The 72,089-nt window shown below is 34.1% G+C and overlaps 4 protein-coding genes and 1 long non-coding RNA gene across 6 annotated transcripts; 2 read left to right on the forward strand and 3 right to left on the reverse strand.

Annotated features, from left to right (window-relative positions):
• Positions 1–9,221: 9,221 nt before the first annotated feature.
• LOC108456124 (LOB domain-containing protein 42-like) lies at positions 9,222–10,344 on the reverse strand. The gene is made up of 2 exons (XM_017754721.2): positions 10,122–10,344; positions 9,222–10,036 (listed from the first exon to the last, which is right to left on the reverse strand). Exons 1-2 carry the CDS (start codon positions 10,309–10,311, stop codon positions 9,561–9,563), a joined length of 666 nt encoding a protein of 221 aa, XP_017610210.2. The 5' UTR covers positions 10,312–10,344; the 3' UTR covers positions 9,222–9,560.
• Positions 10,345–15,840: 5,496 nt separating this feature from the next.
• On the forward strand, positions 15,841–19,597 carry LOC128285251 (formin-like protein 21b). Its single transcript, XM_053022657.1, has 5 exons — positions 15,841–16,307; positions 17,293–17,441; positions 17,578–17,619; positions 19,184–19,234; positions 19,400–19,597. Exons 2-5 carry the CDS (start codon positions 17,358–17,360, stop codon positions 19,595–19,597), a joined length of 375 nt encoding a protein of 124 aa, XP_052878617.1. The 5' UTR covers positions 15,841–16,307; positions 17,293–17,357.
• Positions 19,598–24,484: 4,887 nt separating this feature from the next.
• Positions 24,485–27,648, forward strand: LOC108454943 (uncharacterized). 2 transcript variants are annotated; one of them, XR_001866802.2, is made up of 4 exons: positions 24,485–24,766; positions 25,610–25,658; positions 27,139–27,247; positions 27,369–27,648. It is a non-coding gene; the product is annotated as an uncharacterized LOC108454943 (long non-coding RNA). The 2 variants fall into 2 exon arrangements; XR_001866801.2 differs by having other exon boundaries at positions 27,139–27,236.
• Positions 27,649–48,199: 20,551 nt separating this feature from the next.
• Positions 48,200–48,768, reverse strand: LOC108484353 (uncharacterized). The gene has a single exon (XM_017788111.2). It carries the CDS (start codon positions 48,614–48,616, stop codon positions 48,311–48,313), a length of 306 nt encoding a protein of 101 aa, XP_017643600.1. The 5' UTR covers positions 48,617–48,768; the 3' UTR covers positions 48,200–48,310.
• A 19,926-nt stretch (positions 48,769–68,694) lies between these two features.
• On the reverse strand, positions 68,695–69,228 carry LOC128285253 (uncharacterized). The gene has a single exon (XM_053022663.1). The coding sequence runs from the start codon at positions 69,226–69,228 to the stop codon at positions 68,695–68,697; it is 534 nt and encodes a 177-aa protein (XP_052878623.1).
• Between the last annotated feature and the right edge of the window lie 2,861 nt (positions 69,229–72,089).

The following is a 72,089-nucleotide window of genomic DNA, read 5'->3' on the forward strand; positions in this document are numbered from 1 at the left end:
TGCTGTGTCGCGACATCGAGAATATTTCCTCAATTCTACCGATTCTGGTCAAGGTTTCATGACATGAGGTTGTTGTGTTGTGACACTGTAACGAATTGTAACGTGTTTAAGCAAGTGTATGTAGTCGTTTAGGTAATAAGTAAGTAAAAATGAGTTATCGTCTCCACAGGGACTGTAATTCATTACAAAATTATAATTAACAATTTGATGAAAAAAAACTCAATAAATTTGGATAGTAATTATGAGATTAATTAAATGCAAGAGTGATCCTTAATGCAATTTCTAATCTAAATGCAATTTATCTAAATATATGAATGAAGGCTTTAGCAACAAAAACAATCAACATTAAATGGGCTGGGATAATTCTATTAATCAAATCAACTTACTTTCATCATGCTAACATGTTCGAAATTACTTCCATGGAAACTCGATCTCTTATGGGTTTGGAAACCAAATTAAGTCCTATCGGATCTTTTACTTAGTTAAATATGCATATTACTGATCATATTAGACTAAGGGTTTCTTAGCATTTATGCAAGGTCACAAGGAGATTTATGTTTGCAACAATTTAATTACATAAATCTAAAAACCATGCAAGATAATAGAACTAACTAATGATATTATGAACCTTAACTTAGTCGGTTTTATTAATCTAAATTAAGCATTGCACTTTTCAATTATGCATCTACTAGCCGTCATCTGGTTAGGATCGCTTAGCTAATCTGAGTGCACCTAGTCACGTATGAATAAAATGCATCATGATATTAATTAAAAACATAATCGACTGTGGCACAAAACATGTTAACATGAATTAAATAAATCTTATTAACTTAATATAACTATCCCAGCAAATAGGATTTAAAACTTCATAGTTGATGTCAAAAGTATAAAAATCAAAGCAAACATGTTAAAATAGATAATCAAGAGGAAAGATTAGACTCAGTTCAGCAACCTTTCAGATCTCTTCTAACTGATATCTTCAACTCTGCTCAGTTCAGCAGCCTTTCGGATCTATTTTGACTGAAGCGCTCCTCCGTTCTGATTAAAGCTTCTTTTGCTAAGGGTTTAAAAGGTAGCAAGCTAAAGAGTGATTTTGAAAAAGCTTTTGAGGCTAAAGAAAGGAGAAGGGACGGGCAGCTATGCAAGGGAAAAAGGGAAAAAGAATTGAGAGAAAACTAGAGTGAGTGAGAGAGTAATGTTAAGAAATGAGAGATGATGGAAAAGTGAGCAATGGCAAGGTATTTATAGATGAAGGTAAGGGTTTGAGTTTACCAAAAATAGGTTTAAATTCCATTCCTTCCCTCTCTCATGTGGCCGACCATGCTTCAAGGGATGACCAAGTATTCTCAATTTGAATTCGAATTTCAAGCTAAAAATAATTATAGAGTGGACGGTTTCAACAGGGAAGTTGTTAGGCTGAATTCTGATTATTTTCCAACTGTAGGGACCTTCAATTAAATATCTCAAAAAATCATTTTGGGCAGCCAAAATCAAGTGCCAAAATTGGGCTTATAATTCCCTTTGTTGGATGGTTCTTCAGTCCAAGAACTTAGTAGACATGTCCATCTTTCATCACCTTCTTTATTGGGTCAAGTAGTCAACCCCATGCCCAAAATTGCATGGTCTTGCCATCCACATAGATAATTTGTGCATGACCATCTTTTATTTATTTAAATCATGTCTCCAATAGACCTCCTACATAGTGAAAAGTACATACATTAATAAATTAACATGAATTAATACAAAATATGCATAAAAATCATGTAATTAAGCATAATTTCACATACTTTCCAAATCCATGTCCGAAATTACTAATTAAGTAAAATTCACTTATTTCAATAATAATTACTCGAGATAAACATAACAAGTAAATAAAAAAGTGGTAAAAACATATAGAAAAACCCTATATAATTTTGATTTTACAGACACCAACTCTGTTTTTGTCCATACTTCCTATTTTCGGAGCATTTCATTTTCTATTTAAACAAAAATTTAATAAAGATTAAATTCTAAACTACCAGTTAATTAAAAATACAATAATATACATAAAATTAAAATTCAAGTAAGAATGTCAAATTTTACTTTCAAATTCATCCGTCAGCTCAATTAGCGTGCCCATGGGTGCTCTTCCTGTTCGTTTCTATCAATGTTCGTCCAGCATCCATCGTGCCACTCCACCTTCTTTCGCTTGTCCCGTTCTTTGAACTTGTTTTTTCTACCTGCAATGATTATAGAAAATACCTCCCTTGGTTCAAGGTAATTAGGGAATTTTACAGATATTTCAAGACATGATTTCCTTACTTTTTTTTCCCTATTTATCTCATTCTATTAGTCACCATATTTAAAAATTTATGTCTCAACATTGATTGTCATTGTTAATTCATTATTTTCTAAGTCAATGGTGGACCTGAATATCGCTAAAAATGGTCTACCTAATAGAATGTGTATCTTACGATCTTTTTCAAAATCTAGGATAATAAAATCAGTCAGAATGATAAAGCTCCTCACTTTGACAAACATATCTTCAAGTACTCCTTTCGGTCGTACTGAAGACCTATCAGCCAATTGTAGTGTGATTTGAGTATAAGCTCCCTTAACCCAAGTTTTTCATATATAGTTAAAGGCATTAAATTAATATCGACTCTTAAATCACATAGAGCCTTGCTAAAATGTATATCCTCTATCTCTATAGGTATTATAAAACTTCCCGGGTCTTTTAGTTTTGGGGGCATTTGTTTGGATATAATCGCACTACACGAGACACTTACATTAACTTGCTCTCCTATTTTAATTTTTCGTCGCCTAGACATAATTTCTTTTAAATATTTGGTGTATTTAGAAACTTTTTCAATTAAATCAATTAGAGGCAAGTTAACATTCAAGGATTTAAATGAGTTTAGAAAACTTACATATTCTGCCTCATCCCATTTTTGTTTCTCTTCTAACAGTGAAGGGAATGGTACCCTTGTTAGTGTAGGTTCTTTGATTGGCTTGTTCTCCAACTTAGCTATCAGCTCAGCTTCCTCCTCTGGTTTTGGTTCAGTGTAACACTCCTAACCCCTCTCCGTCGTCGGATTAGGGTCACGGGCATTACAAAAAATCAACACATTCAATCATATAATGAATAAACATGCAAGTTAACCATTATCATTATATTATATAGGAGCAAGTCATGACAATCTAATACTTTCATACTAGAGTCTTAATCATTTTAATAACGAACCATGCTATGCAATGCTAAACTTGGTTTTCAACTATCTACACTATTATAACTATTTATACATTGCTAAAATTGGTATTCCACTATCACTAAGTAAATGTATATTCACTATTCTAGTCCCTTCAATTTATTTCAATCTATAATTCAACTTTTAGCTTTAACGCGATTTAGTCCTTGTATCATAATAGCTCCTAATTCATGAAAATTACCTATCCAAAATTTAATTCACTACTAAACTAACCTCGTAAATATTTAATAAAAATATTTATGGGTTTGTTTGACGGGAACGGAGTCCCAAATCTCATTTTCTGACACCCCTGACTATCGGGTCGTTACATTCAGTCTTAGTTTCTCGGGGATTTTCTTAAAGATCCTTAGAATCCTTTATATTCTCCTTGTGAACTGGTTTTTTGGGCTACTCACTACTTTGTCCAAACAAAGTGTGATTACTTTCACATGCTCATTCTCTTTTCTCCAAGGATTATTCTCTATGTTGCTCGGGATTACTGTGCTAATTTGTCTTTTGATATCTCTTGTCATACTCATCAATTGGCTCATCTGATCTTCCAGCTTAGCCAATGTTTTTTGTAGTGTTAGTGCACTCAGATCGCACCTGTTTCACGTCAATTCTCATTTACTGCATTTCCCCTTCGATTCGATCCAAGCATTGACTACATACAGTATGGTTATTTGGGTTGGTCATTTCTTGATGCTTCTACAAATAAGGAGGTTGATAGTTAGCATTTTTAATTGGTTATGTATTATTACCTCCTTCTTGATTTCTACCCCACCTATGGTTTGGGTGATCTCTCCAACCAGGATTATAAGTGTTTGAATAAGGGTTTCCCCCTATTTTTGACGTAGTTGACATCCTCAATTGAATTATTAATGTAATGAAATAGCGATTTGTCTCCTCTATATATAAATGGTGCACTAAATGAGGACTTTATGCAGTTGAGTTTGTCCACAATTTGTTGGTATCATCATCCTTTTAGACAGCTTTTACCCTAGATGGTTTTTGGCTATAAGTATAGCGCTTGATTGGCCACTAGTATGAATTCATCGCCATGTTTTCTATCAACTCATACACATCTTCATATTTTTTTTCATTAAAGCTCCTCTCACGGCTCCATTTAATACTGAACATGCGTGCACATCTAACCCGTTGTAGAACATTTGCAGCCCATGATGTGGTTATCTCTGTATTAGCATTTTAAAATGCTCCTAAGCTTTGTGAAAGTTCTCTCCTTCTAACTGTTTGAATGTTGTGATCTCTCTCCATGATGTGTGTTTTTACTTTATTTTAGTTAATTATTTAGTTACTTTAAAAAAACATTATTGTTGCATGGTGCTCAAATTATATTAACCTCGTGAATAGTGGTTGAAAATAATGAAGCAAGTAATGATTTTTGTCAAGCAAGAAAATTTTTATTGGTATGAGATAATTTGATTATTTTTGAAAGGAATTGATTAGGTTAGTTAAATTGCATAATAGATTAAAAGTACCTAAGTAAGAATGTTTGATGATGCCATATGAGATAGTCGTAATGTTTGATGATGCCATATGAGATAGTCGTACAAACATGAATGCTTAAGTTGATTATTATTCATTTGGCTTAATTCGAAGCATGAAAGAAATTGTGTACAGTGGGATGCTTAGGGATGACCTAAGGCATTGTTTGAATAGCCAGTTCTCAAATGACCGTACATTAATTTTATGAATCACTAGTCTCATTATTTGAGCCTGGTAACTTCTTTTTTTATGAACCAACAAAATTGAAACCCAAAGACCACACATAAAACTTGAACTTTTCCCTGTCTTTGGTCCTTTAATACATTATGAAATAGACATCAGGCTATAGATATTGAGGGTTCAGGTAGATACATGATAGTGTTTAAAAAAAAAGAAAGAAACAATATGATATAGTGATTATAGGTTGAGCAAAAATGTGTAAAAAAGAAAAAAATATAGAAAAAGTCAAAAGTAAAAATAAGTGGAAAAAGTATCGAACAAAAGCACTGTGACTGATAAAAGAGTAAAAAGTTCAGTGACAAAAAAAATTCATTTAGGAGAGGATTGAAAGATAGAGTTTCTTAGCAGATCAGCTGTTTGGGAGAGGAAAAACTTAAACCCTAGGCTTGATGACCTAGGAAGTCATTTAGGTGGGAATTAACCCAAAATTGGTATAGTTTATCTGTGAACACCTTAACCCCGAACAGGTTTAGACTATGAGGTCGAAAGATAAGTAGTTATTACTGACTCGTTATTCTAGTGGATGTATCGGAAGAACCTGCTAGGGTATCTACTAGTTGATTGATTAGAACCCTACATCAATAATTAACTAGGTAAAGTAATTGGATCTAGGCTAAAGGAACTCACGTAGTCGAAACAAGGGATAGGAGAATACATGATGTTAGGATAGGAGAAGCCGGTACATGAGCTTAGGAGTAGATTTAGGTTTATTTTATTTTATTTTGTTTATTAATATTATTATTATCTTGCTTCCTTATTAACATTACTAAATCATGACTCGAGTAGATTTGTAATTATTTCTCATAATTGGTTTGATAATAGTCTTCCCTAAACTACAATCCATTGGGTAAGATCCTCGGAGTACTTACCTACTTCATTGTAGCTATATTACAATCTGACCTATATACTTGCGAACACTGCCTCAATTCCATATATTTTGTAGCAGCATTCACACTCTGGATAGTAGTACGTCCGGAGGCAATATCAACCTAAACGCAAATAGAAGTAATTAGAAGTTTAAATAAATTATAGTACGATAAAACATAAACGGAAATATTTTGGGGTTTTAATAAATAATGAAATAAAAATAACAAAAGTAAAGTGAACTTCGGATAAATAAATTTTAAATTAATCAAATCTAAGTATGAGTGATTAGTTCGCTTTGGAGATCATAATTAATTCCTATTTCAGGTTTCTACTCAATCAACCAGTCGCTAACCTAGCAAGATCTCTCGATCTTCCACTAAACTAACGAGTCGACAAGGACTGCTTATCTCTTAACCTCACAGTCCAGAAGGGTTTGAGGCTAAGGTGTTCACGGATAGTTCATACCAATTTTAGGTTAATTCCTACCTAAATGACTTTCTAAGGTCATCAAGCTTAGGGTTTAAGTTCTTCCTAGAAAACCCTACATGGAAATTAATTAATCACACCTCTACTCACTAATCCCCATAAAACGGTTAGTTCCTTATGGATCTAATGAACACAATAATCTTAATAATAATGATAAACATAAATAATGGATCAAGAGAAAAGGTATAAGAGAATCCTAAATTGTATTTATTGAAGCGCGGAATCTATAATAGTTTGATCATAATTACAACTTACGTTCTTCGACAAACACGAAATAGAAAAGAACTAAAGTAAACCTAAAAGAAAGGAAAACTAAAAATTAAAATTACAAAGAAAACTTAAAGTATGAAAAGTTGTCCAACAAGTGTTTTAAAAGCCTATTTATAGAGTTAGGATTGTCGTCATTCTCAACCCTAGGTAAGTTGACATTCTCGTGTTTTAATTTTCGTTGTGCAAACCAAAACGCCCTTGGCTCGTAAGTGCTTCTCGTGCAAGACTGATGTCACGACACCCTAGTCCCTATGTCACAACATTGGGCGTCGTGACATAGAAGGAAATATGTCTGGTTTAGACATCCCTTGGCTATATCGCAACACCCAAGGTAGTATAGCAGTTTTGGCATTCTACTCCCTATGTTGCGACATTAATCTCCTTGTGTTGCGAACGACCAACTTTGAGTTCCTATGCCTTTGAAAGGTCTCATGCGCACTCACTAATTATGTTAGCTCGCCTTTAGGGCTCATTCGGCCCCTAAGGTTAATAACAGACTCAAAATACATTTTTTATTGAATTTAAACTTAACTAATAAAACATAACTAAAGCACTCTAAAATTGCTCGTATTCAAGCTCCTCAACTAAGAAAACTAGTTTAATTTGCTACATTGAATTACAACATATCAAAAGATTAATGAGTGGATGGGGGAGTGATTAACGGATGATTAAATGTTTCTTACAAAATTAGTTGGTATAAATTACGCATAAATCGTAATTTATCCTGGTTGAGAAAGTGAGGTTGGAAGATAAGTTTGCCGAGTAAATTGTAATTTATCCTGGTTAAGAAAGTAAGGTCAGGAGATAAGTGAGTATCTACCAATTAATTAATCAATTAGAGACTAGGAGGTAATAATTGGTTAATTAATAGCTAATTCACCCTAAAACCTGAATCCAAAGTTAATTACAACCCCTGAAACGAGTTAATCTTCCTTATTGGTTTAATTGATTTAGTTGTTTATGTTTTATTTTTTGTTATTTAGTTTAGTTATTTAGTTTATGATATTATTTATGTTTATTGATTGTCGTAATATAGTATTTAATTATCACTATTTAGACATGTTATTGTAAAAGTGTTTTCAATAAATTTAATTCATCTTCCTTTGGGTATGATTTTCAGAATACTTTCTAGTGTTTCGTTGTATATTTTATTATTTTACAATTTAACTCGTATACTTGCGGATACCGCTACTTTATTTTTATATTTTTTGGTGTCGTATTTTCCAATTAAACATTCGCACGTTTGGCGGAGGTCAACCACCCATCCCTTCTTAATCTATTGGAACTTGGAGCTAGCAGATAATTACCATTCTCCGGTCCATCATTTATATAAGTTGGATTGGTTTTCAAAGAGATTGAGTTTTATTCAATAGAGAATTAAAACCAATCTTCTAATAACTTGATAGCCACCGGTTGATCCATACTCTTCTCTATTAAAAAATGGATTTTCTCTAATAAGGTAATCAATGGGATACCTTCTATTGTCTCGTATAAACATTGCCCTCCAATAATTCAATATCTTCCTCAGTTAATGCCTTCATTGAACGGTTTGCTTCCATCGGAAATCCCATCAACATGTCCTAGAAAGAGACTTGGGTTCCTCCCTAATAACTTGATAGTCACCAATTGATCCATACTCTTCTTTACTGAAAAATGGCTTCTCTCTAAGAAGGTAATCAATGGGATACCTTCTATTGTCTCAGTATAGACACTGCCCTCAAAGAATTCAATATCTTCCTCAATTAATGCCTTCATTGAACGATTTGTTTCCATCGAAAATCCCATCAACATGTCCAAGAAAAAGACTCGGGTTCCTCCCTAGTAACTTGATAGTCACCGATTGATCCATACTCTTCTCTATTAAAAAATGGATTCTCTCTAAGAAAGTAATCAATGGGATACCTTCTATTGTCTCAGTATAAACACTCCCCTCCAATAATTCAATATCTTCCTCAGTTAATGCCTTCGTTGAACTATTTGCTTCCATCGAAAATCCCATCAACATGTCCCAGAAAGAGACTCGGGCCTTCCTCCCTTCAGCGCACCTTCTTGGTGGCACAACCAAGTCTTGAAACCGCCATGAGTGGCGCTTCAAGGTCATTAGAACTGCTTTTCAGGATCATTAGAACGAGACGTAAATTTTACTGCTTTTATGGAGTTTTAAGAGAATATTTTTAAATTTTTGTGCGATAACTGATTTTTTTTTAAAATATGGTTTTAAATGACACCTCACAAGTGGTCAAAACTCCCACACACCAAGAACCTTTGCATGAAGAGCAACTGTCTACAACTCTAAAGTTTAAACATATGATTCTACGTGCAATGGCTCCACTGCCTTGTAGCCGTGACCGTGTTGTGACCACAAAGCACCGAAGGCTCTACTGCTTGCTGCCAACTTCTTGTTGCAGCAATGCGCCTACTCATAAAGCAGAACTGCAAATTTAAATTAACCCATGTTCGTACATATAGTATATCGCCACGTAACCATATCCAGTTATCCCCCAAATTACAAAAAAAAAAAATCAATAATATTCTACATTGCCCTTCATTCAATCAAGTCTATACCTTAATAATTATTCAACAAATCTTGCACCCATAACCCGTTAATGCCACAAGTATATATATACTCGCGAAAATAAAAAGTAGTGCAATTGTGAAATTTGATACGCAAATGGTTAAGTAATCATAAAATAGAATTTCTATGAACTAGATGGGTACTAATTTTACAGAAAGATAAATATATATATATACACACAGAAAACCAGGAACATTCTTTTTCACCAAACAAGAAAGAAACAAAGTTAATAAATTTAACATAGTATTGCATGGTGAGTCGAAATTAGAGATGATATATTTATAGCCGCCAAAATTGCTTCTATTTGTGATGAATGAAGCACAGAGGTGGATTAGTTTGTGCCCAACTGCAGTTAATTCCCGCCACTTGATGATGGGTTAATTTCATCCTCAGAGGCGAGGCAATTGCATTGTTGCAGGAGCTAAACCGAGAGTCAATTCTAACCTAATATCAGCAATCTCCACGGTTTGGTTTCCAAGCTTCAAAAGAGGGCCCTTTTTGGTCTGGGTCACCAGCGAACCCTCCTGAGTCTCCACAGAGAACATGCTCTCATCTTCTTTGCTGTCAACATGTCGCTTGGACTTGGTCGCGGATCGCTTGAAACTATTGCGGCTCTTGACCTTGTCGATGTCAGTTGTGTTGGGATCCTTGAAAACGTGGCGGATGTCGTATGTTTTAAGAGGGGAAATCGATTGCTGCGTAAGTGATTCAGAAGAAGAAGTTTCGGTTATCTGCGAGCCTTTGAGCACTGCATCAACCGCTGCTTGGCACTCAACCCAGTTCCTGGACCACAGCATGCCAACTGACCCATAAACAGGGTTTACAACACGCCCGCAAGCCTCATATAAAAGTGACATAAAAATGGCTGCGACATGAATAACATTGATTAGTTTAGTACACTAAAAAAAATGTTCTTTTAATGGAGTCCGAATATGGATAAATAATATTACCAGGGCGTAGGTTTTCAGGGCCGGCTTCGATGAGATTGAGGAGGCCAGCAAGGCCATAAAACTTGGCCAGGAAGAGAGTAGCATTGGCTTGAGAATCAGGGGACTTGATCCATTGAAGACAGGGTCTAATGATGCAGTTTTGGCTATACCCCTTTCGCAGGACCCTGCAGCCGTTACAGCTCATCCTCATAGTGATTAGCTTGGGGATTATTTTGGAGAGAGAGATGGAGAGAATGTACGGAGAGGAAGGTTTATATAAAGCGGGGGAGGGAGGGTGCGCAGTGGTTTCCAAATGAGTGGTGAAGTAAAAGGCATGAAAACCGGAGCTGACTGAGTGTGTTTGCAAATTGCCTTCCCATCTTTTTCTTGTTTAGGTAAAGCAGGTTCCCCCCTAATTAGTTTTGGTGCCTTTCTTGTCCCTAACAACCCTCCATGCAACCTTTTATTACAAAACCCACCACCTTTTTAGACTCCCTCTTCTTCTTCATTGCTAATTAATACCATTATTATTATTTGTTCATTTTCGGAAGGCCAAATTTGGAAAGAGAGTGAAGGATAATGATGTAATTTAGATAAGAAAGAAGGCCAAAAAGTAATAAAAGATAGGCATTTGAAAGGTGGAAGCCATGCAAGCAATGTGAGGTGATAGCAAACCGCAATCCATGCAGGTGCAAAGCACGGGGCCTTTATCTTAGAATTGTGTGTCGCAACACCTCATTGCGAGCTTAATCCTGTAAAATTAAATATCTCCAGGTTTTCAGGATTCCGTACAAATAAGGGAACTCTCTAAAGAACTCAAATATTTAAAAAAAAATTAGAAAAACAAATAAAATATAATGATTTTCAGGAAGCATCACGAACATTTTTTTAATTAAACCCTAATACACATCCTAATATGTTTTTCTTTTATTGCTTTCCATATATTGCCTTAACCTTAAATTAGATTACTTCTACTATGTTACGCAACACTGTGGGTCTGCCTCAGGTTTTAACTATTCAACTACATTCACTTTTATCTCCAATTTTTATTAATTTTTTTTAACCAATTCGAGTCACTTCTTAACTTTCGATTTTTTTAAAAATTCACAGAATATTAAAACTGTTTCCAAAATTTTCGCGAAAAGATATCTGGTTATCTCTACATTTCAGTATAAGTGAATTCCCATTTGTAATTACCTCTTTTGTGAGAGAATACAAATTAGGTGGTTAAATGTATTAAGCGTAGATTTTATAATTAAATTTATAAGAGGGCTTTATAGGTAATTAGACCAAGGGCATCTAAGCTAATTTCCCAATTGTTCATTTAGACTGACTACTCCCATTTCACTTCCACGCAAAGCTTGATAAACTACCCAATGAGATTCTCTCTTCAATCTTTGATTCAGTTCTATCCATCTAAACTTGGTAAGTTCATTTACAATTGATTTCTTCATTGGTCAACATGAAAATCAAGATTCTAACACTTCCTTTTATTACTTTCAAGAAAAATATAGCTCAACTATAAAAATCAAATAATCTCATTTGGCAACAAAATCTACCTCAACAACACTACATAATAGAGGCACATCACATTCATAGAAATATATTAGTAAATTGGCAGTATCTTCATTGAATAGAACCAAATCCAGTACATAATCAACCCCAAATTAACTGATAATCCACACGTCAAAAACCAATTAAGTTCATCCTATCCACACCAAAGAATGGAGTTTGCCTGCTTTGGTAATTTCTTGAATTATGGGCTCAATGGGAGGCAATTGGACTTACTGTCTCAAGGGGGTTCTTTACCTCTTGTAGCACCCCAAACCCAGCCCAGAAGTTATGGCCGGATCCGGCATGCCACATCAAAAACGTTAAAAAAAATTTCCATTCTAAGTCCAGAAAATCGTACTTGATGTTCAAAAGATTAATTCATTAAGGGTTAAAGTGAATGGAAGCTGTGCACCAGGTAGGAAATCGGAAAAGAGGAGGTGAGTCTATCGGACTACTTAAGTACCAAGCTCCCTCGGATCCAATCCTAGACATGCACACCGCCATTGCCACACCTTAACGTCATGTATATTTCTAGGAAACCGATTTGATTGAGTCATTTTTAGGAACAGTGATTAATTTTGGAAAATACTTTCATTGCGGAAGCTTTGTTTGTTGTTGTGTTATTTTGAAATCAATTGTTGTTTTTTTTTTTTTTGAAAACGCGCCCTAAAGCTATCCAATTTCAACAGTTAAAATAAGTAATACCTATCTTAGTAATACATATTAAAACTATCAAAAATAATTAAGCGGCCTTATTACATTTAAAAACCCAAAACTTCAAACATAAATAAAAGGATGTCCAGTTGACCAAAAGAAAATCAAACTTTCAGAACGGGTGGCCACTCCGAATTCCCTCACAGCTCCAAGCCTACTATGGTTGGGGATTTCCTGCGTGGATGAAAATAAAAGGGGTGAGTTTAGGGAAACTCACTGTGTAAGGAAAACCCATTCAAAGCCCAAGTTAGCTCAAGCCCATTGGGCCTAAGCCCATTCAGGTAACAGTGGTACTGGGCCAAAGCCCTTTTCAGATTACAATAAACTGAGCCTTAGCCCCTTATTCAGATAATAGTATGGCCCATAGGCCCATTTCAAAATACATGCAACATCAGTAAACATATGCAAGCCCATTTAGGTAACAGTGGTACTGGGCCAGAGCCCTTTTCAGATTACAATAAACTGAGCTTTAGCCCCTTATTCAGATAACAGTATGGCCCATAGGCCCATTTCAAAATACATGCAACATCAATAAACATATGCAAGCCCATTTGGGGAGACTACTCAATCCACCAACCACTACACTCCACCCGTACCAGCCATACACTCCATGTGGGGAATAGCTCAACCCACCCAAATTTAACACTCCACGATTCTTGACCTTAACTGCTCGATTATCGATAAATTGAGGCAAAGCCTCCAAGACGTGGACAAGCCACTTTCAAGATTTCCTCTCATCAATATCCCAATCCCATGCATCGATAATAACAACATGGCATGCAATAAATAACAACATCAAACATGCATTTAGGTCAATTTAACCCTAGGGGTATTTCGTAATTTATCTACTAGGGGTAAAGCGTAAATTTTCCACTTTTAAAGGTATTTCATAATTTATCTATTTTAGGGTTTTCATGCATATTCTTACTTTTCACGTACTAACAGAATCATGTATCGAGGGTTCTTACGAATTGGGCCGATTGGCCCATCATTCCAATTTTGGCCCATTAAGCCCAAAAATATCTAGAACACGTAAATCATGCACTCTGCAATCAAATTTTGCAGCTTACCAAAAACATTAATCGATTTACCTCACGAGCATTCGCACACTCGCAAATCTACAAAATACCGATTTTTGGCATTTCGGCTTTTCGACTTTTCGACTTTTGCCGATCCAGACTAAGAAAGAGGGTGATAGTTATAGACCTGTTTGCTACGATATGCTGACAAGATCCACACACGAACCGCCTACAATTGGATTACTAACACGTTAATCTAACTATTCAAATACAAACTACGTATTAACCCCTTACAATATTCGGCCAACCACACCTACAGATCATAGTAAGCTTATAAGAAATCAATAAGCAACTCATTAACAAATTTTTGTCAATGTTTACCACATAATCATAATTTCACTGCAAGCTGTCTTCCTGAGCAACAGTCACTAAATTATTTATAACTGGAGCTACGAAACTCCAAATCAAGTTCCGTTAATTTTCCCTGAAAATAGACTCATATATCTTCTATCCATAAAATTTTCAGAATTTTTGGTTTAGCCAATCAATACCAGATTTTTCTCAAAGTTTCCCATGTTTCACTATTTGACTAATCTGACCACTCTTCACTACGAATCAAATTTCGCATTGTACAGAATTCAAAATATGTTTTTGTTTATTTCATTAGAAACTAGACTCAATAAGCTTTAATTAAATAATTTATTCAGCTTCTAATTCATCTCCCACAATTTATGGTGATTTTCCAAAGTCATGTTACTGCTGCTGTCTCAAGCAGATTTATTACCAAATCACTCTTTCACACATACCTTGCATGCATGTTATTTAAACATGTATATCACCAATCAATCATCACATATCTATGATTTTACTTAAGAATAATCTCCATTTCATCATTTTAAAGCACAACATGTTAGCTGATTTTTTTCCCTTTAACATCTAAGGCACATGCATGCTCATTTGTTTGGCTCAACTTCACCTATCTTCCATTTTTTTCATCAAAAGAACATGAAACAACAACCATTTCCTTCATTTTAATTCATGACTAAATGCTCACAACACAACTAAAAACCAAAATATGCTTCAAGAGTTAAGGTAGAATCAAGAAGAACTCATGAACATCAAGATAGAAGCCAACTACCATGAACTTACCTTCAATTTTCTTCCACTACAGGAAAATAGGGCTTTAGCGGCGTTTTTAGCGGCGTTTTATGATAAAACGCCGCAAAAATTTTAAAACACAGAGCAATAGCGGCGTTTTTGAACGCCGCTAAAAACCATAGCATTAGTGGCGCTTTTGGTAAAACGCCGCTAAAAACCAGAGCATTAGCGGCGCTTTTGGTAAAACGCCTCTAAAAACCAGAGCATTAGCGGCGCTTTTGGTAAAACGCCGCTAAAAACCAGAGCATTAGCGGCGTTTTTGGTAAAACGCCGCTAAAAACCAGAGCATTAGCGGCGCTTTTGGTAAAACACTAATCTATAACCCCTAAAAGAATAATTATTAAAATTTATGATTATACAATATATTAAATATTTTCTTATATAATCGTAAAAGAGATAGTATTGAATTTAAAATATTGAATTAATTATCATTATAGTTTATGGTTTATGGTTTAAGATATATGGTTTAGGGTTTAAGATTTATGAGTTAATTATGGTTTAGGGTTTAAGGTTTAGGAGTTAACTAGTATTTGAAGGTTTATGATGAATTATGGGTTTAGGGATTATGATTTAGGGTTTAGGGGTAATAGTTTGGGGTTAATGGTTAAGGCTTTAGGGTTTAGTGTTTATGGGATAGGGGTTAAGAAGTTTAGGGTTTAGATTAATTAGTATTTTTTAATTTATATATTAAACGATTTCTTATATAATTGTAAAAGAGATAATATTAATTTGAATATATTAAACTTATGATTGTAGTTTAAATTATTTAAGAGATAATAGATAAACTTTATATATATATTAAATGGTTTAAGATTTAATCTAAAATATTTTAATATATTAAAATAATTCAAATCAAATTAATTCCTCTACACTTAATTTATTTAAGTGAAATTTAAACTTAAAATTTAGTCCTTATATTTTTCAAATCGATCAATTTTATCTTTTGTACTTTTTAAAATTTAAAATTTTAGTCATGATCACTCAAATGATAGCAATTATATATGTTTGGCTAAATTCGCTATTAGTCTTGGTATTATGCGTAAAGTTGTAAGTTGAGTTCATGTTATCCAATTACATATTATCATGTAATGTTTTAATCAAAAGTTAATAATATTAACTATTTGGATTAATTAATAATATTATAAAATATATATACTAAATGATATTAAAAATTAAAGTATATGCAAAAAATCTGAAATTTAAATATATTAGAGACCAAATTAAAATTTAACCATTTTAGTAAATAATAATAATAATAATAATAAAAGAGAAAAAAAAGAAAAAATTATTGGGCTGCATACGGTTTTTGGAGCCCCAAATTCCCTTTACTTTCCCCAATTTACACAGGGTGGCGTTTTCAGAAAACGCCGGAAAAGTGCAATACCTATTTCCCCAAATTTTTCACGAAATTCTAACTTAAACCTTTTCTTTTTGTTAGCCCCGATTTCCCCAAAGTTTTTCACGAAACTCTGTATTTCTTCCCTAAAATCTGAAATCCCCAATTTTTCCAAATCGTTAAGTTTTCCCCCAAATCCTTCGCCCCGTGATCAGAAAAACCCATCTCCTCCGTCGCCTTCTCCCCGTGCATCGCAACTCATTCCCTCCATCGTCTTCACCCCGTGCATCGCAACCCATCTCCTCCATCGCCTTCGCCCTGTGCATCTGCTGCATAGCCGTCCAGTGTCCCCTCTGCTGCCCGAATATATTTGGTAAATTCAACGAGGTTGTCGATTCCTCCGAACAAGGCTGACTTTACTTTTAGGTTAGTAACTACATTCACCATCTTATTTTACTAGAATATAGCTACCACATTTTTTGCTACAACGGCTCGGTTATTTTGATAAACAATTAAATTTATGAAATAAGATGTAGAAGTTAATACCCATATCCAAATTCACACCTGAGTTCGAGTAAGGTAGCTTGAAAAACCGCATTAACATATTTAATTGCAATAAGATACAAAGATATAAATGAATGGAGTTCTCTTTATACAGGATGTAGACATGTAGTTATGTTTTTAGTTACATCCACCAAAGATAAAGTGTTGGTCACATGTTTACTATGAAGCAGTAAGTTAGGCCAAACATATACCAGCATTGCTTTTAAACTGTTTTCTCTGCTCTCTTATCCTATATGTTAGAACGTGGAAGTGTAATTTGTTTGAATGGGAAGTGTTTCTCCTTATCGACATGTCTTATATCTGTCTCTACGTTTGGTTGCCTGTCATAAATAATGCAAATGATTACACCCTTGTTTAGAGAATGTAATTGCAACCATTTCTTTTAATTACATTGGCTTTGGGTATTTTGTATGTACAAACATATGAGTCTGAGATGTTAAAAAAAATTGGAATTACTTTTTGTTGGAGTGGAAAATTTTTTTTTGTCTTAGCTTTATATTTGATTTGTTTTGGATGATTTTGTTTATCAAGATATTAAAAGCTATGTCCCTACAACGCAATCATATATAACAGAGCAGATAATGAAAATCTGTGAATGTCAGTGTAAGCATGGAAAGGAAACATGAAAGCAATGGCTTTTATTAGATGGAGCTATGGGTGGGTGGCAGAAAGAAACATGATGAAATTCTGGCCACCAGAGTTAACCTCTCAATGTATATAAAACCCTGCTAGAAACACTGCTAGTATATCTTAACATCTTGCTTGTTCCTGTATGTTAACATCTTTATCTTTATTTTTTGTAGCATCTTCTCTCTGTATTATTCTTACTCAACCGTACTTGATTTAGGAGGGAAAATGCTGTAGCATTGAATTTATCAAGCGTCTTGAATTTATCATGCTGCAGTGCTAGCAATGGATGATACGGTATTAGATGTTGATCAAGTGGAAAATCTCATAAAATTTTGTCTAACTAAAGAGGAAATGGAACTTCTCAAAGTGATGCTTTAGCATAAGCATATAAACAAATTCAATATTGTATTTAAGCTATTTAGAATTGCTTTTTACATAGTATACATTTACCATTAGAAGTTTGTCTTCTTTGATTGTGATTTACTCTCTTTTTATTTTTTAGAACTACACTGGTGACAAGGAGAGTCTAGAGAAGTGTGAACAGGTCTGCATTTTCTCTCTAACCATATTTTCTCAATTTTTCAAATTGTTAGACTTGGGTTTTTACATAGCTGGACTGATAGATGGTTCATTTCCATTGACATGCTAAATATACTATTTTTCTGAAAATTATTTGTCTTTGTCTTCATGTTCTTCTAAAATTTGACCTTCTAATATCTTTCCTCCAGAGCATTTGGCTCAGTAGTTGGTGCATGCTTCCCCCTACTCAAAGAGCTAGATTCAAGTCCCCCCATCTCCCAATATAAGAAAACTCTTTATGCCATTCAGCTTAAGAAATTTCTTTTAAAACTGAGATACTTTGGTATGATAGGGAATACATTTTTCTGGCTTGGTCACTTCGAATGACTGAATTACTGCTTTCTTTTTATTTAGTTTTTAGGGAGTGAGGGGAACACAATGGAAAACTTGTCCTCCCTCCCCCCTTCCCCCAAGTTCTTTTTATTTTCCTCTCTTCCTTCTTCTAATGAAAAGAGACTATAATTTCATGTACTGATGTTGGAATTTATACTGCTTGTTAACAGTTTCCTTTTCTATTTCTTGATATATTGAATTAAGTGTTTATTTTCAATATTTCTGAAATATTTTCTCAGTTTTAAGGCTTTATACTTTCTAAAACCCTTTGGCATGAAGGATTCTTTTCAAATCATAGTTTAAAGATGGAAATTGATGTCTAAGCATTGAATTATTTTTATCTTTTTGCATTTTTATGGGGACATCTAAACCAAGATGAAGATTGTACTTTTGATACCTAGTCCTATATTTCCCTACTATATTTTTGGAACAATTTATGTCTGATAATTTCTCAATAAAGATAGTAATGTTAGCGAAATTTGTTCAGTGATGTGGATTATTCATGAGCATAAATACAGTTAAGATTTTCTGACTGAAAGTTCAAGCATAGGGAGCTTCTCTGAAAAAAAATCATTTTGTTTACTTTTGGGTTTATTCTTATTCTGAGAGATATAAACTAGATTACTCTATATATTTACCTATGGAAAGAAGTGTGGTATGGAAGGATGTATATGGTTGCACATTTAGTAGAGTGATAGGTTTGTCCTCCTTTTGACTTTGTGGTTCATTTGAGGAAGAAAAATAGAAGGATGTTTCAGGGAAGAATTACCCTTTAACAATCTCCTGTTCTGTACTCCCTTGTTATAATTTAAAAAGGCAGTAGTGGCTGGAACTGCAAGAGGCTATTGATTTTATATCTCTGTTCTGGTAAAGTGGGCATTGTGCTTCAGTCAGAGCTGCCTTGGTTCTTAGTGGTAGTATGGGTTCTTTCTAATTCAAAAATGAGAAAGAAAAGGAAAGAATGGGCAGATAATGTATCTTTCAAAAATGATGAAAGTGCCACGAGTAGAGTCAAAACTAAGAGTGTTTTGTTTCAAGATTCAATTCCGAACTCAGGTTTGGCGGTATCTCCATAGTAAATCTGATTTGACAAATTTACAATATTATTCAATAATTAATCTCCTTCTTGTTTCTCCTTTTTCTTTTATTGAATCACTTGTTTATCCTCTGTTCTTACATTTTTTTACCACCTGCAGGTTTCTGAATTTAAAAGGAGCTTAAATACTGTAAATTCTGCATGTAATGAGGTATATCATTAATGTTGTATGTTTTATTTGTTTTTCATTTTTTACAACTTTTTCTGACCAACAATTTATTTGTTACATATATGTTTTATTTTATTTTAATAGTTAATTGTATGTCACTAATGCTTAATTGTTATAATTTTTACATAAATGTTTTTTTTACTCGAGGCTAAGAAGTTAGCATCACAATATCAAAAGGAAGCGGACAAATGCAATTCGGGTATGGAGACGTGCAAAGAAGTAAGGAGAAAGCTGAAGAAGCACTCGGCTCAAATGAAATTAACAGCAATGTGGGAAATAAGAGCTCGTCGAGAAAGGGTGGAGAAAAAGGTCGCCAAATCTAATGCATTTCCTTATTTCATTTAAGTAACTTCATTATAATGTCGATTTTATTGATATTTTTATATTTAATCTAGTTTTTATTATTTATTTTAGTTTTGATTCTAAATTTTATTTTTATTTTAATATTTAAAATAACTTGAGTTCTAACTTTTGGATTTTAATTGTGTTATTAATTTATTATTTTAAATTCTAAATTTAAATTCATTAATTTTTGTGTTTAGTTTTAAAGTTAAAATTTTAATAAAAATTTTTATATTTATATCATTCAATATTTTGATAATGAATTTTAAATTTTTTATATTTTTCGTGACTTTTATAATATTTTATAATTTTTTTTGAATTTCATGACATTTAGCGGCGTTTTTGAGAAAAGCGCCGCTAAAGGCCATGACCTTTAGCGGCGTTTGTTGGAAAAGCGCCGCTAAAGGCCATGATCTTTAGCGGCGTTTTTTTTAGATAAACGCCGCAAACTTTAGTGGCGTCGGCTATAGCGGCGTTTTTAGCGGCGCTTAGAAAAACGTCGCAAATAGTTTTAGTGGCACTTAAAAGCGCCGCTAAAGGCCTAAAAAAACGCCGCTAAAAGTCAGTTTTGCTGTAGTGTTCCCCAAGTGACCGAACACTCAAGAGCTTGCTCCTCTCCTTTCTCTTCTCTAACTTTCAGCTATGATGAACAAAGATGGACAAAACTTTGTTCTTTTCACCCCTTTTTCTTTTAATAAAACTTCATATTTCATCCATTTAATTCTTTAATACAAAAGACATGAAATTCTTATCATGAAACATTTACCTAACCCATTATCATGAAACATTTACCTAACTCATTATCATGGAACATTTACCTAACCTATTATCATGGAACATTTACCTAACCTATTATCAATTTGTATCAATTTGTACCATAAATTATGGATATCAAGTGCACATTTTGTCTACAACAACATGATGGCTGGCCATTTCATGTAAAATGGAAGGTTTGTCATGCAAATCCTCCTATTTTGCACTCCTATTTATTTGGTCACTTCAATTTAGCCTATAGCATTTTCAAACATTTTCACATAGGTCCTATTTCATAATTTCACTCCCTTTTTCTTATGGAACAAAAATTAACTAAAATTACCGGGTTCTATCTTAAGCTTGGGCCTTCTAGAGGCCCACTAACATAATTAAACCTATGCCAACATTCACAGGATTCCCGAAAATTGGGGCGTTACATCTCTTTTCCCTTCACCGACAATAAGAGAGAACTTATTCAATTCTCTCTTCTCCAAACTTCTCAAATGCTCCATAATGGTTAGTCATCATTTCCCACTTAAGAAACTAAGGGCTAGGATTAATTCTACTTAAAATATCTCTAATCCAATGGCTACAGAAATTTTTGTTTAACTCTAAATTTCCATTAACCTTAATTCTAATTATAAAACTAGCAAAAAGTCTTTGTAATCCTTCCCTTTTTAATACCTTAACCCATTACCTTTTTTGGTTATTCTAGAAATTCCATGTCTTAACATCTCAATAAGGCCTCCAACAATCCTCAATTGAATTGGAGAAGTTTATAATCAAGTCTCTTTACTAAATTCACCATAAAATTTCATATTATTCCAATGCGTTAATTAAAGCATGAAAAATATAAAAACATATTCCAAATGTACAATCATATCAAAATTTATTATTGTTATTATCAATATCACAACTTTGAGGATATTACATTTCTCAAACCCTCACAAAATTTAAACTCCCGCAGCTATGAAAGGATTTTAAGTGGGGAAATGATTTATGATTTTTGATACCTTAATTTTTTGAGATTAGTGTGTATATTTAGAGAAAAATAGTTACAATTTTGAATTTGGGTATGAATACTAGATGAAATAAGAAGTCTATGTCTCATATTTATATAGTTCTCAAACCAAACAATTTTGGATTAGAATGTTACAAACCTAAACTTAACATACACAAATCTTGAGTTCCTCCTACATATGTAACATGCAATGAACTAGACACCCATAAATGTCGAATTCGATCTTAAATGTCGGAGATTCTTGAAAAAACTTAAACCTAGCTTAATGCATTAAACTTAACTCCCATGTGTGTTGAATTCATACTAATATGTCGGGCATTCCTATTGGGGATATTGTTTGATAAGATAATGCATTCAATTGACCTCAATAAGTATGGGCGTTGAGTTCAGGCTATTTTACAATGCATCCCATGATTGGCAAATTTAGTAGCTTTTGTCCCTTATATAATATATATATATATATATATATATATATATATATATATGTTTACAAAGCCTCAATCATTTTGTATTTGCCATCTATCGGTTATCTTTTTTATTAGTTTAGAGAAATGATTTAAGAGTTTTAAATGCTTTGGAATAGATTCAAGGTGATAAAAAAGTACTAACAAAAAAATTTGAGCGTATTGTGCTTTCTTCTTCAATGAACATACAATTACTTGACGCCCCAATTCACTCTTTTTAGGGTTAGGAAAATGAGTTATAGCTTTTCACCGAGCGAGAAACTTTTGGTGGGCTTCTTCTAATGCGAGAGAACTTTTGCAAAAGTTGTATGATTTGAGGAAAAATTATACTAGTGACTTTAGCATATGGTTCACGAGTGCCCATAATTTTGTGCCGTTAGTGCATAGTTTTGTAATTTTTGTATAGATTAATTAAAAATTATTATTAATTTTTTGTTAATTTTCCTTAATTATTTTTTATATGAAAAGTAAAATGAATAAAGTAAATATTAACTAATTGATTACCTAAAATTTAATTAATATTAAGTTGTATCATAATGATTGATTAAGATGCAAAAAGATAACTTATATTAGAAGGTAATCTAAATTGTTTGTAGTCTAAGGAATCAAAATGGCAATCGTCCGTAATCTGTGAAAGATGCAATGGTGACCATAAGATAAAATAGGATCATATTGGTTAAACAGATTTAACCGAAAAAGATTAAGAATATCCACTACAGCAAAACAGGTTTTTAGCGGCGTTTTTAGCAGCGTTTTTCAGAAAGCGCCGCAAAAGAGTTTTGTAAAACGCCGTCTTTTTGTATTGACCTTTTAGTGGCTTTAGCGGCTCTTTTTAAAAACGCCGCTATAGGTACACCTTTAGCGGCGCTTATTAAAAAACGCCGCTAATGCTTGATCTAAAAAAACGCAGCAAAAGAATTTGGCAAAATCGTGTCGAGCTTTTAGTGGATTTAGCGGCGCTTTTTAAAAACGCCGCTATCCTTTAACGGCACTTTTTTAAAAACGCCGCTAATGCTCGATCTTTAGCGGCATTTTTAAAAAAGTGCCACAAAAAACATTTTATCTGTCTACTTATAGTTTAACTGGTTTATTTTATTAAAATACAATTTATTTTAATTAAATATTTAAATTCTTGAGAAAAAAATAATGACAGAGAAAAAATTTGAAAGTAAAAACATAGAAAAATATTTTTAAAAATGAAAAAATGAAAATACTATTTTTAAAATAATTTTAAAGATTTTTGGTATATGACTGATTGTTTTTAATTTATATGTTAAATATTTTCTTATATAATTGTAAAAGAGATAGTATTAATTTTAAAATATTGAATTAATTATCATTATAGTATAGGGTTTACGATATACGATATACGATTAAGGGTTTAATGTTTATGAGTTACTATTTTAAGGTTTACGGATTATGGGTTTAGGGATCATGGTTTGAGGGTAGTTTAAGGTTAGGGTTTAAGGTTTCACTACAGTAAACCATGTTTTTAGCGGCGTTTTTGAAAAGCATACAAAAAATGAAAAAAATTAAAATACTATTGTTTAAAATAATTTTAAAGATTTTTTGTATATGACAAATTGTTTTTTAATTTATATGTTAAATATTTTCTTATATAATTGTAAAAGAGATAGTGTTAATTTTAAAATATTGAATTAATTATCATTATAGTTTAGGGTTTACGGTATTTGGTTAAGGGTTTAATGTTTATGAGTTATTATTTTAAGGTTTATGGATTATGGGTTATGGTTTAAGGGTTGGGGTTTAAGACTTAGGGGTTATGGGTTAAGTGTTAGGTTTTTAGGGTTTATAGATTATGTTTATGATTTAGGGTTTAGGGGGTAGGGATTAGGGGTTTAAGGCTTAGATTAATTAATGCTTTGTAATTTATATATTAAATAATTTATTATATAATTGTAAAAGAGATAAGATTAATTTTAATATATTAAAATTATGATTATAGTTTAAATTATAGGTTAAGGTTTGGGGTTTATGGTCTAGGATTTATGATATAGGGTTTTGGGTTTAGGGATTTAGGGGTTGGGGTTTAAGGGTAAATATAGTGAACTACTTAACTTACGTATCTTAGATTTTTTATAATATAAATCTAAATAAGATAAATATAAATTATTATTTTAAAATATATATATCAAAATGGGTTAAATCCCAAAAGCATAAATTATGAACACAATTATTGATATAAATCATTTTATATTTATATATTGCATATATAAATGTTTATATTTATTCAATATAAAAATATATTGATGTATTTATTCTTTAAAACGTGTATGATTAAATCAAAATTAAAGTTTCAACTATACATTTAAACCACAATTAGAATTTCACGTCTATAATTACACATTAAACTGAAATTCATATATAATATTGAGATATATCTCTATCAAAATTTAGGTATATATATATAATTAAATATAGTTTAAATTATTTAAGAGATAATGATAAAGTTTATATATATTAAAATAAAATAAAAAATTTTTAGCAGAGCAAAAAGGTGAGAAAATGACTTTTTGTGGCGTTTTTATTAAAAATGCCACAAAAAATAAGCAATAGTGACTTTTTTATAAAAAACGCCACAAAATTTTTTACACAAAACGGTACCGTCTTGTCACCCAAAATGCATTAGACTTTTTCGTTCCCCCCTTCCCCCGAAATCCCAAAATTTGACGAGAAATCTTTCTTTTTTTTTTCCCTCCTTTCTTTTCCCAAAATCGGTTCCCTCCCCCATCCCTAAAGAAATCCTAAAATTTCACTGGAAATTTCTTCTCTTTTTTTCCCCATTTTATTTTTCCCAAACCATTTCTCCCCTACCCCGATTCCCTTTATTTTTCCCCCAATTTCCTCAAATCAGTAGCCCTCTGCATCTCCGTCGGTAGCCCGCTGCTGTATCTCTGTCGACATCTGCTGTCGGTAGCCCTCTCTTTCTTTGTTTACTATCACTGTTTTTAATTGTAATTTTCATATTAATAACTATCTCTTCAAATGGGTTTTCTTTTCATAAATGCTGGAGTCAACTAAGGGGATGCATCATTCTTTTTAGCAGATGTTTTACAATTTGACAATTACGAGATTAAGGTTTATTTAGGATCCCAATTTCAGACCTTCAGTTCTAGATAATGGCCTGCCTTTGAAGCTGTAACTGCTTCCATTGGTGGAGATATTATCTGCAAAATTTATAGGAGAAGTTTTTATACAGTGTGTGATTTGAGAAATGCACTGCAAGGTATTGATTTTATTTCTTCCTCTGATGATGAAATCTGTGCAAAATGGTTAGGAATAAAAGTGGTTCAATAGGGGAAAACACTTGTGATTTTGCTCTTGCTTACTACTTGGTATCACTCATTTTCACATTTCACCTTGTGTATATTTTAGCATTTATCTTTCCTGTCTTCTAATCTGCGCCACCTTTCCTATCCTTCACCCATTCCACACGACACACATATAACCCCCTTCTCTCTCTGTTCAATTGCAGTGCGGATGGTTCATCTTTTATCGTTTACTCTCTCTTTGTTTCCTTTTGAAGAGATTTTTAAGCTGTTTATCTTTTCTCTTGATAATAAGCTCTAACGGCAGAAAAACAAAAGGAGGGATCTTTTGAAGTGGAAAAAAAGAGAATAAGATCAGATTAACATCTTTGTTGGTTTTTTTTTTTACTTTTTATTTATTTGGGTTTGGGAAATGAATTGTGACTTTTTGATTTGTTCTTCACAAGGATCTGTTTTAAGCTTTTGGGTTTTGTTTTTGAGTGTTTAGAGAAAGAGAAATGGCTGGAAGTAATGAAATCAACCTCAACGAGTGCAAGGTACAATATTTTCTCCTTTTTTTTCCGTTTACTCATTGTGTATATTCTTTCTAGAATTGGGTTGTCAAAGTTGAGTTCTATAATGAATTCTTCATATATTTTCGGGGTTGTTTTGGTTAATGAAGCTGAGTTTTAGCTTATTTTTTTGTTAGAGTTGATGGTCTTATCAATCTTATTTATTGAACTTTTTTCCATATTTGAATATCTAGGGTTATGGGTTGTGGAAAGTTGATTCTTTTGCTGTTTTTTGGGTATGGAACAGTTTAGTTTGATTTTTAAGCTTCAACGTCATATATGAGTTTATGTATTATATTGTTGTTTTAATTATATAATTGAATAAATATTGTTAATTGAGGTGTTAAACTGCTGCAAACTGAAGTGTTTGAATGCTGTAAATTGAAGTGTTTGAATGCTGTAAATTGAAGTGTTTAAATGCTGTAAATTGAAATACTGCAAATTGAAGTGTTTAAGTACTGCAAATTGAAGTGTTTAGTTGCTGGATATTGAGATGTTTTATCACTGTAATTGAGGTGCATAAATGTTGTTAATTGAGATGTTAAAGTGCTTAAATGCTGTAAATTGAAGTGTTAAAGTGCTGCAAATTGAAGTGTTTGAATGCTATAAATTGAAGTGTTTAAATGTTGTAAATTGAAGTGCTTAAATGTTGCAAATTGAAGTGTTTAGTTGCTAGACATTGAGATGTTTTATCGCTGTAATTGAGGTGTATAAATGTTGTTAATTAAGATGCTAAAGTGCTGCAAATTGAAGTGCTTAAATGCTGTAAATTGAAGTGTTAAAGTGCTGCAAATTGAAGTGTTTGAATGCTGTAAGTTGAAGTGTTTAAATGCTGTAAATTGATGTGCTTAAATGTTGCAAATTGAAGTGTTTAAGTACTGCAAATTGAAGTGTTTAGTTGCTGGACATTGAGATGTTTTATCGCTGTAATTGAGGTGTATAAATGTTGTTAATTGAGATGTAAAAGTGCTGCAAATTGAAGTGCTTAAATGCTGTAAATTGAAGTGTTAAAGTGCTGCAAATTGAAGTGTTTGAATGCTGCAAATTGAAGTGTTTAAATGTTGTAAATTGAAGTGCTTAAATGTTGCAAATTGAAGTGTTTAAGTACTGCAAATTGAAGTGTTTAGTTGCTGGACATTGAGATGTTTTATCGCTATAATTGAGGTGTTTAAATGTTGTTAATTGAGATGTTAAAGTGCTGCAAATTGAAGTGTTTGAATGCTGCAAATTGAAGTGTTTAAATGCTGTAAATTGAAGTGCTTAAATGTTGCAAATTGAAGTGTTTAAGTATTGCAAATTGAAGTGTTTAGTTGCTGGACATTGAGATGTTTTATCGCTATAATTGAGGTGTTTAAATGTTGTTAATTGAGATGTTAAAGTGCTGCAAATTGAAGTGTTTGAATGCTGCAAATTGAAGTGTTTCTATTTTGGGTTTTTTAACTTGTGTGATTATTTGTGTTTCTAGCTATTGGTTTCAATTAGATGAGGCTAACATATCCATCACCAGTGTATAGAGGTATCTTTGCCACGTTCCTCGCAGGTTCAAGACAGGTTTCAGGAAAGGTAGGAAAATGGTAATGTCCTTAGGCTCATTGCTTTTTGATTTTAGTTCCATTGCGTATTTCTGTTCTTGTAAGAAATTTTGTGTTTTTTTCTTTCAAAATGTTCTTATTTTTGATTGGGGGTGATGTATAGGTACTGAAGCAGCACTAAAAAAGAAGGTTGCAGCAGTTTCTGCTTAAAAGGCAAATTATAATGGTATGAGGTTTTGTTTTGGATGAAGCCATGTTTATGAGGAAACAGTTAGTGATGAAGAATGAAATTATGTTCTATTGGATGCTTTAGTTGTTATTTAGTTTCTATTTGAATGTAGCTGTCTTATATTTTGAACAATTATTGGAGCTAATGTTTGACCCTTAATTTCTTCATTGTCTTTTTTTTTAATTGATTAATGTTATTGTTTCGTTAATTTAAATTCATTAATTTTTATATTTAGTTTTGAAGTTTAAATTTTAATAGGAAATTTAATTTAATTAATATTTTTATTTATCCTTAAAAGTGTATAGTTTAAAGTTCAAAGTTTAAATTTTAAATTTTAAACATAATATAATATTTATCATAGAAATAAATATTATTTAATTAAAATAATTTTTTAAAGGTTATATTCTTTAGCGGCGTTTGTGGGAAAAGCGCGCTAAATGTCTATTTTATAACGGCGTTTGTAGGAAAAGTGCTGCTAAAGGTTATGATTTTTAGCGGCGTTTTTTCTAAACGCCGCTCACTCATGACTTTTAGCGGCGCTTTCCCACAAACGCCACTAAAAGCCGTGACTTTTAACGGCTCTTTCCCTATAGACGCCGCTAAAAGCCATGACTTTTAGCGGCGCTTTCCCAACAGACGCCGCTAAAAGCCATGACTTTTAGCGGCGTTTTCCCCACAGACGCCGCTAAAAGCCATGACTTTTTTTTGGCTTTTTTAATAAACGCTGTAAATTTTTGCGACGTTTCCTATAGCGGCGTTTTTTGTGTCGCTAGTAAAAACGCCGCAAATAATTTTAGTGGCGCTTAAAAACGCCGCTAAAGGCTAAAAAAGGCGCTGCTAAAAGTCTATTTTCTTGTAGTGATCCTATGATTGTAACACACTAGTGACAAGATTATTGGACAAAGTACAAATCTAAATTACTCTCGTAATGGTATATAATAGGGAGATCAGACACGGTACTTTTAATAGATTGACTCCGTGACTAAATAATGTTGTAATTAATAGATAAAAAGTTAGAACTTAATTACAAGAGATGACTTAGAAATTAATTTAATTTCTTTGAATTATTATTTAATTGATTGTAATTAAACAATTGAGGGTTAGTTTAGTATTGCTTTTTAAAAGTGTTTTTAAAAAGTGTTATGGAAAAGTGTTGTTGAGAAGTACTTCTGAAAAGTACTTTTGAAAAGTTTGGTTTAAGATTTGAGTGTTTAGCATTCTTTGTTAAAAGTTCTTTTGAAAAATAAAATATTCATTTTAGACATGATATTATCAAGTAACAAATATGTATTTAAATAATTTTCAAATTAGTTAATATTATTATATTTTAGTAAGAATATAAATTTTTTATTATAACTTGTTACTAATATTTTAGTATATGAAATATAAATTTTAAATATTTTAAGCAATAAATATTAATTATTTATAAAATTTAATTAAAATATATAAACTATATTTTAAATAATTAATTATAACCATTAAATATTTATAATTAGCTATTAACACATTTTATTATTTAAAAAATAATTTTTATTTTTAATTAATGATTTTAACACATTTGTAATTAAGCACGAAGAAAAAAATGGAAAGTATCATGTTGCTGGAGAGGTGAAAAAGTAATTAAGCACCAAAAGTGCTTTTAGTAGGGGAAAAGCTAAAAATTTTAGGGTCCGTTTGTTTACATGTAAAATGTTTTATGGAAAATGTTTTCTGCATTTTCCTGTATTTGTTTCACAGAAATAGTTTGTTCAACGGAAAATGATTTACAGGTCAAGGTAAAATAAGTAATTTTTCCTGTAAAATGACTTACCCTTTTGAAAAGTGTAAGTCATTTTCCGGAAAAGAGCTCATCTATAGATAATTTATTTTTATATAAAAATTAACTTAAATCAAGCTTAATATTATTATATTGATAATAATTTTTATTTTTATTTTAAAAATATTTAAAATATTATATTTTTTAATATTATTAAACATACATATTTAATTATTTATATTTAGTCATATAATAAATTATTAATATAATAAATATAATCTATTATTTTAATAAATTATTTAATATTTCAATTTTATTTTAATAATAAATTTTAAAAATAATAATTTTAAATAATATTATTCACATATTATTGAAAATATTCAATATTAATATTTTAATAATAAATATTTATTACAATTATAAATATATTAATAATAAATGTTTTGTAGTATAAAGGTTAAAATATGTCATAAATCTATATACACTTCATGATTTGTAATTTAGTCTTTGTACTTTTATTTTCAAGAATTTAGTTCCTTTATTTTTCAAATTTAAAATCAAGTCCAATTGTTGACATCGTTAATTTTTTGACCATTTTGTTGATGTCACATTTTAAATAAAAATACTCACTTAGTAGTCATGTAATTAGAAAATGATGTTGTAATGAATTTCAATTTAACATAATATTTTTAATATATGCAAAAACAATGTAAAATATAAAATTATAGATAAAAATAAATTCAATTAAACAATGAAAAAAAAAGAAAATCTCAAATGTATGTTTATTTAATTGAAAACAACTTTTATGAAATATTTTAAAAAATCTACTAAATAACAAAAATATTTTACACAGATTCATCCAAACACCAGAATATATAAGTTTTTCCAGAAAAGTAAATCATTTTCCAGAAATCATTTTCTGAAAGTCATTTTCAGTGAAACAAACGGAGCCTTAGATTCTCCTTTTCAAAAGTGTTTTTTAAAAGTGAAAAGCAAAACATTTCAACTAAAAGCAGCTTGTTTAGCACAGTTTTTCTTCCAAAAGTATTTTCAAGCTAAAAGTGTTTTTTTAAGCAATACTAAACAAGGCCTGAGTCTGAAGTGAAAGTTAAATTAAGCAATTATTGAAATTCAACTAAATAAGATAATTAAGTTTATTTATTCATGGTTTCTAATATGGTAAAATCGTCATGACTTTGAAAAAATTAAATTTGAGTTGATTAAATTTATTTACTCATAAATTCTAATATCATAAAATTATCATGACTTTGTGAAATAAAAATTGGATTGAAAAATATCTTATTGAAATCAAATTAACCTTAATCAGTAAACCATAATAAAAAAAAAGAACCATAATGAGTTTAGGAAATTAACCCAAAACAATCAATTTGAATCACTCCAACTTTGATATTTTTTTTCGAAAAAAAATGTGTGCATTCCTAATTAAAATGTTTTATTTAATATTTATTACATATGCCCAAATATTTGATAAATGTAAACAAATAACAAAATTGTCTAAATAATCAGAAAAGGCCCATTTCCAAAAAAAATTTACCGAAATGGGCCATATTTCTTCATAATTACAGGAATTGTTTGATTTTCCTAAAAAACGTTAAGTTGGAGTTGTTTTTAGGGGAAACAGAGAAAAGCACATTCAGCTCAGCGCTTTTTTCCCTGCTGACAGGTAAAACGCACCCACATTAACGCGCTTTAGTAAGTGCTTCCAAATAGGCGTGCTTTTTCCATGCTCCAACTGTCAATTCTAACAACTATTTCAACTAGCCGTTGGCCCCCAGTGGTAATAAAAAAAAATAAGTATAAACCCCCCACACACATTTCTCACAATTCTCTCTTAAATCTCTCAAATTTCTAAATTAACTCTAAAAAATCTCTCAAATAGTCACTTAATTTTTTTCCTAAATTCTATTTTTATCTAAATTATTCTATTTTTATTTTTTTATTAGTAATTTCAAGAAATAGGTCTTTTAATAAAAATTTGTTCATGTTCAATTATATATTTAGCAATGGTCATGTCTCTAATCCATCTTGATAACAAGCACATCTCTGTCAACCAATTGCAAATGGTAAGAATAAATTTTAATAAATTTTAATCTTTTTTTCATAGTTATAATTGAACTTAATATTTTTAATAACTTTTCTGTAAATAGCCGAAAGATCAAATTTTGCAATGCAATATTCGTAATGATCTACCCGGTACTCCATCACCGTTAATCAAAACATACATGAAGGAAGCTTGTTTTTTGCATATGGCCCTTGTAGGCAGGGGTGTAAGTTGGACCCGAAACTCATTGCGCGTTGGTTGAGAGGTGGAGACTCGAGACGTACACATTTCATCTTCCATGCAATGAGTGTACTATCACTCTAAATGACGTGCATTTATAGTTAGGGTTACCTGTGGACGAGTTGGTAGTCACTAGGTCTGTTCAGTTTTCTGGTTGAGGAATCGTATGTTACGATCTTTTGGGTGTGGTTTCGGAGATGATTTACGGAGGTAGGGTCGAAATGGCTTGGTTACAAAATAATTTCGTAGAGCTGGCAAAGGATTCAACTGAAGAGAAAAGAGAACGATACACTCAGGCGTACATTCTTCATATTATCGGGGGTATTCTAATGCTGGATAAGTCACGAAGCCTTGTACATCTAAGGTGGCTGCTGAAATTCATTGATTTTAGATGAGCTGGCGAACTCAATTGGGGGTCCTCCATGTTGGCAACATTGTTCCGCGAGATGTGTAGGGCGACGAAATCAGAAAAATCAAAATTGGTGGTTGTCTTGAACTACTATAATAATAGGTTTGGTACCGCTTTCCATTTTTACATCATTTTGTGAACTACCCGTATACATTCCCACTCATAACAAGGTAAAATTCAGTAGATATTACCATTATTAAATTTATTTAAAATAAAATTATTATGCTAATAAGTTATTTAAATAGGTGAAACCATGCCCCGAGTCACGTGGGGTTACCTTCTGAGCTTAAAAATATACGGCTCCTATTAGACCAATGATCGGAAGTGGGTGTATGTATTTATTTAATTTTGAACTATATACAAATAACGTAGTCGATTTCATATTTAGTATTCAGTAGTGTATGTTTATAACTAATGTTTTTCTCACGTTCATATAATTTGAATGGACACCATATGAGGACACAGTAATTCGGGCAATAATTCCTGAGGAACTCTTTGTAAATCCTAACGTTGATACATTAAGGTCCTATTGGTAATATACACTACCATCGAGATGCACGAGAAGGATAGAATGTTGCAGTAGTTCGAATTTTGACAATCAATTCTTGTGACATTTTAGGAGCTTGATGGCCTACATCGTATCGACTTACAGCGACCGGATATGAATTGGTTGGTATTCCAATCGCAGTATATCAATATATGGAATAATCTGTAGCGACGTAAAAATTTCGCTTTGGTCACTAGTTGAGGCGATTATTTGAAAATTTGAAAACGGGATTTTAGTCTTAAAGAGAAAAGGAGTCGCCACCGATCCTTTTTCCTAGGTGCGATCGAACACCTAATAAATCCTCTTTTTTTGAAAAGAAAATTTATTATTATTTTTAAACAAAAAGAAGGCCGAGTTTAGATCTACGTCAAAAGCCAGAGTAAAGTTGGGTTTGGGAGGCGGTTACGCACGAGGAAGATATTAGCACCCTCGCGACGCCCAAAATTGGTATCTTATTAAACACGCGTTGTCTCAATTCTCAAAAATACGAGTTCAATTTAAATTTTGATCGTGATCCGGTCAAAACACGAGAATTTTTAAAATTTCGGTTTCTTTTGAAAGGCGTCTTGTTTTTTAACACAAGCCGACGAATTTCACCCAACATAGCGATGAAATCGATGACTTAATGTTAAATCGGTACATTGCCTTATTTATTGAAAAAAACATGAATAAAAATATTTTTTAAATAAAAATTCATAAATAAATAAATGGTGCAAACAATGATATAATGAAAAAATATTAACATATAATATAAGAGCATTAGGATAATAATAAAAACAATATTTACAATAAAAAGAAAATAATAATAATAAATGATATGCTAATAATATAATAAGAAAAGCAAGCTGATACAGAGGGTAAGAAACAAAAATAAAAGAATTAGAAATACATCAAGCAAATAATAAATATGATAATAATATTAAAAACAATAACCATGCATGCGATACTAAACATAATAATAATGTTAAACACGAAATAAAAACAATAAATATATATTTACATATAATAATAGTTAGTAAAGTGATGGAAACATGATATATATATATAAAAAACACTAATAATGTTACCTATATACATACGTATATATATTAAAATATAAACATAATAATAGTATTAAAAGTATATACATAGTATTAAAATATATACATAATATATACATATTAGAAATAATAATAATATTAAAACAACTATTAATAATACTACATAAATATACACACATATATATATATTAAAAATACATAATAATATTAAAAATACGTACATAATATATATACATATAATGTAGTTATTAAAAATACATACAATATATAGTACTAAGAATATACACAATATATATGGTATTAAAAATATAGTATTAAAAACAAAATATATACATATAAGTATTGATTAAAAATAATACTAATAATTGTAATAGTAAAATACTAATAATTAATAGATATAGTAATAATAAGAACATATAAACGAAAATATATACAGGGAAAATAAAATAATAAAAGAAAATTAGTAACGCTATATATACGTAAACATATATATATATACATTGAAAAACATATATACATAGTATTAGTATTTAAATACATATAATATAATATTTAAGAAAAACTGTACATAATATATATGTACTTGATATAGCATTTAAAATATATATGTAATATAACATTAGACATATATATATATATATATATATATGATAATATAAAATACATAACTAATAATATTTAAGAATGTATACATAATATAGTATAAAAATGTATATATATAGGTAATATAGAATTTAAAATATACCTAATATATTAAAAGAATATATACATAATATAATATTAAGAAAAATAATAATAACAAAAAACTATTAATAATATTATATAATATATATACATATAAGTATTAAGTAAAAATAATACTAATGCTAATAAATAATAAATATAATAATAATAGTAATAAAATATAATAGTATACATAATTATTAAAATTAAAATTAAATAATGAGAAAAAGTAAAAAAAGGACAAAATTGAATTAAAAATGAAGTTTTGGGGCGAATTTCGAAATAGAACAAAAGAAAGGGGCTTATTTGAACGCGCGCAAAACATATGGGGACCAAAACAACAATTATTCCTTCCCATCAAAACGCAGCGCATCAGCGGGGACTAAATTGAAAATCGCGACAAATTTCAAGGCCAAATTAAAAATAAAAAAGACTTAATTGCAAAAGCTTGAAAAAGCAAAAGGGCCAAATGTGCAAATTTCCCTTCCGCTCAAAAACACGTAGATCTTGGCCTGGAACGGGTCGGATCGGGTCGGTGCATGGGTAAAGGGCAAAACAACGTCGTTTTGGGGTTAAAAAGCAGCCCCCAAAATGACGTCGTTTTGGGAGGCTATAAAAGGGCCATTTTCAGCAAAAAAAAAATCATTTGTGCTGCTGGAGAAGAAAAAAAAAAGAGAAGGAGGGCGATTTCCCACCCGGGGCGATCACCGTCAGTCACCGAACATTGTCTTGCCCATTCTTAAACCACCGTGGGCGGTGGCGGAAAAATAAAACTTTTTTTTATTTTTTTAGTTAAATAATATAATATATTTATGTATATGGATATATGTTTGAATAGGAAAGAAAGAAGAAAAAAAAAAAGAAACAGATTCGGTAAAAAAAAATTAATTACCTTTTTTGCTTTCGATCTTGGTTTTGGTATTCGAACGATCTATGGTATTGATCTACTGTTCTTTTGTTTTTAAAATAATGTATGTATTTTCTAAAATTAAAATTTTCTCCCTCCTTTACAACAGAATTTTGATTGGCTTTATACAGCCATTATACAAGCTTTTTCTTTTATTATTTCTGTCTTTTCTTCATCTAATCTACAGGTGCAAGTGGCGGTGCTGCAGAGCTGGTGGTGCAGAGGGCAGTTGGTGGAGGCAGGTGGCTGCCAGTGGCTAGGGTTTCAGCTTTTCTGAAACCCTAGTTTGACTAATGGGCTAATTGGGCTTGGGCTAGGTAGTTAGGTTTTTTTCTGGGGGGGCCTTTGGGATTTGAATTGGGTTAAATTTTAGTTGTAATGGTTTATTTTTGTAAAAGGCCCAGGCTAATTTGGGCTTCTACAGCTGCTCCTCTTTGCTTATTGTCGTGAAACGAGAATAGAGCAAAGACTTTCAAAGAAGACCAAATTTTTCCGGTCTTGCTGAGTTTGACTTCTTTGGTTGTCTTCTTATCCAGGTAGTCTCTTTCTAGTCTACCACATCTTGTTGCCTTGATCATTCCATCGCGACTTCAGAGCTATGACTTGTAGCTTCAATCTACTCCAATGTAACTTCAAGGATATGAGATTTATGGCTTCAATCTTCTCTGCAACTTCAGGAAGATAAGATCTACAACTTCAATCCGTTCTTCTACCACTTCAGTGAGATAAAGTTTGTGGTCTTTTCTTCTGCGACTTCAGAAAGGTAAGATCTGATATCTTCAGGGAGACGAAATCTGGTGTCTTCAATCAACTCCAATCTTTATTCTTTACTCGGCATGTGATCCTGAGCTCAACTCACTTCTCGCAATATGAGTTGACTCTTTAAAAACAGACATTAAAAATAGAAATTGAAAATAGCTTAGCACGTGAGCCAAGGCTCAACTCACCTCTCGCAATATGAGTTGATGTTTGAAAACAGAATTTGAAAAATAGATTTTGAAAATACCTTGGCATGTGACCCAAGGCTCAACTCACCTCTCGCAATATGAGTTGATTTTTGAAAAACATAAATTGAAAAAACAGAAATTGAAAATACCTCAGCATGTGAGCCAAGGCTCAACTCACCTCTCGCAATATGAGTTGATTTTTGAAAAACATAAATTGAAAAAACAGAAATTGAAAATACCTCAGCATGTGAGCCAAGGCTCAACTCACCTCTCACAATATGAGTTGATTTTTTTGAAAGACAGCAATTGAAATACCTCAACGTGTCTTGAGGCTCAACTCACCTCTCATAATATGAGTTGATTTTTGAAAACAGAAATAAAAATATAAGAATACCAAAACATGTCATCTGGTGGAACTCAGATGTCTTTTCCTTTGGTTCAATACAGCTATCATCACATCCTCTTGCTCTACTGGGGTACCTGTATATGTCATGCATGATGTTATCATGATATGCACATGTTTGTCTTAAATGCCTTTATGCCTACATGATTATGCTATGCGCCTTAGGAATGTTTGTCGTATGTCCTTTTTCATCATGATTTTTGTGATGATTTGCATTTATTACTTCGGCTCTTAACTTTCTCTTTAGGCCCTGTACCCGTCCTCAAGCTTCACGAACAATATGCGTTTCTCAGATATCACTCTTTTGCCCCTGGTTGAACTTTGTCCTTGCTTTTAGGCTCTTGTACTTATCAAATTCTTATCCGGGTAATGCTTAACATTTCTTTTGTTTAGAGTATGTCATTTCACTATTTATCATGTAAATAAACCACATAATGAGATGCATTAAAATGGTCAGGTAGGGACAAAAGGGATACCTCACATTTATTTATTTCAAATGTAGAAAACAAAGAAAGTTAACCAATGATAGTAAAAAAAGTGTCATAAAGAGAAAAGGGATCGCATTCAACGGATACAAATGCTCTAGATATTCAACGCATGAACTCTTCCACGTTCATCAATCAAGAATCTTTTCGAGCATGGCTTTTTGCGTAGAAGATTTCAAGCTGCTGAAAATGCTTCAAATACTGAAGTCTTGCTGTTTGACCCACCGTTCAACTGCATTGCTCTTTAAACCCGAGTTTGCTTCATTAGAATACCCTTTCAGGTTTTCATCCTAATCTTTTGTGTTATTCAAGACGCCCTTTTCAGGTTTTCACATTGATCTTTTTTTTTTAGGCATAATATTTCTTCACAGCATCTGAATTCACTGGATTAGATAACTCATTGCCATCCATCTCAGTGAGAATCAAAGCTCCACCCGAGAATGCTTTCTTTACGACGTATGGTCCTTCTCAATTTGGTGCCTATTTTCCTCGCAGGTCTTTTTGTATTGGGAGAATCTTTCTCAACACGAGTTCTCCTTCGTGGAATTCTTTTGGCTGTACTTTCTTGTCATGGGCCGCGATCATTCTCTTCTGGTACATCTGTCCGTGACAAATTACCTTTAAACATTTTTCTTCGATGAGGTTTAACTTGTAATATCGAGCTTGAACCCATTCTGCTTCCTCTAGTTTTGACTCCATTAAGACTCGTAGAGAGGGGATTCTGGTGCTCAAATGTGCAAATTGCCCTTCCACTCAAAAACATGCGGATCCTGGCCTGGAGCGGGTTGGATCGGGTCGGTGCATGGGTAAAGGGCAAAACGACGTCGTTTTGGGGTTAAAAGGCAGCCCCCAAAACGATGTCGTTTTGGGAGGCTATAAAAGGGCCATTTTTAGCAAAAAAAAACTCATTTGTGTTGTTGGAGAAGAAAAAAAAAGAGAGAAGGGAGGGGGCGATTTTCGGCCACAGGGCCGGTCACCATCCGGTCGTCGGATTGCCGTGCGCCGCCGTCGTTGGCCATCGTCCACGGTGGCCGGAAAAGGTAAAACTTTTTTTTATTTTTTTAGTTAAATAATATAATATATTTATGTATATGGATATGTGTTTGAATAGGAAAGAAAGAAGAAAAAAAAAAGAAACAGATTCGGTAAAAAAAAATTAATCACCTTTTTTGCTTTCGATCTTGGCTTTGGTATTCGAACGATCTATGGTATTGATCTACTGTTCTTTTGTTTTTAAAATAATGTATGTATTTTCTAAAATCTGAATTTTTCTCCCTCCTCTACAACAGATTTTTGGTTGGCTTTATATAGACATTATACAAGCTTTTTCTTTTATTATTTCTATCTTTTCTTCATCTAATCTGTAGGTGCAAGTGGCGGTGCTACAGAACTGGTGGTGCAGAAGGCAGTTGGTGGAGGCAGGTGGCTGCTAGTGGCTAGGGTTTCAGCTTTTCTGAAACCCTAGTTTGACTAATGGGCTAATTGGGCTTGGGCTAGGTAGTTAGGTTTTTTTTGGGGGGGGCCTTTGGGATTTGAATTGGGTTAAATTTTAGTTGTAATGGTTTATTTTTGTAAAAGGCTCGGGCTAATTTGGGCTTCTACATAATCGATATGATTTTTTACCTACTCACGACGCAATTCTCCTTTCAAAGTTACTATGTGATCCAGATTACATGCCATGGTTGAGGATCCATAGCAAGAAATATTTGTTAGGGGAAGAGGCAAGACGTCAGAATCCCCATACAAGTAGGCCACGAAGACCATTTTAAATCCAATGGATGGCCAGGCGGGCCCATCATTAATGCCAATGCAAGAATTGGCCCTGACAGCCTCAACACCAGTGCCTTCACCACACCCCCTTTAGTATGTACTACCTTATTATGGCCCGTATCTTAACCCTTTTATTTTCACATAAGCACAAAATGTTGCACCACATTTTTCTACTCCTAGTCCTATGTCAGGTTGGACTGTTAGAAGTCCATCCTCAATGTGGTACAATCCCGGGACATCTTATTTCTCGATGACGATGATGTCTACAATGATGTATAGGCCATCTATGCATGAGACACCAACAAAAAGTACAGTCATTATCCTATCGGCTTACGGGACTTCCTATAGTTACAATAATTCATCGTGGGTGACGCAAACACCTCCAAGATCTTTGTTCTATCAAGGTGGGTCATCTTCCCAACCATCTATTTATAAACCGGAGATGCATGAATGCAAGAATCTACATCGACAGAAGGCGAAACCTGACAACCACAACCCCATCCAAAAGCTAAACCTAGAAAGAATCTAGCGTATAATAGTCGACCACCCCGATATAGGAAAAATTACAATGGTCCAAAACAAATGCTTGAACACTGTAACAGTCTAATTTTGGGGCTAGTCAGAACAATGGTTTCGGGACAACAAATTTGACATAGAAAAATTTATTTTTATTATATTTTTATGGTCTACAGTTCTACGGAATGATTTCGTGAAAATCTCGTTTGAAAATTTTGACTTTTGGTCAATTTAATCAAAAGGATTAAATTGTAATAAGTGCAAAAGTTGAGTTCTACTTGTTAAAGGTGTCCAATTGCTATGAGATTTTAAATTAGAGGTCCTTATATGATAATTAGACCATTAGTTAAGTTTATGGACAAAAATGGGCATGATTAAGTGAAATTTCAAAGTTTTAAGTGAATGGTATTTTGGCCATTTAGTTAGTAAAAGAATAAAAAGGGAAAATAAAGCCAAAATTGGTGTCCATCTTCTCTCCTTGGCCGAATTTTACAAGACACCATAGCTAGGGTTTTCTTCAACTTTCAAGCTTGATTGTAAGTACATCATAGCTCCATTTTTAATGATCTTTACATTTTTTAAGTCCTCGTAACCCAGTTTACCTATTTCTACCATTATTTTGAAGTAGGGTTCATGTTTAAAAATTTACCCATGTGTGACATGCATGTATTTTGATGTTTGATGGAAGATATTGTATGTTTAAAGTGTGATAAACAACTTGTACTAAGTGATTTTTAGTGAAAATGTATAAAAAAGACTTATTTGTAAATGTTGTTAAAATGGGTAGTAGAAATGTGATTTGATAAAAAATGTGGGGTGCTATAAGCATGAAATTGGATCGGCTAGGCTTGGGTTATCAAGAAATTGAATACATTTCATTTTATGAGCCTAAGGACCAAAATGTAAATATGACAAAGTTTAGGGGAAACAATGTAATTTTTCCATAACATGATGTCTGGACTGGTTTGAGTGGTATGAATATTAAATAAGCTAAATTTGCTATTGTAGATCAAGAAAAATGAAGTTTGGACCTTGATCGGGGGAAGAATAAAGCGCTTGACGATTAAATCTTTTTCTACTAATTTGTACCAAGGTAAGTTTGTATGTAAATAGTGCATTGTTTTTTTTATGTTTTAAATGCTTTAATATTGTATGACTTATGATTGACTCCATGGATGTAATTGAAAAAGTGAGAAAATATCCTGGTTGAACTTTAGGAATAGATAGGATACAAATGTCATGACATTAGGGTTAGTTAAAATTACATGTAAGACCATATCTGGGATATGGCATCGATGTGAGACTTCATATAAGACCATAGCTGGGCTATTGGCATCGATATGAGATCTCATGTAAGACCATAATTGGGATATGGCATTGGTATGGTAACGTATGGGTGAGACTCCTGAGTATACTTTAGTATTCCAAGTGGTTCAATGGGAAATTCAACGAGAATGACAAGCTATGAAAAGTTATGTTATGTTGCAAGATGGTACAGGTTTGTACGTAAGACTTATGCTTAATAAGCTCGATATGTGATGAATTCTCGATAAGTTTTGATTAGATGACCTTAATACCATGTATGCCAAGTTCCTTAATACCATGTATGCCAAGTTCATCATGTTTATTTGTATGTTACATGTGTGGTTATAATGCTTATTATTTGCATAGGAACTTACTAAGCTTTAAAGCTTACTCCTCTTTCTTTTCCCTTGTCTTATAGTGTCACCAAGCCAGCTTAGGGATTGGAGAGTGTCAGAGATCTAGTCACACTATCCATTTAATATTTTGGGTACCAATGATTTCAATATTTTGAGTCACACTATCCATTTAATATTTTGGGTACCAATGATTTCAATATTTTGAGTTATGGCATGTATAGGGACTTAGTCTTTTTGTTACGTGTCATAGTTGATTTGGCCAAATGTGTTGGCTTATAATGGTATTGATTCATTTTGTATATAGCCATTGAATGTTGGCCTATAATGGTTATGATGGCTTATGATGGTTTTTTTGGCTATTGATATATTCATATGATGATACTTTTCATGGATGTGGGATTATGCATGGCTTGAGTTGATAAGTTTGTGATGTCGTATGTGATGGACAATAGCATGTGAATAATGTGTGGATGCTTTGATTGTGGCTGATTTGGTTGAATGTATATGCTTGGAATGGTGCAATGTTTGTTGTGTAGGTTTGTGCATGGAGTGGTGACAATATGGCTTGGAAAATAGCCTTATTTTTGTCCACACAGGTGTGACACACGGCTTGCCCTATAGGCGTGTGTTCCAACCGTGTCTCCCCTGCACATTAATTGTTACAAAACAGAATACTCAGTATAGAGCATATAGGCAGAGACACGGACACATGTCTCAGTCGTGTGGACGACACAGCCTCAGGCACGAGCATGTGAAGTCTGCACCTATTTTATAAAAATTTTGCAAAATTAAATCGACCCCACGGCCTAAGCACACGAGCGTATGCCTTGGCTGTGTGACTTCATTTTGTTCATGGACGGCAAACAGAGAGTTATACGAGGTCTAGACACAGGCGTGTGTGACCACATGGCCTGCCCACACGGGCGTGTCCCAACCACACGGATGTGTGGCCCCTATTTAGGCAAAAATTTTCTAAGTGTTGTATAATTTTCTAAAGTTCTCGGTTTAGTCCCAAATAGCTTTCAAAGCATGTTTTGGGCCTTGTAGGCTCGTTTTAGGGACGATATGAATATATGTGAAAAGTTTTTAATTTGGATGGAAATCTATACCTCGTTTTTGTATGTTTTCTTGTGTTTGAGTCTGGTAATGTCTCGTACCTTGTTCTGGCGTCGAATACGGTAATGGGTGTTACAAACACTCGGCACTCACGGAGTAAGTGATCATTATAGTACATAAGACCCGTTTCAAGATCTATTACGCAACCTGGCACGTACCTCTCTAGCACCTGACACCACTGTCATACCTCGTTATATGTCGCGCCCCACCTACTGTGCATATTCTCCAAGGCCTTCTGCTTAGCTATCCACGCCTTGCGATACAAAGGTATGTAATTGAATTGGCTACGAATATTGGCAATTAAAATTGACATAATAGTCCTTGGATCCGCCTTCACTATCGATAGTATTAGGCCCGCGATCATATCTGAATCCAACTTTGGATGATCCCGTGAAACACCTGTAGCCCCAGAGTACGTTAAATTAATTGAAAATAACCCTAAACCATAAATAAAACCCTAATAACCAAGTGATACTGTACTAAATGCAACACATGTATGTGGACCAGTGGAATTTTTTATCATCCATAACCTCGTCTTCTTCTTACCAAAAGCCATGATTTTTCATGAGCAGCTACCGTCTCGTATTGTACACTTCCCCTCAACCTTCTAAGATTTGGATTTAACCATGTAGAAGTTAACCACGTTCTTGATACTGTATCACTTCAATGCTGCGAGAAAACCATCTTTACTAGAAAACTCCCTACCCACTTCTAAATCACTCGAATCTAATAATGTACTTCCGTGGTCAGGCCTCTTGTGTGGTAGTTTTGCAAACTCCAACGCATCCTCTGTCGAAAAATCAACATTATGAATGTGGGCTAACGGCGAGTACACCGTGAATCATGGATCTTCTTCTTCTTCATTTTCACCCTCTTCACCGTCTTCAGGTTCAGTAGGAATAGGTTTCAATTCAGAAAATAATATAACTTCTGAACCGTCTGTAACAGCCTAATTTTCAGTGGTATCGGGAATAGAGATTTGAGATCACCAAATCTGACGGGTGAGTTAAAAATTTAATAAATTAATACCAATGAATCAAATGTGAATATAAAAACATTTTTGAATTAGTGAATTTGGTGATTTAAAAGAATTAATTAGGTAAATTGGGTCGAGAATGAGGTATCGAGACATCGACTTCATAAATCGAGCCATAAATATTTTTAGAAATATTTATGGAGTGTTGGTGAGGTAGTAATAAAATTTAGTCAGAAAATTTTGACATTTGGGTGGTTAATTAAATAAAAAGGACTAAATTTAAAAGGGTGTAAAAGTTGCTAAAAGGATTAAATAGCTCAATTGTCAAATGAGGAAGGACCTAAAGTGCAAATAAGCCCAAAGGAGATATTTTGGGCGGCAATAGCTGAGAAAAATCAGGAAATGGGTGAAATAAGGGCAAAATTGGAAAATTGTCAAATTGGCTAAATAAAAATAGGACTAAATTGGAATATCTAGAATTCTCTTCATTTCTCTTCATATTCATCAGCTGAAAAATAGCCATGGAGGAGGGTTCAAGCTGGTTTTCATACTATAGCTTCATGTAAGGTTAATTCTTGCTTTCTCCTTGAAATTTTTATGTTTTTGGACTTTTACAATTGGGTCCAACTTACTATTTCATTAGTTTTTGATTCCATGTCTAATTTTTGAAGTTGTTATGGATGAGTGCTGGAAGTATATGATGATTTAGCATGGAATTAGAACTTTAAATTGTTTATATGCTGATTTTATTGAAAGAATTGAATTGAAAGTGAATGTTTGGGACCTAATTGTAAAAGAGTTTGAAGTTAGAGTTTCATGTGGAAATTCTGAATTTCAATAGTTATGAAATAACTTATAATGTCTAGAAAAAGTATTAATTGAGAAAATTATCTTAATTGAGGGGTTAATTGAGAAAGGACTGAATTGTATGAATTATGAAATTTGGGGTAAAATAGAAATCAACATTTTGCACGAAAACTGTTTTGGGCAGCAGCAGTAGTTTAACTTTGAAAAATCACCAAAAATTGTAGAAATCAAATTAGAGGATGAATAAAATATGAAATTAAATATTATTGAGTCTAGTTTCTTATAAAAGAAATTATGTAAGCAATGGAATTGTAAATCATGAGATAAAAGAACTTTTGTGAGATAAGGTCAGAATGATTTTAGGTTCCCCTGTTCTGACTTTGGAAAATCATAAAAAATTTGATAAAAATAATTAGGGGCTTAAGTTTATATTTTTAGAATCCTAAATGAGTCTATTTTCAGGATAAATAAACGATAACATTATTCGAATTCTGTACGAGGAGATAATTAATTTTTAGTGAAGAAGGGTCAGAACTGTTAGACAGCAGATCATGGGAAAATTTAAAGAATAATCTGTACTTATTTGCTAAACCAAAAATTCTAAAAATTTTATGGTACGAAGATATATGAGTATAGTTTCAGGGAAAATTTTAGGATCTTAATTTGAAGTTTTATAGCTCCAGATATAAATAATTTAGTGACTATGACACAGATGGACAGCTTGAATATCCATAAAAGTAAAGAATAAAAATTATAGATAATGTTACTTTCAAGTGTGTTATATACATTAAGGATGTGGAATGGAGAGGAGGAGGAGGAAAATATATATGAATATTCAGTTAGCATGGCTAATTTGCATGTTTTAAGCTCATGGACTAAATTGAATAAAAGTAAAAATTTAGGGGGTAATTTTGTAAAAAATGTCAAAAATGACTAAATTGAAGGGAATGAATTGAAATTGTTTTATTATCTAAATTAATAAATTGAATGAAATTGTCAATTTAAAATTGGCCGAAATTTGGAAAAATGGTAAATTACGAATATGCCCCTAAATCTTGGTATTTCGGCAATTTAGTCAGGTAGGTTCGTATATCTTGAATGAGCATGTAAATATTACAATTTAAATATTGTATCATATTTTATATGATGTTTGAATTGAATATTTGAAAAGGATGTTACGTGAAACATGAAAATGAATTATTCTGAAATCAATAAATTAATTGAAATTATTCTGAAAATCTCGGTAATGCCTCGTATCCTATCCCGGTCTCAAGTACGGGTATGGGGTATTACACCGTCGACACCAGGCTTCCAAGGTAGATCCACATCGAATTCATTGTCATATTTGTTCTCCAACCCACCAACATCTGCCATATTGAAGGTTCCTTTGCCGGTGGACGTTGTAGAAAGTACATCATCCATTCTCGTATACGTTTTGGAACATCCAAAATCACATGTCAATTTCCAACCACTACAAGTTGATGCCATTCCCCAGTAAATATTTCTAGCATTGAATATCGACCTATTGAATTGCATGTCCCATCTACTAACTAAGTGTTGTACAGGGGTCGTGTATTCCGTTCTACCACCAAAACCCGATGGTTCGGTGTTCTGCTTCCCACGATTGAAATCTAAGGTTGAGACGGATGAGTGTCTTCCTATTGATGATTTCGGGATATCATAATGAGAACTTTTTAATAAAGTGGTTGGACTATCGACATTTTCAACAATTCTAGCCTCTCGAACAGGAAGAGATGTTGAAGTCGCAAGTCTTTCATCTGGACTTGAAAATTCCACATATAACTCAAGAAACGACGATCCACTGTCAAGATGCGTCTGCACCATCACCTCCAAGCCCCAAGCACCTTTGATATCAAATGAGTCATATCTCACGGAATCAACCAAAACATAAAATCGATACTTAATAGATGAAACTTTCATTGTCATAGATCCAAAGATTTTTTGCCTAATTCTTTTACGAAGTTCTGTCAACTCTATGCTCTGATTAAAAGCCAATTGTGTTGTGTTCTCTAATAAAAAAATCACGCCATTCTCGGTGTCATGGACCTCACCGTCGTAATAAATAATAGTACTAATTCGTCCACTCATTTTCAACCAAATTATCTGTTGAGAGAAATTCGAAACACAAAATATTAACACGAAAAATCAAAACATTATGCAATAAATATAATACTCTATATAAATATTAACATGAAAACCAACTTATACCTTCCCTACAAACTTCTATTTTTCTGAACTTCTTCAATTTCTATTGCTCCAACTTATGCCACCAGAGGCTAAAATATGGGTCATTTATAGCCTAAGAGATAGCATACTACTTTTTTCTTTAAAATGCCCCGGATAGTGGGGGTTGAAATTTGTAGAGGAACTCCAAGTAGGACGCACTAAAAGAAGTAGTACTGAAAAGGGCGTCCAGTTGGAAGCGTTTTTAGTACTTTTGCTGACAATGCATCCTGCTTGGAGCATTTTTCCTCTACAAACCTCAACCCCCACTATTCAGGGCATTTTTTACAAACCCCATCCCGAGAGTCCCGAGATACTTTTTTCAGAACTATCTCATAAAATTTATTTTTTCAGAAGCAGCAGTACTAAAAAGAGAGTTCAGCTAGAATCGTTTTCAGTACTTTTGCTGACTATACATTCTACTTAGAGCATTTTTTATCTAAAAAACTCAACCCCTCTTGTCAAAATTATTTCTCCAGAACCCATCCCCTCAAAATTATTTTTTCAGAACCCATCTTGTACAAACTATTTTTTTTTTCAAAATCCTTAAACCCATAATTAATAAACACTTAAAAATAAATAAAATCCTAAACCTAAACACTTAAAAATTTAAAAAAAACATTAAATCCTAACCCTAATTTCATAAAACCTAATTAATAATTAGGGCACTGGGAGAAAAACACGGACAAAAGTGTACCTACGTGGAAACGCTTTACTAAAGTACACTGATGTAGGCGTGTTTTACATGTTAGCAGGGAAAAGAGTATTGAACTAGATACACTTTTTTGCGTTTTTAGATCAATGCATTTTAGGAAAATCGGATCTTATGAAGAAAAATAACCTATTTCCGTAATTTTTTTTTTTAGATATGAGCCTTTTCTGGTCATTTAATCAACAAAACTGTTGAAGTATTAGAGAAAAAAATTACTATGTCATCTGCTTGGTGCATTAAATCTTCACTCTTGATATGGGCAAATCCTATATAAATTGCTACATCATCGAATTCGACAGGTATTAAAATCAGAGCAATTTCAGAAGGAACATAATTGCCTTGACCACCTCCTCTACTTTTGCCACGAGCTCGACCTTCACTTCAACCTAGTCTAAGTTGCTCGTCTTAAATAGCTTCATTGAAGCCTTTTCACATCTGCCATAATGAAGTTGTAGATTTCCCTCTCCTACGGTTTAACCTCGCGCTTTCATGTTCTTCCTCTAAAGATGTTAATTGTACGTTGAATTTGATTTATAGGACCCTGTACCGGAAGATACAAATATGGTTTGTTGTTGGTCTTAAACCATTTCACATAAATAACGAAGGTTGCAAAATTACCAACCTCAAACAACGCAGATTTATGTTAAGTGAGGAACCATTTTGTTGTTAGGCAAATTTATTCCCACTAAATAATACTCCAATATTGCTGCATCATAAATGACACGCCCTTCTAAATCTTAAGGAGAGACAACCATGACTATATGATTAGGATGTAGATGATGAATATTTTTTTCTATGAAAAAATGAAAAATTAGAGGAGTTATTTATAAATTTAAAATTTAGGATTATGTTAGGGGAAAGGCAGAATAATTTTTTTTAGGGGACCGGATAAAATTTTAATTATTTATAGTCTATATATCTATAATTTATAAAATATTAAATCAATTTTTATAATTTTAGGAGCCAAAATGTAATTTTAACTTTACTAATTTAAAATTTTAAAAAATTTAAAAGCCTAAATAATAATTTTAGATTCAGGGAACCCTTGATTTAGGTTAAACCTAAATTTGCCCCTAGTTAGGGTTAAACCTTAACTCATCAATTTAAACTTTTAAATTTTCTAAAATTTTTCTAAATTTTTAAAAGAATAAATGTTGATTGCAACTTACATATAAAACCAAGGGTGAAGAGAGGTAAAATTATAGTTTGGCATATAAAATTATATTTTAATTTTTATAAAAATAAATAATTTAATTTCTGCCATAAAAAAAATTTTGGGTTTGGCCTTGTATAAAACTCTCATGGATTAGAGTTGAAGAAAATACAAAAACCAAAGGGAAAACAATAATTATGCAACTTATAAAATTACAATTAGACAAAGTAAAGAGCAGAATGAGAGGTTGTGATCTATCTTTAAGGCAGACCTGAGTTCTTGATGTACCAATTTATATCCAAACAAAGCTAACTTAATAAAAGCTGACAAACAGCTACACTGTTACAAGCCCAAATCAGGATATTCCCAGAACAACTTTGAAAGTAGAAGATCACCCAACTCTCATTGTTTGGGTATGACCGTGACGTTCTTCAAGTCCCAAATATCATCATCCCAAGCAACATCGTTGAACAATGCACCATAAGCCATGTCAACAAAATCCACATCCCAGAAAGGCGACCAGATGGATGCCCATGACATTTGCTCATCCACGTACGCCCATTCCTCCCACCACACTAAAGTACTCTGCATGCTACATAACGCTACTTCTCCCTCATCGGCATCCAAACCTCTCCTGCTCTTGTTTCGAACTTGATGTTTTCCAGCTGCTTGAGCCATGGCCTCTATATTGCTCCCTTGCCTCTTCATGATTTTCTCGATGAAAAGAGAAATAATGACAATGTTAATGAAGCGGCGAAAAAGAAGATACTTATAGGGGAAGGAGCAGGAGAAAAAAGATGGCAAGTGTTTGGAACTTGGGACAACGCGGTGATGAGAAAAGGTTGTGGGAATTTGTGTGGTCATTAAATCACGTGCCACTCTCCTGTCTTTTTGTTAAAATGTGAAAGGCAGATATATAGTGACAAAATCAACCTCTTCAAAAATTCCCAATTACTTGGCACCCACCCAACTAATGCCATCAATCTGGACCGCCATTATAAATTTGGCCCGGTTCATTGAATTTATCTGTGGCTCAGATTAAGGGCATAGGCAGGTAAGAAATAAGAACCTACTAAAAATCGTTGTGGAAACTTCTCAGCTTAAACCATCTAATACTTCTATCCAATTTAGCAGTCATTTAAGACTTGGTTGCAATTAGACAGAGCAATTCGTCAAACTTGCAAGACTCGAACATGAAAGTCACTCTACTCTTCAACCATCTTGGACCTAATTGCAACAAACGGATGACAAGGTCCAAAGACAACCATAAGTTATTCCTTTTTCAAGTAATATGAATATCTAGCCAACGTCCAACAACCTCTTCCAATGTTGGGTACAGTATGGCATGAAAACCATGATACCATACATATTTACTTTCCTAGATAATGTCTATAAAAATCACTACTTCTAATAGAAGAATTGGTGGTATTTGTAAGGGTTATATTTTAATATTTAAAATAAAATTTCCAAATAATTAATATTAATTTTTATATTTTATATTTTATGTATTAAAATATTAATGAGATATGATAGAATCTCAAGTTGTGATATAGTGGTTAGGTGTTCATGTTTCTTAACAATAGTTTTGGTTCCAAAGTCATAGTTGTAAAAAAAATAAAAAGTTATAGTAAAATTTTATGCTTTTATTGTAATATTAAAGAATTTGAACATTATTTAAATGTATTTTTTTATTTTAGAATATTGTATTTAAAATGGATATTTTATTAGTAAAAATGATTTTTAACAATAATAATAAATATTTAAATTTTACATAAAACTTTTGAAACTAATTCTTATAAGAACTTTTTCACAATATTTTCAAAAGCATTTTTCTAAAACAATGTTAAATTAGTCGTTAAATCATCAATCTTGACTAAGACAACCAATTAACACCAACTCCTGTGCAGGGTAAAACGTCTCATTTTAAAGGCTAATGATTTATTTGGCCCTCCAATTTTATGAAAGAAATCATTTTAACCTTTCATTTAATTTTTCAACTTTTTAGTCATTAATCTCACTTTCTTTTATCAAATTATCCCAAAATGAATGAAAAAGTTAACATTTTTAACTTTGTTGATGTTACATATACATGGATTGCCACGTAGATGACATGTTAGCATTTAATTTTAAAATTTAAATTTTAAAAAATTTAAAAATTATTTTTAAAATTCAAAATTATTAAAATATTTTAAAAATTTTAATTTTAAAAGTTAACAAAATTTACAAACATTAATTTTTTTATTCATTTTGAAATTACAAATTAAAAAATAATAAATTAAATAAAAGAAGAAAATAATTTTTTATAAAGCGAGAAAGTAAAAATTTCATTATGCGGATCCTAAAGCCTCAAATACTAAGATTAATGTAAGCCTTAATGTATTACATACTTTCCATCATAATATTAGTGTAGCCTTAATTTGACATACAAGATCTTTTAGATTTTAAAATTATTTTATTTAAACTTCATTTATAAAAATATTTTTAGGAGGTAAAATTAGGTTTTATTTTTTATATATATTTTATTTAAATAAATGCTTAATTTTATCTCAAAGAGGTGAATTAGGAGTAAAAACTGAGTTTTTAATCCAACTTAAAAGGCTAAAAAGACGAGGTGAATTAGGAATAAAATACTTTTACTTTTTATTTTTATTTTTATCTTCTCAGTTGGTGGAATCTCCACCTACTTTCTATTCTTACTAGACAATGGTAGTGATCTTGGAGTTATTCGGTTGGTAAGAGTCAATTGTTCTTGCAATTAGTTTACCACTACAAAAGAACTAGAAGATTGAGGTTATTCTTTAATTTTTGTAATCGACTTATCATCGAGTGAACCAAAATCATGACTAGGCCTAGAGTTTCCAACATATTGGTTAATTTTATTTTTATTTCTAAATTCTATTATTTTCGTATTTTTATTTATATAGATTTTATAATTTAATTATGTTATACATTAAACTCTTTTTATTTTCTGCATGGCAATAAAAAGCATAGGCATGAAATCTTTTTGTGAGAAACTCGAAATTGATGAGACTAATTTCTATGAGATTGACTCTACTCTTCACTACGAATTTTTATTTTATTTTAGATATAAAATTCTTATTTTTGATCAATTCACCGAGTGATCCAACCCTTTAGTCAATCATATCACAATTTCAACTCCAACCTTCATTTTTTATTTTGTGACTTAGGGTGGGTTTGGGGCGGCGGTACAGTGCATTTAGCTTACTTTTTGTCTCATGTTACAGTATCGCTACAGTATCTAATCTCACCGCCACCGCTATTTTTACACTAATCATAAGTAAATGCACCGTCCATCCAAACTCACCTTTAGTACTTGATTTTTAACTTCTTGTACAATCAACTTTATATACTTGTACTTATTTCGTTGTTTTATTCATATTATGATTTTGATGATTTTTAATATTTATATTATAACTTTTGGTGACTTTTCGTTGCTATATTTAAATTATAACAAAAACAATATTTTATGTAACTTTTTTATTTCTTTTATTCAAACTATATGTCATGAAAGATAATAGTTTCCATGAAATTTTGTAATTATATTTTATTATAAATTCAAAAATAAAAGTAACTAAAAGAGTTAATATATACGATGATATTCAAACTTGACAATTTATACTTATTTAGTACATAAATTTTTTGGACTTAATTAGTATATAAACTTTGAACATCAACTAAGTACCTTGTTTAGTCACCTAATCAACACCTATTAAATTTTTAATCTTAATCAATCGATTACGTTATGTGTATTAAAGAACCAATCATTTTACACCACTTGTATTAAAAAGGCTGTTAATTGTAGTTCATTTGTAACACTTTTTTATGTTTCGACAAAAACATTACGAAAAATCAAAAATTATTTTTTTATAGTTTTTTTTTGGGGTGTAAGGTAAAGTCCTAAAGAAACTTATAACACTAGCATTCTCTTAAGTCAAAATTAAAACTATTCCTTGAGAGATGACCTAAGACTCTATTAACAGATGAGACATTACTACTGACTTCATTATATTGCTTTGTCCAGGTAATTGATGCTTTAATAACTTCCATTGAGCTCCATGGAAGTCCTTAAAAGACGAGCAGATTTTTGTTCTTCCATAGCCTTCATAAAATAATTCCGAAGAGCGTGGGACAAGGAATTTCTTATCCTGCTAACTGGCTGTGAGATCCTAGATTAGTTTGAATCCAGTCGAACAAGCTACTAGAGAAAAACTGGGCCCATCTTGTAGTAAGGACTATTAATTTCCAAATGTCCTTGGCCGCTGAGCAGTCTCTAAGGGTATGCAGGATGTTTTCTATCGCATAATGGCATACTGGGCAAGCTTCATTCTGACTAATCCCTCTTTTAACTCGTTCAAAGTTTGTAAGCAGACGTTGTTTATAGACCAGCCATAAAAAAATTGAACCCGCTGTGGCCCTTGAAATTTCCATATGTTTTTCCAGTTATTGCCTTGTTCATTCCATGTATTCCCTTTTAGTAGATGGTATGCACTCTTTATTGTAAATTTCCCATTGGATGTGGGTTTCCAGCAGATTTTGTCGGGCCTAGCAAGGGGATGGGGAGGAGGGATGTTTATAATCTTCTGAATTATGTCATCTATTAACCAATTCCTTAGGGTACTGATGTCTCAAGTGCCTTCTTCTTTTACCATGTATTTGACTCGGCATTCCGTGGTAATTCCATCTGCTGATGAAGCGTGTTCTTTAAATGGGCCTAATTCTGGAACCCATTGATCCTCCCAGCATCTGACATTCTCCCCTGTGCCAATGGACCAACGTAGATTTTCTTTTAACAATGGCCAGACATTTGTAATTCCTCTCTAAACAGCTGAACAATTTCCACATGTGATGCAATCTAGGGCCGTCTCTATCATTCAATATTTCAATATTAAGACTTACACCCACAAGGAATCCCTTTTAGAGATAAGATTAAAACCGAGCTTTAGAAGGAAAGAGGCATTCTAATCTTTCAAATGGCTAACGACCAACCCTCCATACTTGTGTGGTTGGCAGATAGATTTCCAATCAACTAGGGCCAATTTTTTATTTCCTGTACTGGGGCCCATATGAATTGTCTCACCAATCGTTCAATTTCTTCACAAACTCCTTTTGGGATTTGTATGGACTGCATGAAGTAATTTGGGATGGTTAGGAGGACAGATTTAGCCAATGTGAGTCTTTCTGTAATCGATAATTGCTTGACATCCCAGCTCCGTAGTTTTGCTCTAACTTTTTCAACAATAAACTCTAATGTGCCTTTGGTAATCCAGCTATGTAGGAGTGGGATCCCTAAATAGGTACCTAGGTTTTGGACTTTTTGAAAACCCATGAATTGGCTTATTTGGTTACTCGTAATCTCGTCCACCCCTCTTGAGAAAAAATATTAGTTTTGCATGCGTTGATTCGATGGCCTGAATATATGCAGAATCTTTCCAAGATATCTTTTAGTAACATACTATGCTTCTTGTCAGCTTTTGCGAAGATCATTATGTCATCAGCAAAAAAGAGGTGTAACAAGGCAGGTCTTGACCTAGAGAGTCTTATTGGGCTCCATTCTCCTGTATTAAACAACTGTTTGAAAACTATGGCCCAACCATTCTATACAAAGCACAAAAATATAAGGTGATAAGGGACATCCTTGCCTAATTCCTCTTGCTGGTCGAAATTTTTCCGTAAGAACCCCATTCCATAGGATCTGCATGGTGGATGTCCAAATAGCTGACATAATAACTTTCCGTAAAAAGTTTGGAATTCCTACAGCTTGAATAGACTTGTCAATGAAATCCCATTGAACTCTGTCATAAGCTTTCTCCAAATCAATTTTAACTGTCATCTATTTCTTACCTTTTTCTTGCATGGAGTGAATCATTTCCTGGGCGATAATGACATTGTCAGAGATTGTTCTTCCTGCAATGAATCTCTCCTATTCTTGTGAAATGATTTTTTGGAAAACTATCTTAAATCTGTTGGCAATGACTTTCATGACTAGCTTATAAAGGACTGAGCAAAGACTGATGGGTCTGAATTGAGAGATCTCTTCAGGTTGGGCAATTTTTGGGATAAGCACTGTAGACACTCAATTTTGCCCGGGCCCAAAAATAAGTCCAAAAACAAAAATAATAAACCCAAAAAAAACGAAGTCCAAGTTCAGTCCAGAATTACAAATATAATTTGGCCCGATCGGAATGGCCCATTACTTGAAAAGATTTAAGGTCCATCTACGAGCTTGGCTCATATGGAAATATAATCTTCAATGATATGCAATCTTAGATATGATATGCAATCTTAGATATGATACAATCTTAGATATGATTGCAATCTTAGATATGATACAATCTTAGATATGATTGCATTCTTAGATATGATATGCAATCTTAGAAGATATGATTTTGTAATCTTAGAGATTTAATTTGTAGATACCTTTTAATCTTAACCGTTGATGTAATTGATCTGTACCGTTGGATTTGAGGAGGTTCAACTATAAATAGAGGCCTCTCCCTTCATTGTAAAGACACTGGAGTTTTGGGAAACAATAAAATTTTTTGAGAGCTTTCACTCAAATTTCTCTCCCTCTTACGTTCTTATTTTTTACGGTTTGTTCTTATTTTATTCTTTATTCATCTTCATTTTTCAACCCTTTTTATTTTGATTTAATCCATGTTTCCTGATTTATTTATTTTTTATATATTTTAATTTTTAATAATTTTAGTATCATATCAAACTCTTTCATTTTTAATAATTTTTTTAGTATTACTCTTAGTAAATTATTTTTAAAATTTTATTCAAATCATTATTTTAAAAATATATATATTTCATTTAATTGTCATATTTTATCCAAAATTTTTTCTAAAATAAGGCAATGTTTTTCATATTTAGGAATTCAAGAAATAGTGCCCTAACATGTTGGGTTGCGATTTCCTGTTTGTCTAAATGCCTAAAGTATCCTTCTAAATAGATTTTGTAAATCACGAGATGATTTCAGTTACGAGAGTTTAAGAATATTGTGTCCTATTATGCTGGATGTGATGTTTGTATTCTTTCGGAGCTAAGGAATCTCGATTTTTCAACTTAAATAATTATGGTTTTAAAAAAGGGATCCTATTTTTAAATCCTTTCAAATTTTTGACATTAAGACAGAAAACTATTCAATTTGATACCAATTTTGGGTGTTGCAAGGGTGCTAATCCTTCCTCGTACGTAAGCGACTCCCGAACCTGTTTTCTTAATTTTCGTAGACCAAAACGTTTTATAAGGTGATCCAATCCCACCTAAAAAGGTTGGTGGCGACTCCCGTTTTCATTTTTCAAAAGTCGATCCCCATTTTTCAAATATCCCTTTAAAAAATGGTTTCGACAACTTGGCGACTCCATTGGGGATTAAAGAGAGTCAAGCCAAGAAATTGAGTATTTTCTGTCTTAATGTTGGAAGTTTTTTAAATTTAAAATTGGATCATTTTTACATGTGTTTGCTGTATATGTTTGTTACCTTATTGCTGTACATTGCATTTGCATGACCGTTGTGGTCACACCCTTAAGTGGGAGTGAGAAGCTACGCTTTCGTAAGGTTTTCACCTTCGTATGAGCTAGTGGATTGCTTCCGGGATACTGTACCTATGTCTTCATGAGATTTTCCTCTCCGTATGGCCATAGGGAAATGTGTCCCCCTAAACTGAACTTGGTCTATATGAGCCTATAATGGGTGAAGACAAAGGAATCTGCTAGTTTGGGTACCCTTTGCTTTAAGATCGAACTTCATATAATGAGCTTTAAGTGCTTGCCCTAGGGAAAATAGTGATAGCCTTTAGTAAGCTACCATTTGTAAGTACTTGTTTATCATTTCTTATATATATATATATATATATATGATACTGACCTATTTTATTTTGCTATCATTGCATGTCATTCAACATTCAAAGATATCGATTCACGGTTCGATTTCTGAGTTAGAAAATTTTGTAATGGGGAACGAATATCTTGATAAAGTGGAGGACAATGCCTCTGTCTGTACCTGGTCAGAATAAACCCAGTTAGAGAAAGGAGATAGTGTCACTGAGGGGCATACATCAGAGTTATGTGACTTCACCCGTATTAATTCGACGCAGAATGAGTTTCAGGAGTTGAGAGACATTTCGGCCTAATAGGATGACGAGGCTAGGTAGCTTTTCTATTAGAATTATGGAGACCTTCCCTATTTACTAGACGTCAAAGTAGATAGGCACTTGTTTCGAGCTATGGTAAAGTTCTGGAACCCTGCTTATAGTTGCTTTACATTTGGTGATGTTGATCTTGTACCTACTTTGGAGGAGTATACGACTTTACTGCATTGCCCGAGGATTCAGGTCACAAGGCTTATGTTAGGCCTACTAGCCTTCCAACTTTTGTGAAGAAGTTGGTGATGATTACTGGGATGAGTGAGCAGTGGGCTGTAGCTCGTATGCAGCAAAAGGGTGATAGTAAGTGCATTCCATGGGCCGTTTTGAGGGATTTGATATCGACACATCTAGACATAAAGAAAAGAGTCGACGTCCTAGCTTTAAGTATTTACGGCATAGTAATTTTCCCAAAGGAGTTGGGGCACATAGATGAGGCAGTTGCGGATTTGTTTGATTGTGTCAGCAAGCAGAATACATCGGTACCAGCAATCCTACCTGAGACATTTAGATCTTTGAGTGCCTGTCAGAGGGCCGTCGAGGTTAGATTTATTGGATGTGCGCAATTGTTGCTAGTCTGGCTCCATAGCCACTTCTGGAAGCTTGATAAAGTTCCTTGCCGAGTATTTTTTGAGGGTTATTCTCCCTTAAAGGAAGCGATGAACATGCCTAGGAGATGACATTTCGGAGGAGAGGTGGATAGACATTCTTCAGAATCTTCGAGAGGAAGATGTTATGTGGAAGGCTCCTTGGTTGGTTCCTAGTGAAGTCCTTTACCGCTGTGGCAGTTTTGATTGGGTCCCTCTGCCAGGAATTTGGGGAGTTGTTGGATATGCACCATTGCTTGTTCTAAGGCAATATCGAGTGAGGCAGTTCATACCAGCTACACAGGGTTTAGCTTAGAGTGATTTCTCTTATAAAGGAGATCACTATAACAAGAGGATGCGAGAGATTTCTGAGGCTTGGAAGAAACCTTTCTGTATAAAGATCTTGATCGAAGGCTCGACGTCAACCCTTGAGTATAAATGATGGTTTAGTAGAAGAGTCAATGATAATGTCCCTAGGCCGATTTTGGGGGTGGCTCGATCATTAGAGGAGAGCTTATGAGTGATTCCATCAGAGTTGGAGGTTATGAAGTAAGAGTTTGAGAGAAAGAATTCGGAGCTTGAAAAGAGGATTGAGAAGCTCGAAGAGGAAAAAATGTGCTTGAGTCTCGACGTCAATGTTCAAAAGATGGAAGTCGAGAAGGTGAAAAAGAAAAAGAGAAAGATCGAGGAAGATCGAGATGATTTAAAGACGCACTACAAGAAGGCTCAGGTAACGTTGAAAAGGGTCGTATTAGGGAGATCTTCAGAGCAGTGGCAGCAAGAGATTCAGGAAGAAAGAGCCAAGGCCGAGTATTGGGAGAAGAAGTTCTAAGAGATGAAGTTGCGTAATCAGGCCCTAGAGAAGGAAAATCAAGGATTAAAAACTAAGGTGGCTGAACTTAGACGATCTCTTCATCATCACAGAGGTCGTAACTCTACGATTGAGTTAAAGGCAAGCTTAAATAAGATCGAGGAAATGAAGTACGATATTGGAAGGTTGGAAGCAGCACTACAGGACTGCGAGCTACGGATTGAGCAGCTCAAGGTAAGAGAAGAACAGTGGAAGAGAGAACTTCACCATCTTTAGGATCAAGTTGGAAATAGGGATTATCTCATTGGGGAAGCCTTAGTGCAGATTCGAGAGGTTGCTGAACACTTGCAGGATTTGGCAATACAAGCTAGAACGCTGAGTATAATGTATGAGACATCGTCAGACAGAGGACGAGAGTTAACATTGTTATTAGATAGGGTTAAGATTCTAGGCCTACGGACGAAAGCGTATTTGTAATCCGTTTTATGAAAAGATTTTTTTTCCTTAAATAACGTTTTCTAAAATGAAATTAAATCAGAATCGACATCTTTTTGCATTCATGCATTTGCATTTCATAGCATTTCATTGTATCATATGCATTCAAGTTTATAGAAAGACCCTAATTAGTTAAAATTAATAGGGAGAAAAAGAGTAAGAGAAAGAAAATCTGGAAGTAACACATCACTACGGAACTCGTGTAAAAACTAATAACATGGACCAAAGATTTGAACAGTTACAGAAGGACATGCAAGACCAATTACAAGAGCAATTGGCAAAGATGCAAAACGACATGAGGGAGCAAATGTTGGAGACACAAAGGAACATGATGGCTAAGATGGCCCAACTTCTGAGGGCCACTGATAAGGGAAAGGCTCTCATGGCAATTACTGGTGAGGAGGGTGAGGATCATCATCTAGGTTTCACCCCACCCCACGTGCCTACACAAACCGAGGCACTTCCTAGGAGGCCATCTGTCACTATAAGGCCCCAACAAGGGTCAGTCGATACTGGGATCCCCATGAATTTCCCAACTGGTTCAGGATTCAATTTGGGTGACAATCCGCAAATCTGTCATTCTGACTTAGACATGGTGAAAAAAGGATCTAAGAACCGAGGCTGCAAGACAGTTGGAAGATCGCTGCAAATGGTTGGAGGAAACGTTCAAGGCTTTAGAGAATGCTGATGGGCATCATAGGGTTGATGCCAAAGATCTAAGCTTGGTCTCAGACTTGGTGTTTCCTTATAAATTCAAGATGCCGAAATTTGAGAAGTACAATGGGACTACTTGCCCAGAAGCCCACATTACTATGTTCTATAGGAGGATGACTGAGTATGTGAATAATGATCAATTGTTGATTCACTATTACAAGACAGTTTAATTGGAGCAACAGCCAAGTGGTATAATCAACTGAGCTGGGCCAAAATAAGTTCATGGAGGGATCTTGCACAGGACTTCATGCAGTAGTACAATCATGTGACTGACATGACTCCGGATAGGATCACGCTGCAAAACATGGAGAAAAAGCCTAATGAAAATTTTAGGCAATCTGCACAGAGATGGAGAAAGGTAGCAATGCAACTTCAACCACCGTTGTTGGAGAAGGAGACTACCATGTTGTTCATCTACACTCTAAAAGCTCCATTCATCACTCACATGATTGGGAGCACCACCAAAAGCTTTGCAGATATAGTCATGGTGGGAGAGATGATTGAGAATGCCATAAGAGGTGGCAATATTGAGGGGGAAACAACTAAAAGATCGGCCCCAAAGAGAAAGGATAGTGAAGTGAATAACACAAGCACTTTCAACACGAGGGCAATCACAGTTGGTCAACCTAAAACAGCTGCGATTGAGCAACAGAGTTTTCAAAGGCAGGAGTCAGGTACAAGGCAGAATTCTGAAAGGATGCAATTCACACCTATCCCCGTGACGTATCGTGAGCTCTATCAAAGCTTATACGATGCACATTTTATTTCTCCTTTTCACCTTAAGCCATTGCAGCCCCCATATCTTAAATGGTATGACGTAACGCCGATCACGAATACCATCTTTGGAATCTTGGGCATTCGATTGAAAACTGTACTGGTTTTAAGAAGGTCGTAGAAAGGCTTATTAAGATGGGGGTAGTGAAGTTCGATAATACCCCGAATACTGAAAACCCATTACCAAATCATAGCAATCAAAGAGTGAATGCCATTGATGAAACCAGTGAGAGGAGAATAAAGGAAGGCGTGGCTGAGGTGAGAACGCAGATGAAGATGATTGGGAAGAAATGGTAAAAAGAGAGATGATAATCTCTAAAGAGAGGAATGAAGGAACAAGGGACTATTGTGAGTTTCATACCGAAAAGGGGCGCAAGATTCAGGAATGTGACGAGTTTAAGGCCTTGATACAAAGCCTTATGGACAACAAGGAGCTAGAATTTTATGAAGCTGGGCCAAATGAGAGACATATATGCACATTAGAAGGTGCACTGAAGAATCAAAACCGGCCAAGGATCATTGTTTCTTTACAGGAAGTAATGAAGTTGAAATACCAACGGTACCGAAAGTCATCATTCATAAACCTATTTCATTTCCTTATAAGGATAACAAGAGAGTACCATGGAGTTATAACTGCCATGCGTCAATGCCGGAGAGGGAGGATATAGCAAGTGCTTCTAAAGAAGTCCAATATGAGAGTTCCCATACACGGAGCAGAAGCGGTATGATACAATGGGCGTCAGAAAGGAGCCCACAAAAACAAAGAATGTTAGTATAGAGAAGGAGAAAGAGGCCGAAACACTTATCAAGGAGCCAGTAAAGGAGGAAGAGGCTAAGGAATTTCTAAAGTTCCTTAAACATAGCGAGTATAGCGTGATTGAGCAATTGCGTAAGCAACCTGCTCGCATATCAGTATTGGCTCTACTTCTGAGTTCTGAGGTGCATCGGGATGTATTGATGAAGGTGCTCAATGAAACATATGTCACCCATGACATATCCGTTAACAAGCTGGACCGGTTGGTGAATAACATAAGTGCGGATAATTTCATCTATTTTAATGACGATGAAATCCCACCGGGGGGCAGGGGGTCAACAAAGGCCCTGCACATCACCACTTGATGTAAGGGGTGCACACTCCCAAGCGTGCTCGTCGATAATGGATCGACTTTGAATGTTCTACCGTTGTCTACTCTGAACAGATTACCTATTGACAATTCTCACATGAAGACAAGTCAAAATGTGGTAAGAGCCTTTGACGGTACAGAAAGGAAGGTGATGGGAAGAATTGACATCCATTTGGAAATTGGGCCGAATATATACGAAGTAGACTTCTTGGTGATGGATATCAAGCCCTCCCACAATTGCTTATTAGGGAGGCCATGGATACATTCAGCGGGAGCGGTGCCCTCATCGTTGCACCAAATATTAAAGTTAGTGACGGATGGACGATTAGTAACCATCAATGCGGAGGAGGATATTATAGCCGCAGTCATTAGCAAAGCCCCTTATGTCGAGACGAACGAAGAGTCTATTGAGTGTTCCTTTCGCTCTTTAGAATTTGTGAATGCAACCTTCATTTCAGAAGGGAGTGAGCCACCGGCGCCAAAGATAGTAAGAGCCACGAGGATGGCTCTACAAATGATAGTGGGAAAGAGAGCCTTGCCAGGAAGGGGGTTAGGAAAATACCTGCAAGGAGGGACTCAAATCCCAGAACTAAAAGAGAAGAGAGATCGCTTTGGTCTGGGCTTCAAGCCAGACTACAAGCAAAGGAGAAGGAAGTTGAGAACTGCCAAGAGGGAAGAAGGGCGTGCCCTAATAGAAGAGAAGTAGAGTGGGAGCCGATGACATTCCCTCCAATATCCCAAAATTTTATATCAAGAGGGTTACTTTTAGAAGAAGGTCATCAGATTAATGCTATACACGACAAAGGATCGGAGCAAGAAAACCTTGAGGGCATTCGCCCTTACGAACTGGGAAGCTCTCTGAACAATTGGACTGTGGAGGAACTTCCTGTAGTCTTTAGGAATTTTTCAGAGTAATTTTCGAAACATTCTTGTTACTCTAGAACCTAGGAGTAATAGGATTTCATTTGTAAAATGGGCTTACAATCATCTATTATTTTTTAATAAAGCATAACTTTTATCAATTTGAACGAGTATTGTTTCATTTTTATCAACCAATATTCCGTTAAATTTTGGCAATTCTTATTCTTTCATTCATAGCACATAAATAATCATTCTTAAATTTATTCATTCTTTATACTTCACAGATCCCTAGATATCAATGACATGAGCATTGATATTACAAATCCTGATTTCTCTCGTGAGCAAGACATGTGTTTAGAGAAATCACAGGATTTTGAAGATGTCCAGGACTGTGATGTGTCTCTAGATCTTTTGAGGATGGTAAAACAGGAGGAGAAACAAATCATGCCACATGAGAAAGAGGCAGTGAGAATGTAGCCCTAGAGGAAGGGAAAGAGGTGAAAATTGGCAAGCATATTGCTGATGATATAAGGCAAGGACTGATTGAATTGTTACGTGAGTTCAAGGATATCTTCGCATGGTCCTATTAAGATATGCCAGGGTTAAATACTGATATTGTGGTACATCGTCTTCCAATAAGACAGGATTGTAAACCAGTTCAATAGAAGTTGCGAAGAATGAGACCAGATATCGTATTAAAAATAAAGGATGAAGTCAAGAAACAGTTCGATGCAGGATTTTTACAAGAGGTGAAGTATTCTGAATGGGTAGCTAACATTGTACCAGTTCCTAAGAAGGATGGGAAGGTACGAATGTGTGTTGATTACAGGGATCTGAACAAAGCTAGCCCAAAAGATAATTTCCCTCTGCCTCACATAGACACTTTGGTAGACAACACAGCGGGATATTCGTTGTTCTCCTTCATGGATGGTTTTTCAGGGTACAATCAGATAAAGATGCATCTTGAAAACATTGATAAAACCACCTTCATAACCTTGTGGAGGACTTTCTGTTACAAGGTAATACCCTTTGGGCTAAAGAATGCAGGGGCAATATACCAAAGGGCTATGGTGACCTTATTTCACGATATGATGCACAAGAAAATTAAGGTGTATGTTGATGATATGATTGCCAAATCTCGAACAGAGGAGGAACATATTGAGGTTTTAAAGAAACTATTCTTGAGATTAAGGAATTTTCAGTTAAAACTTAATCTGGCAAAATTCACATTCGGAGCCAGGTCGGGAAAGTTACTAGGTTTTGTGGTCAGTGAAAAAGGAATAGAAGTTGATTCAAACAAAGTAGAGCCATACAAGATTTGCCTTCACCGCGTACTCAGAAAGAAGTTCGGGGTTTTCTTGGAAGGTTGAATTATATTGCTCGGTTTATTTCACAATTAACTGAGAAATGTGACCCTATATTTCGCCTCCTTAGAAAACACAACCAAGGTACTTGGGATGAGGAATGCCAAAGTGCTTTCGATAAGGTTAAGCAATACTTGTTAAATGCTCCTGTGTTATCTCCACCTAATCCAAGTAGACCATTAATTCTGTACTTATCAGTGTTTAGCAATTTTATGGGATGTGTGCTTAGCCAACATGACGAGTCGGGAAGAAAGGAGAAGGCGATATACTACCTCAGCAAGAAATTCACAGAGTGTAAGAAGAGATATTCGCCAATTGAGAAATTGTGCTGTGCTTTAATCTGGACGACTCGAAGGTTGAGGCAATATATGTTGTATCATACTACTTGGCTTATTTCAAAACTTGATCCTCTGAAGTATATGATAAAGTCAACAACTTTGAATGGAAGAATGGCGAGGTGGCAAATTCTACTTTCAGAGTTTGACATAGTTTATGTGACCCAGAAAGCTATAAAAGGAAGTGCGATAGCGGAATTTCTGGCTAGTAGAGCTCTAGAAGACTATGATCTGTTGAATTTTGATTTCCCAAATGAGGAGTTGATGTGTGTAGCAGCTATAGAGGATTATCCTTGGAAGTTGAGCTTTGATAGGGTATCCAATGCAGTGGGAAATAAAATTGGGGTAGTCTTGGTATCCCCAAATGGTGATTATTATCCATTCACGTGCAAGTTGGATTTTGATTGCACAAACAATATGGCCGAGTATGAAGCGTGCATCATGGGACTCCGAGCGGCTATAGAGTGAAGAATAAGAACCTTGGAAGTTTATGGAGACTCCACGTTGGTTATTTACCAGCTTAAAGATGAATGGGAGACAAGGGATCCTAAATTGATCAATTATCGAAATGTAGTTTTGGGGTTACTTGAGGAGTTCGATGACATCACTTTCAATTATATCCCACGAGACGAAAACCAGATAGCAGATGCTCTAGCAACCTTGGCTTCAATGATTAAAGTGAATAAAGAGGAAGAGATGAGACCCATTCAGATGAGTATCTTTGAGGCTCTAGCTCACTGTTGTAACATTGAGGAAGAAGAAAAGGATGATAACCCTTGGTATCAGGATATATTGCGATATGTGAGAGATCGTAAATACCCAGAACAGGCAACTAAAAAATAAGCGAACTTTAAGGAGATTAGCCTGCGACTACGTTTTGGATGAGGACATCTTGTACAAAAGAAGAAAGGACCAAGTACTGTTGAGATGTGTTGACGCCGTGGAAGTTAAGTTAATCTTGGAAGAACTTCACGAGGGTGTTTGTGGGACGCACGCTAATGGTTTCACGATAGCTAGAAAAATCATGAGGTTTGGATATTATTGGTCTACTTTGGAAGGGGATTGTATCAACTACACTAAAAAAATTCCATAAATGTTAGATTTACAAGATTCATGTACCACCTTCACCTCTATACATTATGACTTCTCCATGGCCTTTTTCTATGTGGGGCATGGATGTCATTGGACCAATATCACCAAAAGCTTCAAATGGGCATCGCTTTATTTTTGTGGTCATTGATTACTTCACGAAGTGGGTAGAGGCTACTTCTTATGCGAATGTTACTAAGTCGGCTGTAAGTCGTTTCTTGAAAAAAGAGATTATTTGTCGGTATGGGATGCCTGAAAGGATCATATCAGACAATGCACTGAACTTGAACAACAAAACGATAGCGAAGTTTGCGATCGATTCGAGATTAAGCATCATAACTCTTCGCCGTATCGCCCAAAGATAAATGGGGTAGTGGAAGCTGCTAACAAAAACATCAAGAAGATAGTGGGGAAAATGACTGAAACCTACAGAGACTAGCATGAGAAGTTACCATTTGCACTTTTAGCTTACCGAACGTCTGTCAGAACCTCTACCGGGGCAACTCCTTTCTCGTTGGTTTATGGGATGGAAGCAGTGTTACCCATTAAAGTGGAAATACCGTCTCTTTGAGTCTTGTCAAAGATAAAGTTGAATGAAGCTGAATGGATACAATCGCGATATGATCAGTTGGACTTGATTGAGGAAAAGAGGCTAAAGGCCATTCGTCATGGTCAGATGTATCAGAAGCGAATGATGCAAGCTTACGATAAGAAAGTGCGACCAAGAGAATTCCACGAGGGGGATCTTGTGCTGAAAAAGATCCTCCCTATTCAGAAGGACTTTAGAGGAAAATGGATGCCAAATTGGGAAGGGCCGTATGTCGTGAAGAAGGCCTTCTCTGGGGGTGCATTGATCTTAACGGAAATGGATGGGAAGAGTTTGCCCAATCCAAAGGAATTGCACTCGCTTAAAAAGTACTTTGTCTAAAGGAGAGAAGAATTCAGGGTGAAAACTCGCAAAGGGCGCCTTGAGTTTTCGAAAAAAAAATAGAGAGGCCAAGGTGAAAACCCGCAAAAGGCGCCTTGTGACCAAAGGGGTTTTGAGTTGAAAACCCGAAAGGGCAGCTTAAATTTTGAAGAGCACACGGTAATCTTGCTATATCTAATTCAACGAAGAGTGAAGCGCGTTGCATATCGAGGCATCAACAAAGTACTTTGGATCTTTTAAACACATGTTGAATTCAAGAAAGTCTTCAAAGAATTAGCATATAAACGCTCAAGCGGTGATATCCAGGGCATCTAACTTTTGTCCTATTTGTTATCTTTAGATTCTTTTTCTTCTCAAAGATAGGCTTTCAGATTAATTTCCTTTGTATTTTTGACAAATTTATTCAAATCTAATTATTCTCAAGATTAAATTCATCTTCCATTATTCTTAAAGTATGTTGCATTAAAATAATGATAGATGAACTAAATAATTTTCACAAATAAAGTTTTGCTCATTACTCTGGAAATTTCTAGATAATACAAGAAACTAAAACAGAACAATTGTTCGAAGAATTCACATAAGTGGGGTTTGAAAGAACTCGAGGAAATTCTTTCTTTAGTCCAAAATAATGATTGGACAAATCAAACGATTTGATCCTAAGAGAGGATCATCTTATAGACATTTTTGGTGGGTCATAGCATTTGAAGAATGGTACAAACCTACAGGCTGAGTAGGAATGATACTTCAAGAGAAATAAGGATAAACTTCGACGAAAGAATGAGTGGTGACGTCTGGAATAGGGGTCATATTCATAAACATTTTGCATTATAACAGGTTTAATTAGGAGCATTTGACTCATTTCAATCATAGCATCCTAATCATTAGGCATGAACTCAAACACATTATACAGATTATGTCTTTCAAGGGACAATGAAGATTGATGCGCCTTAACCCCCTAAGCAGTAGGGTAACAGGCTAAAGCATAGCAGATTTCACCTTCAGGTGTTTACGCTGAAGCAGATCCAAGATGATTTAACATCTCTGTATTGTCAGAGAATAAATCGAAGAAACAAATTTGGCATCTCCATATTCAACGGAGGGCAGATCGAAGACATAGCAGATCTAACCTTCAGATGTTTTCACATCGAAGTAGATCCAAGATGATTTGGCCTCCTTGCGTTTACAAGGAGCAGATCGAAGACATAGCAGATTTAGCTTTCATGTTTTACGCTGAAGCAGATCTAAGATGATTTGGCATCTCTGTACTGTCAGAGAACAAATCGAAGAAATAGATTTGGCATCTCTATATTCGACGGAGAGCAGATAGAAGACATAGCAGATCTAACCTTCATTGAAGCAGATCCAAGATGATTTGGCATCTCTGTATTAAACGGGGAGCAGATCGAAGACACAACAGATCTGACCTTCATTGAAGCAGATCTAAGATGATTTGGCATCTCTGTATTAGACGGGGAGCAGATCGAAGACATAACAAATTGGACCTTTATTGAAGCAAATCCAAGATGATTTGGCATCTCTGTATTAGACGGGGAGCAGATCGAAGACATAGCAGATTTGGCTTTCACGTGTTTACGCTGAAGCAGATCTAAGATGATTTGGCATCTCTGTACTGTCAGAGAACAAATCAAAGAAACAAATTTGGCATCTCTATATTCGACGGAGAGTAGATCGAAGACATACTAGATCTGACCTTCATTGAAGTAGATCCAAGATAATTTGGCATATCTGTATTAGACGGGGAGCAGATCAAAGACACAGCAGATCTGACCTTCATTGAAGCAGATCCAAGATGATTTGGCATCTCTGTATTAAACGGGGAGCAGATCGAAGTCATAACAGATTGGACCTTCATTGAAGCAAATCCAAGATGATTTGGCATCTCTGTATTAGACGGGGAGCAGATCGAAGACATAGTAGATCTGACATTCATGTGTTTACATCGAAGCAGATCCAAGATGACAGATTTGGCATCTTTGTATTAGACGGGGAGCAAATCGGAGATATGATTTGGCATCTCTCAGTATTAGACGGGAGCGATTGAAGAAGCGATTTGGCGTCTCAGATTAGGCGGGAGCGGATCGAAGATAATGATTTTGCGTCTCAGTAATAGACGGGGAGCAGATCAAAGATAACAGATATCGCCTTCTTGAGTTGCAATGAAGCAGATTGAAGCCGTCAAGATGCCATTTAAAGAAGATCAAGGATCAAGAACTCAAGACTCGGTGAGCCCAGGCAAAATTGATCCTTTTATAGTCTTTGATCTATTCCTGTTACACAGCAATGAGCAAAGAGGGGCAGCTGTAGACACTCAATTTTGCCCGGGCCCAGAAATAAGTCCAAAAACAAAAATAATAAACCCCAAAAAAAAGAAGTCCAAGTTCAATCCAGAATTACAAATTTAATTTGGCCTGATCGGAATGGCCCATTACTTGAAAAGATTTAAGGTCCATCTACAAGCTTGACTCATATGGAAATATAATCTTCAATGATATGCAATCTTAGATATGATACAATCTTAGATATGATTGCAATCTTAGATATGATATGCAATCTTAGAAGATATGATTTTGTAATCTTAGAGATTTAATTTGTAGATACCTTTTAATCTTAACCGTTGATGTAATTGATCTGTATCATTGGATTTGAGGAGGTTCAACTATAAATAGAGGCCTCTCCTTTCATTTTAAAGACACTGGAGTTTTGGGAAACAATAAAAATTTTTGAGAGCTTTCACTCAAATTTCTCTCCCTCTTACTTTCTTATTTTCTACAGTTTGTTCTTATTTTATTCTTTGTTCACCTTCGTTTTTCAACCCTTTTTATTTTGATTTAATCCATGTTTCCCTGATTTATTTATTTTTTATATATTTTAATTTTTTTTAATAATTTTAGTATCATATCAAACTCTTTCATTTTCTAATAATTTTTTAGTATTACTCTTAGTAAATTATTTTTTAAAATTTATTCAAATCATTATTTTAAAAATATATATTTCATTTAATTGTCATATTTTATCCAAAATTTTTTCTAAAATGAGGCAATGTTTTTCAGATTTAGGAATTAGGAAATAGTGCCCTAACATGTCGGGTTGCGATTTCCCGTTTGTCTAAATGCCTAAAGTATCCTTCTAAATAGATTTTGTAAATCATGAGATGATTTCAGTTACGAGAGTTTAAGAATATCGTGTCCTATCATGCTGGATGTGATGTTTGTATTCTTTTGGAGCTAAGGAATCTTAATTTTTCAACTTAAATAATTCCGGTTTTAAAAAAGGGATCCTATTTTTAAATTCTTTCAAAATTTTGACATTAAAACAGAAAACTATTCAATTTGGTACCAATTTTGGGCGTTGCGAGGGTGTTAATCCTTCCTCGTACGTAACCGACTCCCGAACCTGTTTTTCTTAATTTTCATAGACCAAAACGTTTTATAAGGTAATCCAATCACACCTAAAAAGGTTAATGGCGACTCTTGTTTTCATTTTTCAAAAGTCGATCCCTATTTTTCAAACATTCCTTTAAAAAATGGTTTCGACAAGCACTATAAGTGTATTGTTTAATTCAGGCTCAATGGTTCTTCCTCTAAATATACTTTTAACCCATTTACTGACTGAGTCTCCAATATTGCCCCACTGATTTTGGAAAAAATAGGCATGATATCCATCACTTCCTGGTGCTTTTAAAGGGGCCAAATCAAATAGTGTTGTTTTGATTTCTTCATTTGATACATCTTTCTCTAGAAAATCAATGTCTACTTGATCTAAACAGGAAAAGTAATTGGGCGGCAAAACGCTCTTCTCATCAGGTTCTTCTCCACAGAGTTTTTGGAAAAAATTTGTTTCTTCTGCTTGGATTTCATTGGGCTCAAAAAGCCATTCCCCATTTGCTTTACGTAAAGCATCGATACGATTAATCTTCCATCTGTAGAGTGTTCGACCATGAAAGAATTTTGTATTTCTGTCTCTCATTTTGAGCCAGTCGCATCTTGATTTTTGCTTCCATAGTAACTCTTCTTGATTAAGTATTCCTTCTAGCTCTTCTCTTAATTCCATTTCTTTTTGTATTAGAAAGGTTGAGTTTGTCTTCTAGAGGGCATGCTGTATCTTGCTTAAGTTTTTTGTTATTTCCCGTTTCCGAGTTCCAATGTGCCCAAAGGTGTTTTTATTCCATTCTTTTAGCCCTGTGGTAAGATGTTCTAGAGTAGATTTCATGTCCCCACTATATTCCCATAAATTGGAAATAGTGCTGGAAAAATTTTGATGGTGAACTCATCCAGCTAGGAACCGAAAGGGTCTTCCTTTTGCTACTACGAGGTCAGGGCATAAATTTACTAGAAGAGGTCGATGGTCAAATTTAATCCTCAATAGGTGTGTAACTAGGCATTTTGGGAAGGAACGGATCCAGGCTATGTTACCAATTGCACGATCTAGTCTTTCAAATACCCCTCCTCTTTGCCATGTGAAGCTAGGTCCTCGAAAGTCTAAATCATGTAAATCGTTATTATCAATGAAATTTCTGAATTGAGGATAATGTTTCCTATCAGATAACCTTTCTTGCTTCTCATATTTCGACAAGATAGAGTTAAAATCGCCGACTGCCAATCAGGGAATATTGGTTGAAGGGATAGTCTCCTCTAAAGATTCCCACAGAAGCGTCATCTTTGTTTTATTTGGGCTTCCGTAGATGAAGGCAATAAGAATTTTTTGGATAGGAACTCCGTACGAGGCTCGTGCAAGAATGAATTGGGGGTGATTTCATAAGAATTTCTAGGTTAACAGAGGAATTCCAGCCAAGCCATATTCCCCCTGAGAATCCTCTAGCTTCAACACAGTGTGAATACTGAAATCCTATTTTTTCAATTACTTCATCAGCTTTGTGACCACTAACTCATGGTTCTAGTAGACTAACAATGTCTGGCTTGTGTTCCCTATTATATTCTCTAAACGTACGAATAAATTTTTCATTTACACACCCTTGGTAATTCCACTAAAAAATTGAGATTCTAGTACTCATTAATAAAAAGAAATGAGTGTTGTATCAAAGCTTATTTAATTACTATTTTGTTTCTACGTTGTCTCCTACTTTCCTTCCTATCCCTACAGGGGCTTCATTTACCAACCCTTGTTGGACTTGGTTTTGTAGTAATTCAACCATGCTACCTATAGATTCAGATAATGGATTTTTTGAAGGATAAGCCTTAAAAGGATTACCTTTGTCTTTGTTGACTTTGAGATTTTTTCCTTTCCGAGCATTCCCTGTTTTTGTAATACCACGTGCTGCTGGTATTGCAATTTGGGAAGCTCCTGATTTGCATCTGTTCTTCTGAAAAAGTCTTTTATTTATAGGTTGACTGTCCTCTTTAAAGAGAACGACAGAATGTTTAGAGGCATCAAGAATACCTCCTGTTGGGACCTTCATAATTTCTTTTTTCGTTTGAGAATCTAGAGGAGTAGGGTGTTCTTCAATAGTTTATCTATTTGATGTCTTAGCTATCCCTTCCAGTGGACTTGGTTCGGTGATGCTTGCCTGAGTCTCATGAGCCTCTGCACCCGTTCTTGGTGAAAGTAAAATTAGAGTATGTGCACTGCCAGTTTTATTTTGTGGTATGCTGACTATTCCTGCTCCTTCTTGCAATAATTGTTGGTAGCCTAGTCTTTGTGGATCTTTGATTAAGGATTTTTTATTACCATCAGGCAGAATTCGTTGTTGTGGGTTGGTTTTGTTTATCGTCTCACCCAACGTAGTGCTGGTCCAAGATGGTTCCCCGATTAATTTTCTTGAATTTAGCCCATCGGTATGCTGTGCATTTTGGTCTAGATGCATTAGGTCATCCCCTCTCCCTAGGCCCAATTTGAGTAGGCTTGACTGATCCCGTTCGACGTACATTGCGCCTCCCTCTTCACGGGCTTTAAGGGACCCATCACTGTCTAGGTTTTCCAAGACCTGAAATCTTGATGTTCTTTCTCCGCCAACTGCAGCGTTTTCAACTCCTTTTCGTCCTGTTCTTCCGGTTCGTCTTGACTTCTTTTTAACCAACATCCAGGGTCTATACGTCCCTTGGGTAGTGTTTCCTCTTTTGTTATCCCCCTTGTCAGTTCCCGTTTGTTTTGTCAGGTACGTCCCCTTTACCAATTCCTTCCATCCCCATCTCACTTTTAGGGCAAATTTCCTTTGTGTGCCCATAATGTCTACATTGGAAGCAGACCGTTGGAAAGTGCTCATACTCAATTCGTTGAGTTGCTCCATTGATAAGAACCTGCGAAATTAATGGCTTGTCCAAGTTAACGAACACAACCATTCTTGCGAATCTCCCTCTTACACCATTTTCAGTATTAAAATCTAATTTTGAGACTGTCTCGATCGTGGCCCCAATTTCCCAAAAGACGTGCTATTTATACATGTGCCCAAAAAGACCAGGGAATCGGATCCATGCCATAACTGTTCTAAGATATGGCTGAAGTGGTTTAAAGTCAATAGTCCATGGTTGGACAGTTAAATACTGCCCAAAGACTACCCACGGCCCTTGACACAAAACTCTCTCATAATCATCCGGATTCTTGAATTTCGCTAGAAAGTAGCCGTTCTCTACATTCATAAGATTGAAAGGCTGAGAGGGTTTCCATAGTGCAGTTACCTTGTTTTGTAATGCATTATAACCTATATTCCTCCCCAACAGTTTTATAACTATCGTGAGTTGCATGTGATTAATGAGGATTTGGGTAATACGATCAGAAAAATTGATCGATGGGACTCCATTGATTATCGAGCGTTCCATATCATCTGTTGATAACTCAAAATCTTCATCTTCTTCTGCTTCTGCCGCATTGGTTAATGTCTCATTCTGGTAGAATCCTAAGCCCATCAGACGATCTTTCCAAGAGAGAGATTTCCTTGTTTCTTTTATTGTTTCCAT

Source organism: Gossypium arboreum, chromosome 2 (assembly GCF_025698485.1).
Source record: "Gossypium arboreum isolate Shixiya-1 chromosome 2, ASM2569848v2, whole genome shotgun sequence".
NCBI classification, from domain to species: Eukaryota; Viridiplantae; Streptophyta; class Magnoliopsida; order Malvales; family Malvaceae; genus Gossypium; species Gossypium arboreum.

Coding starts and splice junctions, on each gene's coding strand:
- LOC108456124 (XM_017754721.2), bottom strand. CDS start 10,311: ATGAGGATGAGCTGTAACGGCTGCAGGGTCCTGCGAAAGGGGTATAGC. Junction 10,037..10,121: donor CCCTGAAAACCTACGCCCTG/GTAATATTATTT, acceptor TTCATGTCGCAG/CCATTTTTATGTCACTTTTA.
- LOC128285251 (XM_053022657.1), top strand. CDS start 17,358: ATGGATGATACGGTATTAGATGTTGATCAAGTGGAAAATCTCATAAAA. Junction 17,442..17,577: donor AGGAAATGGAACTTCTCAAA/GTGATGCTTTAG, acceptor TTTATTTTTTAG/AACTACACTGGTGACAAGGA. Junction 17,620..19,183: donor GTCTAGAGAAGTGTGAACAG/GTCTGCATTTTC, acceptor TACCACCTGCAG/GTTTCTGAATTTAAAAGGAG.
- LOC128285253 (XM_053022663.1), bottom strand. CDS start 69,228: ATGGAATTAAGAGAAGAGCTAGAAGGAATACTTAATCAAGAAGAGTTA.
- LOC108484353 (XM_017788111.2), bottom strand. CDS start 48,616: ATGAAGAGGCAAGGGAGCAATATAGAGGCCATGGCTCAAGCAGCTGGA.